We start from the raw sequence: 60948 nt of genomic DNA, 5'->3' as shown, positions 1-60948 counted from the left end.
CAACACCCAGATAGAGAACAGATTGGTAGTTATCAGAGGGGAAGGTGGGGGGGGTGTAAAATGGTGAGGGGATCTCTTCTATAGTGATGAATGGCAACTAGACTTACATGTTGATCACTTTGTAATGTATACAACACTTTGATTATTATGTTGTACTCCTGATACTAACATAGTGTTATATACCAATTTTACCTCCAAAAAAAAAAAAAAAAAAAAAGTTGATCCTTTTAGTTGGTTTGGGAAATATAGTAGAGATTTTCCTCCCTCTGACTAAAGCCTAGAAACAAGAACCTATCTCTAAAGAACAGTGTTTCTTTCAGCGCTTATCAAATAGGTATAAAATGCTTCAGAGGGGATGTGTTTCTAAGTTACTGGTGTAGTAAGAAGTATAAAGATGGTGTTGATCTACCCAAGTTGCTATTCGCTGCCTCAGAAGGATGAGTCATTCTCTGTTACATTGAGACTGAGGTCATGTCCCCTCACAGCCAGGAGTGTAATCAAGTTGTGAAAATGCCATGGTAGGACCTGTAAACTCTCCTGGGATTGTGACATTCAGATGGTTAGAAATCTTTACTGAAGCATATTGGGAAGAATAGTTCACTATACTTGAGTAAGTGTTGGAAATTAAACCAAGAAGGCATAAGACAACATATTCAGAGGTTTTATCATCAAACCCAGAATTATTTTTTTGAATTTTATAAGTATAATTGGGAGCCTCAAGAGCTGATTATTCCCATTTTCATCCAGAGTTTTTTTTATTTCCCCTCTCTTTCCCTTTTTTCAGTGCATCTATTTATTTAATACGAGTCACTGGTGTCTAGCAAGCACATAAAGTTGAATCACTTATTAAAATGTTCCTCTCTGAATGAGAAGTTATATTTATACATAAATTATCATCTTTTCACATACTGTAGTTTCATAGATTTTCACAGATCTGTAGGGACCCAAGTTTATTTTTTGAAAGTTGAATGAAAGAAGATTGCTGGGAACACCTTGCTCCTGATGAGTGGAAGGGTAGCAGTGAATACCTTGGTGGGATTTTTTAATCAGTTGGTTTGGCTACATCAGGTCTTAGTTGTGGCACGTGGAATCTTTAGCTGTGGCATGCGGGATCTAGTTCCGCAATCAGGGATTGAGTCTCGGCCCCCTGCACTGGGAGCACAGAGTCTTAGCCGCTAGATCACCAGGGAAGTCCCAGTATCTGGTTTAAACTGAAATATGTGGTTTCTCACATCCCACGGTCCAACATGGAAAACACACCTAAAACAATTGTGATAACAATTTGCTGAGTACCACCATGTACCAGGTACTACCCATTTACCATCTCTGATTACTGCAACAGCACCACAAGGTAAATATGTAAGCTCTAACTGAGGTCAGAGAATGCTGAGTTCTGAGGGCATCAGTGAGTGACCAAGGTCATTTACAGCCAGTTTGCAAACCCTAATGAGCTCTACATCCTATACTCCTCACAATGCCTCTCCTGACAATTGAGTTTAAGTCTGGTGATTTTACTTGATTTACAATTGATATAATTACTGATTACTGCTTCTAATGGATTTTGCAAAAGTTCTAGACTCACAGTACTACCATTACAAGTGTATCAGTCAGGATGGGCTAGGCTTTACTTTGTAGCAACCTCCAGAGCTCAGTGACTTTAAATAACAAAAGTTTATTTCTTGTTCACTCACTATGGTCATCGTAGATCAACTGAGGCTCTGTTATAAGCTGACATTATCCCAGAGTAGTGAGGAACTATTCTCTAGAGCATGAACAGCCACAGTAGCCAAGAAGAAAGATGACCAAAGGGTCTTGCATTGGTGATTTAGTTTTGGCCCAGATGTGTCACACATCACTTTACTTACAACTCATTGGTGGTAATTGGCCACATGTCCCCCCGACCATAAGGGACCAAGAATTGAGAACCAGCTGTAGATCCAGAAGACTCAAATAGCCAGAAATATTTGCTGAGTGGCAATAACTCAGGCATGCACCTAGTTGCTGCGGGGAACACAAAGAGTAAGCCATAGTCTTTGCTCTTAGAAAACTTACTGTGAGACATGCAAACAAGCAATCATAAGGCAAAGGAAAGTTGAGTGCCACACTAGTATAAGCATCACAGTAGAAGATCATGGAGGAAAAAATTACTAATTTTAAATGGCAAGGGTACAGAAGCCTTTGCAGAGAAGGCTACAGATGAGCTTTGTAAGCTTGAAGGATTTCAAAGCATTGAAGGAGAGAGGGAGAAAGGCATTCCAACTAAGGGAACTGCATGAAGGGTTTGGCATGTTCAGGCAAAGACAGGTAGACCAACAGGATAGGAGAGGCAGGTAGGTGAGATAAGCAAGGAAATAACGACCGGAAAAGGCATTTTTGCACAAACCATGGAAGTGTAAATGCCATGTAAGGAAACAGTGCGTTTATATTGGGGTTGCCACATTTTATCAGAACTATATTAGAGACGTTGTCTCAAATAAAGGAGCATCTTGGCATGTTTACCATTCTTAGAAGGATATGTTTTCATGCCAGCTAGAATAAAATAAGACTGTCAGAGCAGAAGGCCCAGTACATAATAGGTAGTCAATAAATATGAATGAATTAGTAGGAAGAAAGTTGAGGAAGACATTTTATGTTAAAGTTTTGACAGTTTGTCAAATTCTGAGTCCCACACCTGATTTTTTTTTTTTTAAGGAAGCAAGGGAGAAGGCAATGGCACCCCACTCCAGTACTCTTGCCTGGAAAATCCCATGGACGGAGGAGCCTGGTGGGCTACAGTCCATGGGGTCTCTAAGAGTCGGACATGACTGAGCGACTTCACTTTCATGCATTGGAGAAGGAAACGGCAACCCACTCTAGCGTTCTTGTCTGGAGAATCCCAGGAACAGGGGAGCCTGGTGGGCTGCCGTCTATGGGGTCGCACAGAGTTGGACACGACTGAAGCGACTTAGCAGCAGCAAGAAAGCAAGAATAAAAATTCCCAAGTAAAGTTGTTTGGGTGAAGCCTCAGTCATCCAGTTTTCCATGTTTAATTACTCCTCTTTCTTCCTTCCCTCAGCCAGCAAATGTTAATCTTTTACCATTTCCTCTTAGGTTCAATTCTCCAATTCTTTAACAAAATTTGTTCTTCTCTGAAATTTTTTTTTTAGTCCTCTATGTGTCTCTTAAAGTTTCAGAGCCGGAAACACTGGACAAAACTTGCTAAATGAGAACCTGTCCCAATACTTGAGATTATTTGCTGGAGCTTCAGGGGCAAAGGTTACTTCATGCTCCCTGCAGAGCCTGCAGCAAAAAGAGACTATACTAAAAAATATTTTTTCATTTTAAAAAGGAAACAGAACCCCTCGATTCTGCCTAGGGCTGTGAAAGAAGACTGAACTTTCTGGCAGCCAAGTTATCAGCCTTGGCTAGGATTTCACACCTTGTCAGAACAGGATGATCTAAAGGAACAGTATTAAAGTCGTGGGCGGAGCACAGCTGGAAGCTCGCTGTGTTTATTTTAAAACCTTGCTCTGCCTCCTTATGTAGAGAGTGAAAAGAGGACCTGCTAGAAATATGAAGCAACGCCTTGCAAAGCACGTGTGGCACGCTGGGATTTGTGACAGCAAATCAATAAGTGAGGGAAGAAATGGACGAAGAGCAGAGCAGGGGGAGGCAACGTGGCAGATACCACAGGGGTCCTCGGTATTGAGGCCTGTACTTCTCACACTGCAAGTCCGTGTAATCACGGTAGGAGCCTGAGAACCTACATGTTCTGATTCAGCAGGCCTGGGGTGGGGCTTGAAATCCTGCAGCTCTATCAAGTTCCTGCATGATGCTGATGTTGCTGGTCTCTGGACCCCTCTTTAAGCAGCAGAGGCTAGGTGACCGCTTTCCCTAATGGCCAGGTGTTTACAATACCTTGTGCTCAGGGTGAGTAACCCCTGCTTGGTTCCATGGGATGAGTATATCAAGCAGCTGAAGCCAATTGTGATAATTCTATTCCTGTAAGCTGGCTTGGGCCTAGTGGTGTGATGAATCTTGGCCAGTGAGATAAAAGGGAAGTCTTGTAGATGCTTTTGGGAAGGGCTGCTTGGTCTAATGAAGAGACCCAAGGTTGAGACTTGGCACTTTTTGGCTTTGGATACTACAGTAATGTTGTGGTCTTTGAAGCTGCTGTGTTCAACTTACAAGTGGAAGGAGCAACCTCGCTGACCGCCAGGTCCTTTCCACCCACCTCTCCATGGGATCTGTCTTCTTTGTAGGTACCAACCTTCTCTAGTTGAGCCCTAACCAATGGATTTCCTCATGGTTCTATTTTGGACCCTCTTTTCTTCTCATCATGTGTTCTCTAAATTAGACTTTTCAAACTGTGGCTAGTAACTCACTGTCAGGCCATTAAATCAATATAGACGTTTTGACCAGCATGGGGGAAAGAACAGACAGCCACTGAACATAACACATAGCAAAGGTAAGAACTGTCCAGGGGAATTGCATGTGTGTGTATGATGTAAAATACATTTCTTATTTTAGATCCTCATCAAAAAAGTGCAAGGACCAAAGGTATACATGATCTCATTTATTTCTGTGACCCTCAAACCTCCATCTTTACTTGTCTATCCGTATCAGTTCCAAGCCCATATCTTCAGCTTTCTGCTTGACTTGTCCACTCAGAAAGCACAGAGCAATTCAGTCAAAGCTCAGCTCTCCATCGTCAGTTTCAGGCCTCCCTCATCCTCACCCCACTGCCAGCTCCTGCTCCTGTGTTTCTTCCATCAGGAACAGACACGGCCATCTACCCACCTAGACAAACTGGAACCCTGGGGGTCATTCTTGGCCCTTCACACTCTGCATTGTCAGTCTCTAAGTTTTATTTTATTCCTATGTACTTTTGTTTTTATTTATTTATTTATTTTTAATTGAAGGATAATTGCTTTATAGCTTTCATCCCTGTTCTTTACATGCTACCATCCTGGTGTAAATTACTGTCCTCTCCTTCCTGGACAAGGGCCTTTGCTTCCTAACTCGCCTCTCCACATCATCTCCTACCCTTTCTAATCCATTCCTCACTCTGCAGACAGAGGGATCTATTAACCATGTCACTTTCCTACTCAAATTGAAGGGTAAAGCCACAAGTCAGTCTAGCTTTTAAGTAGCTCCTTAACTGGTCCCTAAGCAACTGCCCCATCTGGCCCTCATCGCTTCCCATCTGGCACTGCTCTCAGCATTTCATAGGTACCATACTGTCTGATGTTTGGGCCCCCAGAGATGCTTTTCTTTCCAGGAGCTCTCTTCTCCCCTCACCTCTTATTGTATCCAACCCTCCCTCATTTGCTGAAGTCTCAGAAGGCTGTCACCTCCTTAGAAAGGCCTGCCTTGCTTGGCTCCCAAGTAAGATTCAGTCCTTCCAACATGACACAGAGCACAACTGTAATTATTTACTTGTTCTAAGATCTGTATTCCCCATGAAACTCAAAGCTCCATCAAGTTTTGCCTCTGCGCTTTTGACCTGCAGTGCCATGCCCAGGGTTTGGTGTACAGCAGTGGCTCAGTCATTCCTTTTTGAGTGGACTGAAGCAACTGTGTTTAAGACATTTCTTTAAGTAATTTCCATGGTCAATTGCAGTGTTGCATCCTCAGAAAAACATCTGATTGCCTGAAAGTGCAACACTGCCTTGTGATGTATTCTGGGAGGTTTGGACTTCTTTAATATTCCAAAGAAGGGCTATCAACTCCAACTGGAGTTTATCTAACAGAAGCATGTTCACCAGGATTTAGATTCTGCTGCTCACTTGATATTAAGTTGCTGGCTGCTCAGATGCCTACAATGGCTCATCCGACTCTGACTTCTCTGTCTCTCTAAGGATCAGAACACACATCCAGAGATGTGACCTAGTAACAGCGGAAGTAGCCTGATCCCCCTACCTCCTACTGCCTATCATTTTTCTGTCTCTTCTGCTCCTCTGCCAACCTCAGTCCTACAGAGAGGAGCCAGCGAGACCACCGACTCCTGATAACAGAGGCCTTGCTCATTTCACCTTTCCTACCCTTCGACATGGTACACGTCAAGATGTCCCGAGGGGATACTACAGTAATTCCTTTGGCCTCGCTTTGAAGTTGAAAATTAAAATGAGTTTTCTCCAGTGACTTTAAGTAATATAGTTAAATATTACAGCGTGGTTGACCCCTGCCTCCCCACTTCTCTCCTTTGACGTGATTCTGACCAGCCTGCTGATCAGACGGACATGGGTGAGCTACGCAAGGGGGTTAGCAGGGAAAGGGACGTGTTATACTTTAATAAAAACAACAAAAGAAGCCATTTCATGTTCCCAGGAAAGCTATCATGGGCCAGGCCTGGAGGTGCACATACTGGGTTCTAAAGAAACTACGAAGGCCACACCTTGCTCAGGTACATCTTCCCTCCTGCTCCAAGCAGTGCAGGGGATGGTGGAAGTGAGACTCCTTCCCGCTGCAGGTGAAAAGCCTGCACAGCGGTGGGGACTCTGCTGGCATCGCCATCACTTGAAGCCCCAGCACTGTCCCACAGGGAGGAAGCTTGGACCTGCTCCTACCTTTGCAAGCTGCTGTCCAGATGCAAATGCAGAGTAGTCATTGGTTCTCCCACGAGGCCACAGGGAGACCTCTGTGGTGGAGCAAGTTCAAGTTGCATTGAGATAATGTCCCTGGCAGTGCTTCCCTGTTCCGTCCACTCAGAGACAGAAAAGGCCGAGGTGGCCGCTGTATCTTCTTGGCTTTGGGGAATGATGTCTGCCATGGTTCCCAGAGAAGCTCCAGGGAAGTCTTAATGACCATTTTGCTTCTGGGAACTGTTCACCTCATCTCCACTCTATATTGTACGTGGACTCTCCCAATTACTGTCTCTCTCTTTACTTTGCCCTCTTTCCAGTGGAATGTGTCTTGGTGAAATGAAGTGTTTCTCTTTCTTCACATGCTTTCTGTGAGTGCAGTGCTCTGCACACCAAAGTAATGCAGCCTTGGCTTGGTTTGGGTTCCCCGGAAACAGACTCTTGATAGACAGCTGCATGCAGGTTCACTGGGGAGCTCTCTGGGAAGCTGTACCAGTAAGGATGTAAGAAAGGCAGACCTGGGCAAGGCAAGAAGTTGGCCCATGATGGGGTTGCAACCCAAAGGCCTTAGCCAGTCCTGCAGGGGTCTGTGAAGCTGGATGGCCCCCGAGAGGTGTTCCAGAAGGAAGCTTGAGGTCAAGTCTTTGTTTCTCTATATCAGCCGGTCATTGGCCACAGCCTGTCCTTGGGAAGGGGCTCGCTCTTGGACCAGGTCAGGGAGTTCCCTCCAGCAGAGCGAAGTTCTGAGGGTGGAGACGGTAGTGAGCTGCCCAGAGCTGATGGTCCCAGCAGCTGGCAAGGAACGCAGCAGCCCTCATCTCGAGAACACCACTGCATTCACTCCCAGGCTGAATTTGGTCTTCAGATACCTGTTTTCCTTTTCACAATATTTTAAAAACCGAATAATTCCATAAAATAATCTACATATTCCACTTCTCCTAATGTCAAAAGAACTAGTAGATCAATCAGAGTTCATTTAGGTAAACAAAACCTACACTGGGTATTTCAAAAGAGATTTAATGTAGAGGGTTCATTAAATAAGTATTGGGGAGGCTGAAAAGTAACAATGGGGAACATTGTGGTAACCACAGGTGGTAACTGCAGGAAGGAGCCACCACTCCTGGGTTTGGTGGGATGAAGGGAACAAACAGGGATATCAAAACCCAGAGGCTTAAAGAAGAGAGGTCTGTGGAGCTGAGGGGTAGCTGCTGGTTCCTTTGTAAGGACGCAGGCTGATTCTGAGAGTGGGAAAGGAAGCTGGCATCTGGAAGCAGATGTTGCTGCTGGGGTGAGGCTGGTGGTTCCAGCAAGCAAACAGGCCCAAGGGACTTGGCCCCCAACTCCTGCCATCCAGGCTCCCTCTAGTGCCCCCTGCTGGCAGAACCTACCAGGAAGGCAGTTAAAGAGAAAGGCCTCATTATCAAAACTGAATGTAGAGTAGATAATAGCTTCCTAACCTACGCATCTGGTGATTCTGCATCCCTGGTCCTGCATGATAACAATCCAAGAGCTGCAACTCAGTTGCCTCTTTTAGAAAATAAAGTATAGTTGATTTAAAATGTTGTGTTAGTTTCTGATGTACAAGAAAGTGGTTATACACATTTTAAAAATATTTTTCATTTTGGCTTATTATAGGATATTGGATATAGTTTCCTGTGCTTTACAGTAGGACCTTGTTGTTTCTCTATTTTGTATATAGTAGTTTGTATCTGCTAATCCCAAACTCCTAATTTATCCCTCCCAGCACCTTTCACCTTTGGTAACCATAAATTTGTTATCTATGTCTGTGAATCTGTTTCTCTTTTGTTTCAATATCTAAGTTCATTTCTATCATTTTATTTTCCTTCTAAAGAAGGTGACTTTACTTAGTTTATAATTTCTAGGTCCATTCATCTTGCTGCAAATGGCATTATTTTCTTCTATTTTATGGCTAAGTAATATTTACACATACACACACACCCACACACACACCCACATCTTCTTTATCCATTCCTCTGTCTGGACATTTAGGTTGCATCTGTGTCCTGACTTTTGTGAATAATGCCCCAAGCTGCCATTTTAAAGAGAGACAAATGAGATGTCCTTCTGGTCGCTGTCCCCTCTGGCCTGTGTCTCACTCATTTATCTTCCCAGCTGGCTCTTGTGGCTTTTCTTTGCTACCCTTGTACAAAAAAATTAGGCCCCCAAGGGATGCAAATCTTGAGGCGTTCTAGGAGTGAGTATGGGCGTGGAATTTAACACTCGATCCATGAATCACAGTCAGCACCACTTCATGATGTTTTTCCTGGGACTAAATTCTCCTCTGTTTTCTCCCCCAAACCATGGACACCCAACACCCAGCCTCTCTGACTGAGAGAAGGTTGGGGGCTTCCCTTTACTGGTTTTTCTGGAACTTGTTTGCAGCACTCAGCGCTGGGTTGGTAACCTGTCTGTCCCTCCTTCTTCTCTTTGGTTTCCCTCGCTGTCTTTCTACTTTGGAAAGGGAGCTGTAAGACTAGGCTGTGTTCCACGGTATGTGACTCAGCAAATGCTGTCTTGAGGGAATCAGAATTGTCTTGAGACAGACCAAAGCCCCAAGTGGAAATATTTCCCTTTGCTGTGGATTTAGTTTGTTTTATCTTTTGAAAATTAGTGTAATCAGGATTTGGCAAAAAAGTAAAAAAAGGCTTGGCTTTCTTGAGAAAGACTGCAACGTTTTCTCAGAAAGGCTACAAATGTTGCAGCCAATTACTAGATAGCATTGGAACCAATGATCATTTTGGAAATTAAGATCCTGGGTCTAGACTCTGGAAATATGGGTCTTCAGGGCGTGGAGCCCCTGATCAGCTCAGGAGAAGGGGGCCAATGGGACATCCAGTGGGAAGAGCACAGTGCTCAGAGGGGCCTGAGAGTCTGGCTGCCTCTCACTGCCTAGAGGTTACAGGGAAGGGTCCTGCAGCCCAAAGGCTCTGTGTCCTGACCCATGACCTGAGGAGGAGTGGATTCTGTGATCTCCCTTGCTTTCCAACAGTTCTAAGACGTTTATGATTGAACTGTCCTGTCTCTCCTTATCATCTATTTGGGACCCCTAGCGGATAAGCAGATTCCTCAGATCAGTAGCCCTCCCAGCTTCTTTACCCTGCCTCTGCCGAATGTGAAATGTCACACCCACCCACCCCTTAGCCCACCCCTGCTCTGCTGACACAGGGACAGCAGACACCCCAACCTGTGCTTCATTTCAAGAAGAGAAATAAGGTGGCATGGCTTTTCAAGAAGTGACCACTGAACACAGTGGGTTTTTGAGTACCTACTGTGTGCCTGGCTTGGTATATATGGGATGTCTGCACCTCTGAGGCGGTTCTCATTTTCAGATAGAAACCTGGGGCTCAGGGAAGTCAGATAACACAGGGCAAAGAAGGGACAATATCAGGTTTGGAATCCAGAGCACATAATAAGAGAATGAAGTTTGAGAGTCTTTTATCTGTTGCAGTTATGTTAAGGAGAAAGTCAAGTTTTATAGTGGCATTAATGCATACATTGAATTTTACTTTTTTTTTTGTCTTATGTTTTGGTTTTCATGTATTTTAAACACCTTGGTAACACCTGCTTCTCTCCTCTCCCACTCCTTCTTAACAAAGAGAAAGCAAATCTCTGATCTTGGCAGGCAAGAGAATCAAGCTGAAAGTTAATAACATTGTTCTGCACTCATTCTATCTGTTTTCATAGTTACCTCCTATTTATGGCAAGTGATACTGATTTTTCCATCTATGGTTAGCGACATGAAGTTTCCTTTGGAAACGAACTGAAGTTTAAAAAAACTTCAAGTTAAAAAAGTTCAGTACCTAGTAGCCAATGTGTATTGGCTATAGCAAATATCATGCAGGTATGACTTTGCATGGGCTTCGCTGGTGGCTCAGACAGTAAAGAATCTGCCTGCAATGCAGAGGATCTAACTTTGATCCCTGTCTCAGAAAGATCCCCTGAAGAAGGGAATGGCTACCCACTCCAGTACTCTTGCCTGGAAAATTCCACGGACAGAGGAGCCTGGTGGGCTACAGTCCACGGGGTCGCAGACAGTGACAGAATGACAAAGCACAGCGCAGCATATGGCCTTGCATAATGGTTCTGACCATCCCTGTGCCTCAGTTTCTCCCGGATAACACCTACCTCCCTAGGTGGCTGTGAGGATTGAATGTGTTAACCCATGTCAAGGACATAAAGAAGCTCCTGGGACACAGTAAGCAGTCACAGAAGTGATAGCCAGCATTATTACTATGCATCTGTGTGACATTTAGAGAAGATTTCCATTTGGTTCTTGTATGTCTCTTATGGAATGACAGGCTGATAAAGCAATGACAACCAGGGACATCTAAATTTTACACACTGATTTATTGGTAAAAGCCTTACCTAGTTGCATACTCGTCTGTAAAATTGCGGAGTGTGGGGGAAATTTTACTATAATTTATTGTTATCAGCATGCAGTTTACCTTTTTAAATATTCAAATTATGTTTATGACTGTAACGAACTTACAGCTTTTGAAGTATTTTATTTTCAACATGCTTTCCCTGCAGCCACCCCCCCACCCCCCCACCCACCCTCACCCCCTCTCACTCACCCTCACCCCCCCCACCCCCACACCCCCCCCACCACCACAAGAAATTGAGAACGGAAGTCAAGTTGTGGAGACTGCTCCAATAATCATTTACTAAGTACTAAGCTTATTAAGGAAAGTCCAGGGACTTTTACAGCACGTATTTCACTCACATAATGATGATGAGGTAAAACTTTGGCATCTTCTCAAACAACCAAGTGTCTGGAAACACAAAGTGGAATCTGTGTGTAGAGGCAAAACTTTAAAAGAGCTCATGGGGCATATTTTAGTGCTGTCATGGAGTTTCAGCAGGAATTATCTTTCAACAACCCGCCTTGTAATTTTGGAAGTTAAAGGCTGGTGTGAGGTGTTTCATGGGAAACTGAGGTAAAGTTTACCTGGGTTCTCAAGTGTGAGCTTTTTTGGTAGTCAGCAACAATTAAGTCCTCAGGATTGAAAGTAAAGGAGCATATTCCATGATATTTAAGATACAAGGATTCTAAAGGAATATACTGTCAACTGAAGAAAAATGTACAACTTGAATGATTCAAATTAAGTTTTATTCAGGGACTTTCTGAGAAGTATAGCCTAGGAGACAGCCTCTCAAATAACTCCAAGGAACTGCTCCAAAGAAGTTAGGGAGGAGCCAGGATATATAGTTTTGCTGGGAGAAAAACAAAACCATACAGTCAAACATCAAAAGATTACTGCTAATCACAAAAGCAGACACCTCAAGTTAGTGATTTTAGAGCTTGTCTGTGTATGGGAAGATACAAGAGTCTGGGGTCATTGACGTCTTTACTTGGGTATGCATCTTAACCATCCAGGCCCGTGTCTTCTTCTTCTCCATCCTGAATTCCCCTCAGTGTACGCCATCAGTGGCGGCTGCAGTGGCTGATGGCTCGATGGTGGCAACACCCTTTGTTCATTGAAATGGCAGGTGACCTCGACCCGCACCTTCTTTGGTGAGGGTATTTCAAAGAGGCCAGAGCTGGGCATCTCATCAGTTTAGCCATGGTTCTCACCCTTCATGAATCTACAGCCTGTCCATTGCATAAAGCTCTCACCCTGTCTCTCTGCACCTCTGGGCCGCAATATAATAAAAAGAACAGAGATCGTGATGGTTTTAGCCTGTTATCACAAAGACAAGCGAACCTGCCTTTCTCCTTCACCACTGTTTTCTCCAGGGCCTGGAACACTGTGTGCTACATGTGTATTGATGTGTTATTTGCTCAGTCGTGTCCGATTCTTCGTGACCCCATGGACTGTAGCCCACAGGCTTCTCTGTCCATGGGGTTCTCCAGACAAGAATACTGGAGTGGATTGCCATTCCCTTCTCCAGAGGTATGCTACATAGATGATAAATAGTTGAAAAAACAATTAGTGAGGCTGGCAGTAGAGTTTGTTATCAAGACGAAAAGTGGGGCAGAATTTTCTCCCTCAGACAACCAGGCAGAGAAGAGCAAAAGGGAAGCACTCGTTATAGAGTGCCTTGGTCAATCCAAGGAAATCAGGGTAAGTGTGAAAGTCCAGAAGGGAGGAACGGGGATGAAAACTGGAGACAGTCAGGGGCCAGGAGTTGGGCAGAACTGAACTTAAATGGGATCAAGGGAAAGAAATGAGATGAGGATAGTCCTGGTATCCATCAACTGCCTGGTACATGAGTAGGTAAGGTTGGCTTAGAGTTACATTAACTAATATTCAATAAATATTAAATCCCTGTTCTGTGCCAGAAACTAGTCTAAGTGGCACTTATGATTTTGCAGTGAATAGACAAAAACCTCTATAGTCATGGAGCAGATAGCAATTGGCTCTGGAGAGAATGTTAATAATAGCTACTTAATGACTGATAACAGCAACTAATGATGCTCACCATGTGCCAGGCATTGTCCCCCAGTAGCTCACTTAGACCTTGCAAATGGCTGATGAAGAAGTAGTTTCTATGTTTATCCCAAGTTTCACTTTTCCAAGACTCAGCCTTTTTTAGACCATCATCCTGGGAGCACAAACTTTAGGAGTAAGGCCAGATCTTATGGCCTGGAAAGTAGCATTTCAACTCAGTTACTAACATGGAGGCAGGCACATTATTACTGGTTCAGTTCAGTTCAGTTGCTCAGTCATGTCCGACTCTTTGCAACCCCATGAATTGCAGCACGTCAGGCCTCCCTGTCCATCACCAACTCCCGGAGTTCACTCAGACTCACATCCATCGAGTCAGTGATGCCATCCAGCCATCTCATCCTCTGTCATCCCCTTCTCCTCTTGCCCCCAATCCCTCCCAGCATCAGAGTCTTTTCCAATGAGTCAACTCTTCACATGAGGTGGCCAAAGTATTGGAGTTTCAGCTTTAGCATCAGTCCTTCCAAAGAAATCCCAGGACTGATCTCCTTTAGGATGGACTGGTTGGATCTCCTTGCAGTCCAAGAGACTCTCAAGACTCTTCTCCAACACCACAGTTCATAAGCATCAATTCTTCGGCACTCAGCCTTCTTCACAGTCCAACTCTCACATCCATACATAACCACTGGAAAAACCATAGCCTTGACTAGATGGACCTTTGTTGGCAAAGTAATGTCTCTGCTTTTGAATATGCTATCTAGTTTGGTCATAACTTTCCTTCCAAGGAGCAAGCGTCTTTTAATTTCATGGCTGAAGTCAGCATCTGCAGTGATTTTGGAGCCCAAAAAAATAAAGTCTGACACTGTTTCCCCATATATTTCTGGTTACAAAAGACTAAATAATATGATTGCATTTAATAGAATCAAAAGAGGCTTTGGTGGTGTGTTTATATGAATAATAAGTAAAGGAAATGTTGAAAAAAGAATGAAAAGGAAATGTTTTAAAAGAATGAGCATCAAATGTTTTTATCTCATGGCATGTTGTCAGAAGAACATTAATAATGAACTCTTCTATAAATTCTCTCCATAATGACTTTATAAAAAAATTACACTGTGCAATTGATAAGAGTTTGGTTATGAATTCCAGCCAGATGGTGATTACTTGAAAAATAATCCTTACAAGTTAAACAAACATCCATACTCTTGTGTAAAAAATTTCCATAATACAAATCTAGAAATGTCAGCTCAAAGTGCCTGCAGAACAAGAGTACTCCTAGGCATCAAATAGGCTTTTCAGAAATTTTCAACTTTATCAAGGGGTTCTCATTGTTCTCATACCTTCCACGCATGGAATTTGCTTATACTAAATAAATAAACAATGCTAGTTTAACCAATGACTGATTGTGAAGCATCTACACTGTCCTGGGTGCTAAGGACACACCAGCAAACAAGACAGACAAGGCGATTACCCTCAATGGGAAGACAGATCCTGGACAGGTAAAGCTCAGATGCTGAGAGCTGTTATGAGAGGGGAAACCAGGATATTACTGTGGACTTTCACTAGGTCAGGAGACACAGGGATGGGCTTCAAATGAGCCCTGTGGATGTTCAGTGGCCACCAGGCAGAGGGGAAGAGAGTTGCAGGGAGAAATAGGGGGTTCTTGTTGTGCTCAGTTGTGTCTGACTCTTCGTGACCCCATGGACTGCCACCTGCCAGGCTCTCGTCCATGGTATTTCCTAGGCAAGACTATTGGAGTGGGTTGCCATTTCCTTCTTCAGGGCCTCTTCCCATCCCAGGGATGGAATCTGCATCTCCTGCATTAGCAGGTGGATTCTTCATCACTCCACCACCTGGGAAGCGCAGGCGGAGCATAATGTATCCCTACAGAGTCAAGGCTAAGTCCCGTTTCTGGCTGGGCAGAGACAGCTTACAGCTCATTCAGTTGCTTCTTTGTTTTGCTCACAAGACTGTGAGAACATCTTGAGGGCAGGGGCCAAATCTTGCTTGTTAATGTAGGTCTGGCATCCATCACATCTGACACATCTGTATTTCAAGGAGAACTAACTTCAGAATGTGACTGAGGCATGTAGCCTGCTTGTCCTAATCATTCCAGAACATGAAGGCACTTTGACTCACAGTTGTCCCAGCCCCCATTTGTTTCCTAGCAGGAGATCTGGCCTTTTGCCTCATATACCTCTCCTTGTCTTTTTGGGATTCACCAGGTGAATGCTTTTGTGTGAAAGGGAAGAAAGCATAGCACTTAAGGGCCCAGCCTCAGTAGCCAAGCCACTTATTGGGTTCAATTTCTGGCACTGCCACTCACTAAGCTGTCTGATAATTAAACAAGTTATTTAATTTCCTCATGTCTCATTTTCTCCATCTATAAAATGGGATGGTAATAGTGCATCAGAGGGTGATGAGGAGTGTGCTCATACAGATAAAATGCTTGGTGTGGTCTCTGACACATAGTGTGTTTATGAAGGGAGCTGATCCTATTCTCTTTTAATCTGCCAGGCTGTCTTTTGCCCCTTCAGAGAGCCTAGACTGCCCTTTCTTCTGAAGTCTTTCATCTTCTATCCAGATTGTCTTCCTTCACATTGCTGCTGCTATCCAATATCGCCCCTGCAGTTCCCCGCAGCCCAGAAGGACCATTAGTATAGAGGAGAGAGACTGCAAAGGCACACACCTTCTAAGACTGGCTTAGGGCTTGGGCCTGGCCTTTTCCACATGACCAGAGACAATTCTGCTCAACCACTCACTCCAGGCCTCCCACACCTCAGAATCTGCCTCCAGAAAATAGAACCCTGTTTTCCCCTCCCCCCAGGCTATGGTCCACCCCTGGAGCATCCTGTCCCTGGACAAACTCCTCTCTAGGATGGCAGAGAGTTGGAGCATCCCTACCCTTCAAGGTAAGCACTACCCTCCTCCACACACACACAGGGATGTGAGACAGCCTTGAGGCCCCCAGAGCCACTCCCATCAGGGTTTGATTTAGAGATTGTCAGAAAGTGCTTTGATAATTGCACATGGGCCCCCATCAGTCAAACCATGCTGTTCAGCTCCCATTCAGCGAATTCCTCCAAATCTAGATTCCAAAAATCTTAGGTCACCTGGGGTCACTTTGACCTGGGAGAGCTTGGGGTTCTGAGAGGCCCATGGGCTGTTCTAGGACTGAGTCCGCTGCTCTATCAAGGACTATTTTAGTTAGAGTTTAGGAAGAATTTGAGCATCCCCCGGGGACTTAACTCTATTTATAACATTGTTTCTATGGGAAAAGTGTTTCAAGTGACAATTTAGAACAGAATTCTTAGAACACAGTCTTTCTGCTGTTGGAGACTGCAAGTAATTATTTTTTCGTATATAGAGATGATGTTGAAGTTTTTTTTTAATGCATATAAGTATAAACAAATAGAACAAGAAAGCAGGTATTGCTTCTTGCATTTTCTGGCAAGTTTTAAAAATTGAGGGATTTTTCTTTTTAAGAAGAAAATATTTTTATTTCAAAAGGTATCATTTATTGAGTATTTACTATTTGCTAGCCACTGAGTTTAAGTCTGTTTGTGCATAATTTCATGTAATCTTCATAACAATCCTCTGAGGTGGTCTAATAAAGAATCGGACCCCATTTTAAGAAATTATTTATTTATTCATTTTGGCTGCATCAGGTCTCTGTTGCAGCTGATGGGATCCTCCCTTGAGGCTTATGGGCTTAGTTCCCCTGGCATGTGAGATCTTAGTTCCCTGGCCAGGGATTGAACCCACGTCCTCTACATTGCAAGATGGATTCTTAATCATTGCACCTCTAGGGAAGTCCTTGACCCCTTTTTTGATGCTTTGCTGCTGACAGCTGTCAGGCCCCACTTTGCCCTTTTACCCTACATCTTGGCAAGCTTATTAAACAAACAAACAAATAAAACACAAGCGCTCCGTACTTTGGTGCTGCTGGGAAATTAAAACAATGTAAACCTGCTGTAAGTGGGAACCCTTACTCCAGCCCCGCCCCTCATCATAAAACATCAAAGCCAATGTACCTCCCTTGTGCCCCTAAACTGTTCTTGGAGTTGCTTGGGAAACCACCTTAGAGTCCCCCAGAAAACCTCCTTATGTGAGTCATAAATCTTCCCAGACCCTCTTCGTGTGTCTGTGTGACATCCTTGGTCTCCACATCCAAACCAAATTTTGAGTGAGGGGTCCATTTCATTTCTACACAGTGACCACAGCAGGTGACTACAGTCTCAGTTCAGTTCAGTCCAGTCGCTCAGTCGTGTCCGACTCTTTGTGACCCCATGAATCGCAGCACACCAGGCCTCCCTGTCCATCACCAACTCCCGGAGTTCACTCAGACTCACGTCCATCAAGTCAGTGATGCCATCCAGCCATCTCATCCTCTGTCGTCCCCTTCTCCTCCTGCCCCCAATCCCTCCCAGCATCAGAGTCTTTTCCAATGAGTCAACTCTTTGCATGAGGTGGCCAAAGTACTGGAGTTTCAGCTTTGGCATCATTCCTTCCAAAGAAATCCTAGGGCTGGTCTCCTTCAAAATGGACTGGTTGGATCTCCTTGCAGTCCAAGGGACTCTCAAGAGTCTTCTCCAACACCAGTTCAAAAGCATCAATTCTTCGGTGCTCAGGCTTCTTCACAGTCCAACTCTCACATCCATACATGACCACAGGAAAAACCATAGCCTTGACTAGATGGACCTTTGTTGGCAAAGTAATGTCTCTGCTTTTGAATATGCTATCTAGGTTGGTCATAACTTTCCTTCCTTTTAATTTCATGGCTGCAGTCACCATCTGCAGTGATTTTGGAGCCCCCCAAAATAAAGTCTGACACTGTTTCCCCATCTATTTCCCATGAAGTGATGGGACCGGATGCATTCTCTATTTTCCAGAGGAAAAAAATGAGGGTTAGAGACATGAAGCTGCTTCCAAAGGTTACCGAGCCAGATAATAGTGTCATCTTAACCACTCTGTTCTTTCTCTGCTTCAGATCAGATGAGCTTGGTCTTTTGAAAACTAGCGAATAAAGTTGCATTGAGGGCTTATACCTCTTGCTAATAGCTAACATGTATGGAACACCTACCTGTTCCAAACCCTTTCCGTGCCTTAACTCATAGCATCCTTTTAACAATTCTTTGAGTTTTACACACCATTATTATCCCTATTTTTATAGATGAGGAAACTGAGAATCAGAAAACTTAAATAACTTATGGAGGGTCGATCAACTAAGAAATGGCAATGCTTGGAAATGAAATGGGCAGTCTGGCTCAGAACTCAGACTCTTAGTCATAGGGCTTCAATGCCTCAGACATAGTGTACAAATAAAGAAGCTGCTGTTAACCCAGGTTACCAGGATTGTATTCTTGCCACTTCTTATGTAGACAGCACTTGTTAAAATGCTATATTTAATGCTATATTAAGGACAAATTCACGGATTTCATTAAAATGAAAATGCTATATTAATGACAAATTCACAGATTTCATTAATGCTCTTATCCATATGTATGTCACTCAATATTGTATACTTCTAGAGGGAAAGGCCAATAATGTGTTGTCTTTGACATTCCTCTCCCTTCCCCCCTATAAATAGGAGACTGTTTTTGAGACAATGGAGGCTCAACAAATACCCTTTGAATAGCTTCAAATCCACGGGTGTTGCGGAATGAATCCCATGGGGTTTTACCTTCATCCTAGATGCTGCATTACACATCATTGCAAACAGGCCACGACTCTTCTGCAATCACCATGGAAACTCTCTAGAATTCTTGTTCTTTGTCTTGTGCCATCTGTCTGACTAAAGCTGTAACTTGGAAAATAATGATCTGTAATTTCTTATAGGAAAGTATCCCAAATTCACCAGGAAATAATTTTTTTAAAAAAGAACCATCTGCTTTTCCTTCAGGCTTTCCAACAACTTCTCTGCAGCCTAATAAATAAAACTATCCCCATTTTTTTTGTGACTGGTTCACCCTACATATCTATTGGGTTTAGAAACCCAGTTTTTGGATGATTAGGATTAAACAAACAAAAACTACAAATCAAAGAATATCAGCATAAATTATAGCACTAGAGTTGAAACAATTGTTAAAACTAGTCTCTTATTCAATCTGGGTACCAGAGAAGGTTTGCTTCTTTTAAATCTTGGCCCCGACCTTGTCTCTCTCAAAACCCTTGGGCAGTAAAGATTTATAATTTGCCCATGAACAAAGCTAGATGAATAGTGGCTTCCATGCAGAACTGTCAGAAGATAAAGGAGGGTGGGAAAGATTATGATGAGTAAAACTTTACATAGTTAAGTGTCAAATGTGTTAATTCCTCTGAAGAAACAGATGGAAGTTAGTAAAGTATTGGAATTGGAAGGTCTAGCTGCAGTGAGTGGGGCTTGCTCTCTAGTTGCGGTGCTCAGGCTTCTTATCCAGATGGCTTCTCTTGTTGCAGAGCACAGGCTCTAGGGCATGCAGGCGTCAGTAGCTGTGGCACGTGGGCTTAGCAGCTGTGGCTCCCAGGCTCTAGAACATAGGTTCAATGGTTGTGGCACGTGGGCTTTGTTGCTCCATAGCTTGTGGGATCTTCCCAGATCAGAAATCGAACCTGTGTCTCCTGCCTTGGCAGGCAGATGGATTCTTTACCACTGAGCCACCAGGGAAGCCCCATGGAATAATATTTTAATTTTAATTTTGAAATAATTTCAAACTTAGAGAGAAGTTGCATTAAGGGTAAAGAATTCACGAATACTTTTTACCCAGATTCACCAATTAACACTTGCTACATTTACTTTATCATTCACTCTCTCTCTCTCCCCCTCTCTCTCTATACATATATGTAAGTAAGTGTAAGTAAGCGTTAGTCGCTCAGTCGTGCCCAACTCTTTGCGACCCCATGGACTGCAGCTCACCAGGCGCCTTTGTCCATGAGATTTTCCAGGCAAGGATACTGGAGTGGGTTGCCATTTGCTTCTCCAGGGGATCTTCCCAACCCAGGGATCGAACCCAGGTGTCCTGCACTGCTGGCAGATTCTTTACCAACTGAGCTACAAGGGAAGCCCATACATATATGTATATGTATAATATCACATACGTGTCATATAATGAAAGTCTATGTGTGTGTGTGTATATATACACACACACATATATATATATATACACTAATCTTTAGTTCTTAAGGTGTGGTCCTGGGAATAAGTATCACTTGGGTAGTTGGTAGAAATGTAAATTCCTGGGCCCCACCCAGAACTACTAAATCAGAAATTCTGGGACTGGCACCCCCTCCAGGAGATTTGGAGATTACCTGGATTTAAGAACCAGTCCTGTGGCAGAACACTTGAGGGGAAATTGTTCTGAGCACTTGCTATTTTTCTCATAAAACTAGAGTAGTTTGGAAGTGTAGCTTAGTTTTTCTAGGGTTATTGTTCAGTTGCTAAGTTGTATCCAACTCTCTGTGATCCCATGGACTGCAGCACACCAGTATTCCCTGTCCTTCACTTCTAGGGTTGACTGTGACATTAAAGAAAAAAAAACAAAACACAAATTAAAGGTTTAATAGAAAAACAACAACAAAAAAATAAAGTAAGTAGACTATTTCATTTAATGGAGAAATAGGAACATTTGATCTTTGCTTTGGTTGGATTAACTGTGCAATTGATATAAAATGAGTAATTTTACCTTATCACCATTTTAGTTATCTGTTTATAAACTAAGATTTTGATTTTAGTCTTAAACATACTTCAACCACAAACTGCTTAGCATGATGTAACTTAGACTGAGAAACTAGATATAGACTTTGAAAAATAAATATTTCTGTATAGACTAAAAAAAAATAAAATAAAATAACCATTGTTAAAATTTTCTCCAGCCCACTGAATTCACGTAAAGGAACTCCATAGGCTCAGGTAAGTTCTAAGGGCTTACAGCTCTAATTCAGGTTCAAATACAACTTTCCAAATTATTGCTTGGAATGGATTCCTTTCTGTGTACTTAATCCCTCTAAAATTGTTCTAACTTTATTCTCACACTCATACAGAAAAATCTTACAGAAAAATACAATCTTTACTGAGAAGCCTAATGACTCTATACATTACCATGTTCCCCAAAGTGGCTTATTATTTTCAGAGGATGAGAGTTCAAATTAAATCTAGAAAGCCGTTTAATAAGATTGTCAGACTTTGAGATAATCGATGAATTCATTGACTGTGTACAATTTCATTAGTCTTTACAATCACAAAATCACATTTATCCCTTTGAATAAATGATTCAGGGTTTTACAACCTGCAAAGTGAAGACTCCCAGCTTGAAAGTGTGTGTGCATGTGTGTATTTGAAAATGGAGACTGTCTTTACAACCATGTAACAGGTTGACATGGTTACATAATTATTTATTTCTATAGCCTGTTTCAGTTACCAGTCATCATAAAACAGGCGGATCATGGTTGTGTATAAAGAGCAAGGAATTAACTTCCAAAGAAATAACACTGGAAAGCATTTCTTTGGGCTGTAAAGTCCGGGTACACCTCTGATCTCTGTGGGCCTAGTCCTTTCAGAGAAGTTCCTTCAGAGTTACGAGAATATGACAATTAAGTCTTCCCAGGTGGCTCAGTTGGTAGACTCCACCTGACAATGCAGGAGACCCAGGTTCGATCCCTGGGTCGGGAAGATCCTCTGGCGTAGGAAGTGGCAACCCACTCCAGTATTCTCGCCTGGGGAATCCCATTGACCAGTGGGCTACAGTCCATGGGGTCAAAAGAGTCAGACACAGCTGGGCACGTGCACACTGTAAGTCAAATTACAATAAATAGCTTAAATTTCAGAGCCTAGATAGTGATACATTTATTTCAGAGAGAAGTCAATAAAGAGGAGGATGGGGAAGGAAGGAGGAGTGGGAAGACGAATAATAGTAATAATAATCAGGGACAGTTTCTTAGAGTGCTATAAAATGAAATCCTTCCTGTATTTACAGTTTTTGTGTGAAGAGGGGAAGGGCTTTATAAGCTGTGGGATTTTGATAGTATATTTTGTTTTTATTCTAAAACTTCAGAGATCCCCATCTTACGACATCTCAGACAACAAAGATGGTTGAACAGATGAATAAAGGACACAACCCTAATATATTTGAGGATTCTTTTTTTTTTTTTTTAATCCTTTCCTACAGGCAAATCGCTCTTTTGGAAACTGACCAATATCAATACTCTCCTTGTGACTTTGGTGCTACGTCTCGTCTCCTCCTCCCAACAATCCCAGCCATCATTTATATTTAAAAGTCTTCCAACCTCCTGCTCGTACCACCCCCGCCCCATTCAGTTCTCTCTCCTTAGGATTCACTTGGACAGCTGGCAACTCTGTCCTGTCCTAATTTCAAGCTCAAGATCCGGCATGTGAAGTCAGATCATGTTTCTGATGTGACCCATGAAAGATTAACAATACAGGTTTTATGGCAATGTAATCATAAGAACTCTGAATTTGGGGTCCAGAAACCTAAATTTGGCTGCTAATTAGTTTGTAACTTTGAACTCACACTAAAACTCATTGTCCTCATTTGTAAAATGAGTTGGTTGGAATAGGTGAACTAGAAAATATCCTTGACCAATCAACTCCTATGACATCTTTTCTCCTCCAGTTTTATTGAGATATAATTTACATATAGACTGTATAAGTTTAAGGTAAATAGCATAATGGCTTGTCTATATTGTGAAAAAATTACTACAAGAAGTTTAGTTAAGGGGACTTCCCTTTTTTTAAGACTCTGTGCTTCCAAGACAGGGGGGCACAGGTTCGATCCCTCGTAAGCAAACTGTGATCCCACATGCCATGTGATGTGGCAAAAAAGACAAAAAAGTTTAGTTAACATCCATCATTTCATATAGACACACATACACAAAGGAAACTAAAGGAAAAAAGAAAAAGGAAAAAAAATGTTTATTTACCTTTGTTGAGAATTCTTAGGATCTATCCTCTTAACAGCTTTCAAATATATCATATAGCAGTGTTAACTATAGTCATCATGTTGTACATGGCATCCCCAGTACTTATAACTGGAGGTGTGAAACTTTTGACCACCTTCATCCAGTTCTCTCATCCACTATCTTCTGCCTCTGATAACTACAAATTTATTCTCCTTTTCTATGAGTTTGGGTTTTTTTTCTTCTTCTTTTTTTAGACTCCACATATGAGATCATTGTTTGTCTTTGTGTGACCTGTTTCACTTAGCATAATACCCATCCATGTTATCACAAATGGCAGGATTTTCTTCTTTTTATGTCTGAGTACTATTCTTGCGTGTCTGTGTGTATATGTATGTGTGTATATATGTACATATATATACACACAGTAGAATAGTGTGTATATATATATTTCACAAGTTCTTTATTCATCCACTGATGGATACTTAAGTTGTTCCCATGTCTTAGCTATTGTAGATATCATGCTGCTATGAATGTGGGTATGAATATATCTCATTAATATCATATTTTTATTTCCTTTGTCTATATTCCCAAAAGTATAATTGCTGGGTCATATGGTAATGCTATTTCTAGTTTTTCGATGAATCTCTATACTGTTTTCCACAGTAGTTATAACAATGTACAACCCAAGCCAACAGTGCAAAAGGGTTCCCTTTTCTGAAAAGCCTCTTCAGCATTTATTATTTGTAGACTTTTTGATGATGGCCTTTCTGACTGGTTTGAGGTGATACCTCATTGTAGTTTTGATTTGTATTTCTCTGATAATTAGTGATGTTGAACATTTTTCTATGTGCTTTTTGTCCATCTGTGTGTCTTCTTTGGAGAAATGTCTATTTAGATCTTCTGCCATTTTTTTTTAAATTGAATTGCTTGGTGGTTTGTTTGTTTGTTTGAGCTGCACTGACTATTTCTATTAATAGATTTTGGAGATTAATCCCTTGTTGGTTGCATCCTTTGCAAATATTTTCTCCCATTCTATAGGCTGTCTTTTAATTTTGTTTATAGTTCTTTTGCTATGCAAAAAGTTTTTAAGTTTAATTAGGTCCCATTTGTTTATTTTTGTTTTTATTCATTACTCTAGGAGGTGGATCCAAAAAGATATGGCTGCAATTTATGTCAAAGAGTGTCCTGTCTATGTTTTCCTCTAGGAGTTTTATAGATGTGATCTTACATTTAAGTATTTAATCTATTTTGAGTTAACTTTTCTGTATGGTGTTAGAGAATGTTTTCCTTCTTTTACATGTGGCTGTCCAGTTTCCCCAGCACCACTTATTGAAAGACCATTCTCCATTGGATATTCCTGCTTCCTTTGTCATAGTTTAATTAACTGTAGATTTGTGGGATTATAACTGGGCTTTCTATCCTGTCCCATTCAACTATACTTCTGTTTTTGTGCCAGTACCATACTGTTTTGATTGCAAAATATTGCCTATATTCCCTGGGCTGTACAGTGAAAGTGAAGTGAAAGTGTGAGTCGCTCAGTTGTGTCTGACTCTTTGCAACCCTATGGACCGTAGCCCACCAGGCTCCTCTGTCCATGGGATTCTCCAGGCAAGAGTACTGGAGTGGATTGCCATGCCCTTCTCTAGAGGATCTTCCCAACCCAGGGATAGAACCTGGGTCCCTTGCATTGCAGGCAGACTCTTTAACCATTTGGGCCACCAGGGAAGCCCATATATCCTTGTAGTTTGTTTATTTTGTACATAGTAGTTGGTACCTCTCAATCCCCTACTCCTGTCTTGCTCCTCCTCCCTTCCCTCACCCCACTGGTAATCACTAGTTTGCTCACCGTGAATCTGTTTCTGTTTTGTTACATTCATTCATTTTATTTTTTAGGTTATGCATATAAGTAATAAGATACAGTCTTTGTCTTTCTCTGTCTGACATTTCACTAAGCATAATACCCTCCAGGTCCATCTAAATTGTTGTAAAGAGCAAAATTTTTATTCTTTTTCATGGCTGAGTAGTACTCCAGTGGGGTAGGGGGTGTGTGTGTGTGTATAAGTAGCACATTTCTTTACCCACCTGTTGATGGACACTAAGGTTGTTCCATATCTTGGCAATTGTAAATAGAGCTTCTGTGAACACTGGAGCATGTGTATCTTTTTGAATTAGTGATTTTGTTTTCTTTAGCTAGATACCCAGGAGTGGAATTGCTGGGTCATATGGTAGTTCTAGTTTTAGAACTATTTTAAGGAACCTCTATACTGTTTTCCAGAGTGGCTACACCAATTTATATTCCTTCCATCAATGTACTAGGGTTCCCTTTTCTCCACATCCTCGTCAATGGCTGTTATTTGTGGTCTTTTGATGATGGGTGTGAGGTATGAGGTGATAGGGCCTCCTTGGTAGCTTAGATGGTATAGAATCCACCTGAAATGCAGGGGACCTCAGTTCAGTTTCTGGGTCGGGAAGATCCCCTGGAGAAGGGATAGGCTACCCACTCCAGTATTCTTGGGCTTCCCTGGTGGCTCAGATGTTAAAGAATCTGCCTGCAATGGGGGAGACATGGGTTCAATCCCTTTGTTGAGAAGGTCCTCTGGAAGAGGGCATGGCAACCCACTCCAGTATTTTGGCCTGGAGAATCGCATGGACAGAGGAGCCTGGTGGGCTACAGTCCATGGGGTCACAAGGAGTCGGACATGACTGAGCAACTAAGCACAGCACAGCAGGAGGTGATATCGCCTTGTGGCATTAATTTGCATTTCTCTGAGGATTAGCGATGTTGAGCATTTTTCATTTGCCTGTTGGCCATCTGTATATTTTCTATTCAGGTCTTTTTCCCACTCTTAATCAAGTTGTTTGTTTGATTTTTGATATTAAGTTGTATGAGCTGTTTATATATTTTGAATATGAATCCCCTGTTGATCATATCATTTGCTAATATTTTCTCCGATTCAGTAAGTTGTCTTTTCATTTTATCAATGGTTTACTTTGCTGTGCAAAAACTTTTAACTTTAATTAGATCCCACTAGTCTATTTTCGTCTTTGTTTCCTTTGCCTTAGGGACAGATAAAAAAATACGGCTATCATTTATGTCAAAGAGTATTTTGCCTATGTTATCTTCTAAGAATTTTATGGTTTCCAGTCTTACACTTAAGTCCTTAGGCCATTTTGAGTTTATTTTTTATGTGGTATGAGAAAACGTTCTAATCTCATTCTTTTACATGTAGCTCTTCAGTTTTCCTGGCACCACTTAATGAAGAAACGGTCTTTTCCTCACTTTAGATTGTTGCCTCCTTTGTCATAGATTAATGACAAGTTTATTAATGGGATCTCCATTCTATTCCATGATGTCTGTATCTGTTTTTGTGCCATTGTCATACTGTTTTTTATTACTGTAGTTATGTAGTATAGTGTGATATCAGCAAGCATGATACCTCCGGCTCTGTTCTTTCTCAAGATTGCTTTGGCGGTTTAGGGTCTTTTGTGTTAACATACAAAATTTAGAATGACTTTTGGTCTAATTCTGTGAAAAATGCAACTAGTATTTTGATAGGGATTGCATTGACTCTGTAGATTCCCTAGAGAAATTTGGTCATTTTAACAATATTAATTCTTCTAATCCCTGGAAACAGTGTATCTTTCCATCTGCTATGTCAACATCAATTTCTCTCATCAGTGTCTTATAGTTTTCCAAGTATAGATCTTTTACTTTCTTAGTTAAATTTATTTCTAGATATCTTATTCTTTTTGTTGTGATGGTAAGTGAGATTGTTTTATTAATTTCTATTTCTGATAGTTCATTGTTAATGTATAGAAATGCAACAGATTTCAGGGTGCTAATTTGTATCCTGCAACTTTACCAGATTCATTGAGCTCTGGTAGTTTTTTGGTGGTTCCTTTAGGATTTTTCTGAATTGTAGCATATCAAATGTAAATGGTGACAATTTTACTTCTTCCTTTCCAATTTGATTTCCTTTTATTTCTCTTCTTTGTCTGATTATTGTGATATTACAACCAGTTTAGACTGAGAAACTTGACCCACAAGAAATACATAACTCACTTAAGGATTAACTTTCTGATAGTAAAATTGGAAAGGAAGGAATTTTTCCATGTGGGTCTTCTGTAGATTTAGAAGTCAAAGATTTCACAGTGGGCATTGCAAAAACTATGTAGCCATAAGCAGTCTTCCAGGGAGAATGACAAAATGTACCCTCTGAATTAAACTTTTTAAAATTCAAGTAGTTATTTAACAAGCTGTAAATGTCTGTTTGGTGTCATAGGAGAGATCCTCATGAATGATGTGCAAATGCCATCACCTGCCCGAGGGCCCTAAAAGCCATGGATTAGCTCTGGGCTGCATGGTTTGGGACATTTATTCAAATGACAAGGCTGATTTGGTCCTTAAGGAAAATAGAGCATTCATTTAAAGAAAGTGAAAATCTATTTTTCCCTAAGATGAGCCAAAAAAATTATGCAAATTCCATCCCACACAAGGTGTCACCAAAAAGCAAGTGTCAAAGGAAATACTTCTAATGGAAGAATACTGGCCAGTAAAGCTTAACTGCCCACTTTGCTTAAGTCCCTGATCTTTGCTAGGAGAGAAAGGTTCCTAGTTGGTTAATAAAGTAAACAATGCCACGCTACTGAGTTGACCATTTAGTGCTCTATGCCTGTAGGCAAGAAATATCCTTGGTAACATGTCCAGATCTAATGATTCATAGGCATTCAATACCTGATTATTGAATTGTCTCAAGAATAATAAGAATAATAAAACTTCAGAACTACTCTTCTGAAGAATGCTGCTGCTGCTGTTAAGTCGCTTCAGTCGTGTCCGACTCTGTGCGACCCCATAGACGGCAGCCCACCGGGCTCCTCCGTCCCTGGGATTCTCCAGGCAAGAACACTGGAGTGGGTTGCCATTTCCTTCTCCAATGCATGAAAGTGAAAAGGGAAAGTGAAGTCACTCAGTCGTAGCCGACTCTTAGCGACCCCATGGACTGCAGCCTGCCAGGCTCCTCCGTCCACAGGATTTTCCAGGCAAGAGTACTGGAGTGGGGTGCCATTGCCTTCTCCAGTTCTGAAGAATAGTAGTTTTTAATTTCAGTAGGTATAGGGCTCTATAACAAACTAATGAAGGAGCTATTTGGGGGCGTTTTTGACTCTCTTTTACAACTGTTCTCTTTAGGGCTGATTCTATGCAAATTCTACATACCTCCTCACCCTGCAGTCTAAAGGCTATATTAAATCACCAAGAAACACCAGATCAACACATTTTTAAAATCAACATTAACTTTAGGTTCATTGGGCTCTCGTTTTTGGCATAATCAACTGGAAGACACCCTTGTAAAACTGTGTTTTGAAACATTTCTTTTCTAATTATGCTTTTATATACACAGTTGGCTTAGTTGGTAAAGAATCCACCTGCAATGCAGGAGACCCAGGAAGATCCACTGGAGAAGGGATAGGCTACCCAGTGCAGTATTCTTGGGCTTCCCTTGTGGCTCAGCTGGTAAAGAATCTGCCTGCAATGCAGGATACCTGGGTTCAATCCCTGGGTTGAGAAGACCCTCTGGAGAAGGGAAAGGCTAGCTACTCCAGTATTCTGGCCTGGAAAATTCCATGGACTGTATAGTCCATAGGGTTGCAAATAGTTGGACACAACTGAGCAACTTTCATTTATAGAGTTGGACAAAATGTCTATTTCCCCTAGAGAAAGAACCATCAGCATAAACAAAGGTAGTAAAACTACTTCCTTCATTTTGGTCTTTATTTCTTTCATTCATTCATGTACATAATAACTCATTAACTACATAACCTACTGGTTGCTGAAAAGTATAAAATGACAGAAATGTAGTTTCTGTCCTCCAGAAGTATGAATTTGATTAGGAAAGATGAATAAGTAAATAATCACTGAAATATGTGATAGAGAAAATTATTTGAGGATAAAAAAATGATTCTGAGCAAATGAGGCAATGACCCAAAAGTCAGGGAACAGAGAGAGATGAGGGAGCAGTCACAGCAGTGGGTTGCTTGAGTCTGCCCAGCAGAGACTAGGAAGAGGAGGAGGGTTATTCTACAGGGGACTGAGAGAGTATGTAGAGCTCCTGGCTTTTCTATTTCACATGAGCCTGAGAATCTATGGGAGAAAGAAGGGGAACTGCTGCTCTACTTTGGGGTCAATGTGATGTCCATGCTGAAGAGAGAGAAATGCAGAAGGGAAGCTTGCAGTGAAAGGATAAGCCCCTAGTTGGGTAATAAAGAGCTTAGGAATTAAGAATGAGTATCCAGATTTATGAAGAAAAAATTAAAATGTCTTCAACTTTTTTATCTTGATTTTTAATGATGACTTGGGTGGGACATGATTTTTGTTCTTTAATAACAGCAATTGGTGGACGGCATATTCAGTTATGTTTTTCTGTTTGTTTTGGTTCAGTCAATTATGTGGTCATTTAGCTACTTTTGGGATTTTGGGTGATTAAGACTTGCTATTTTCTTTCAGATATTTAGTGTCCAGACTCTCCCCAGTAGGGATGCTCTGTATCATTGACCCACACAGTCTAAGATGGATATGGCAGAAATGCATCCACAGACTCTGCATATCCAACTATGGGGAAGAACAGAAGGAATCCTTGTGGTTTATAAATGTATCTTTTAAGGTCACCCCTACCTCCCAATGGGCTTTCCAGGTGGTTCAGTCAGTAAAGAATCTGCCTGCAATGCAGGAGATACAGGAGATGTGGGTTTGATCTCTGGGTCAGGAAGATCCCCTGGAGGAGGGCTTGGCAACCCACTTCAGTATTCTTGCCAGGAAAATCCCATGGACAGAGGAGCCTGGTGGGCTACCATCCATAGGGTTACAGAGAGTTGGACACAACTGAAGCAACTGAGCAACCAACCAACTGCTTCTGAATGCATATCCTAGAACAGAGACGAAAACACATCTAGGATGTACAGCTCTGACCAATCGACTGTGGGCCTTGCAGAATCTCTGTCGGGAAGGGTTCTGCTGCTGTGCACAGACTATACTGGTAGAGACGCATGTTTTGACTGTGGATCTTGATACCACGTCTAGCTTTGCCACAAGATAGTTGTGTGATATTAGAGGAGTCATTTCACCATCCTGGACCTCAGTTTCTTCACATCTAAAACACAGAAGTTAGGTTATCATTTCGTTCAGCCTTACCTTCAAATTCAAGATATGAAGAGGACTTTTTCTTTTACAGATTAATTCTCAGCTACTTCTTGTGCAGTCCACCAAAAAAAAAAAAAAGGACCCTGGACACAGCATGTTAAGAAATAATTCATTTTCAACCTTAAGCTAATTTAATGGCAGGCTCTATTTTGATAGAGTGACAGTAAACGTTTGACACTAACCCACAATTCATTGTGACCATGTGTGCACATCAACATGTGAGACTTTAATGGTCTGAGTTGAAGCTGTGGTTGGGTGAGGCCCTTAGTTCCTACTTAGCTGCGTTTTCCATTTTTTCATTCTTTCCTTATTTGTTGTTCTTTCTGTCTTTATTCTTTTTGCTCCACTCAACCACCTTCCTTTTGAATCACGTTCCCTGGAGTCATAAGGGGACTGGATTCCTGCCTTGATGGAGGGCAAGGCCTATTTCTCAGCATTTGTGTTTTGGTAGTAGATAGAAATGCTGGAGGATGGGTTGTTAGAGGGAAAGGTTATAGGGGAAGATGTCCAGATGAAGTTCTCAAGACAGAGAACCAGTTCAGTTCGGTCGCTCAGTCATTTCAACTGTTTATGACGCCCTGGACTGCAGCACACCAGGCTTCCCTGTCCATCACCAACTCCCCGAGCTTACTCAAACTCTTCTCCATCGAGTCGGTGATGCCATCCAGCCATCTCATCCTCTGTCGTCCCCTTCTCCTCCTGCCCTCAATCTTTTCCCAGCATCAGGGTCTTTTCAAATGAATCAGCTCTTCACATCAGGTGGCCAAAGTATTGGAGTTTCAGCTTTACCATCAGTCTTTCCAATGAACACCCAGGACTGATTTCCTTTAGGATGGATCGGTTGGATCTCCTTGCAGTCCAAGGGACTCTCAAGAGTCTTATCCAACACCACAGTTCAAAAGCATCAGTTCTTCAGTGCTCAGCTTTCTTCACAGTCCAACTCTCACATCCATACATGACCACAGGAAAAGCCATAGCCTTGACTAGACGAACCTTTGTTGGCAAAATAATGTCTCTGCTTTTCAATATGCTATCTAGGTTGGTCATAACTTTCCTTCCAAGGAGTAAGCGTCTTTTAATTTCATGGCTGCAGTCACCATCTGCAGTGATTTTGGAGCTCAAAAAAATAAAGTCTGACACTGTTTCCACTGTTTCCCCATCTATTTCCCATGAAGTGATGAAGATATAGTAGCACTGAGATCAGATCAGATCAGTCACTCAGTCGTGTCCGACTCTTTGCGACCCCATGAATCGCAGCACACCAGGCCTCCCTGTCCATCACCAACTCCCGGAGTTCACTCAGACTCACGTCCATCGAGTCAGTGATGCCATCCAGCCATCTCATCCTCTGTCGTCCCCTTCTCCTCCTGCCCCTAATCCCTCCCAGCATCAGAGTCTTTTCCAATGAGTCAACTCTTCACATGAGGTGGCCAAAGTACTGGAGTTTCAGCTTTACCATCAGTCCTTGCAAAGAAATCCCAGGGCTGATCTCCTTCAGGATGGACTGGTTGGATCTCCTTGCAGTCCAAGGGACTCTCAAGAGTCTTCTCCAACACCACAGTTCAAAAGCATCAATTCTTGGTGCTCAGGCTTCTTCACAGTCCAACTCTCACATCCACACATGACCACTGGAAAAACCATAGCCTTGACTAGACAAACCTTTGTTGGCAAAGTAATGTCTCTGCTTTTGAATATGCTATCTAGGTTGGTCATAACTTTCCTTCCAAGGAGTCGTCTTTTAATTTCATGGCTGCAGTCACCATCTGCAGTGATTTTGGAGCCCAGAAAAATAAAGTCTGACACTGTTTCCACTGTTTCCCCACCTATTTCCCATGAAGTGGTGGGACCGGATGCCACGATCTTTGTTTTCTGAATGTTGAGCTTTAAGCCAACTTTTTCACTCTCCTCTTTCACTTTCATCAAGAGGCTTTTTAGTTCCTCTTCACTTTCTGCCATAAGGGTGGTGTCATCTACATATCAGAGGTTATTAATATTTCTCCCGGCAATCTTGATTCCAGCTTGTGTTTCTTCCAGCCCAGCATTTCTCATGATGTACTCTGCATATAAGTTAAATAAACAGGGTGACAATATACAGCCTTGACGAACTCCTTTTCCTATTTGGAACCAGTCTGTTGTTCCATGTCCAGTTCTAACTGTTGCTTCCTGACCTGCATACAAATTTCTCAAGAGGCAGATCAGGTGGTGTGGTATTCCCATCTCTTGAAGAATTTTCCACAGTTTATTGTGATCCACACAGTCAAAGGCTTTGGCATAGTCAATAAAGCAGAAATGATGTTTTTCTGGAACTCTCTTGCTTTTTCTATGATCCAGCAGATGTTGGCCATTTGATCTCTGGTTCCTCTGCCTTTTCTAAAACCAGCTTGAACATCAGGAAGTTCACAGTTCACATATTGCTGAAGCCTGGCTTGGAGAATTTTGAGCATTACTTTACTAGCGTGTGAGATGAGTGCAATTGTCAGGTCTTAATTTCCTTATCTAAGGAGATAAGCCAGGTCTGCAGGAATCTGTAGGAACTACAAGGACCACCAGAACATCCTTGAAAGTGTCTTCTCCAAACTTAGCCTTACCCAAAGGGTATCTGAGGGCATTCCTATTGGCTTGTTTCTCAGGGCTGTCTCTGCTCCTTTGTTTGGAAGAGCAGCAGCAAAGCAGCCTGAAGATGATGGTCCTCCAACTTAGCTGCTCAGTAGACTCCTTAAGGAAGCTTTTGAAAAATAGTAATGCCCAGTCCCCACCCCCAAAGATTCTGGATGAATTGGTCTGGTATAGAATCAAGAACTCATTTATGACTATGTTTTTATTCTTTAACTATGTATTTTTATTTGGCTGTGCTGAGTCGTAGCTGTGGCATACAAACTCTTAGTTGTGACATGGGGGATCTAGTTCCCTGACCAGGGATCAAAGCTGGGTGGGGCCAGAGTCTTAGTCACTGGATCACAAGGGAAGTCCCTTATGAGTATGTTTTTTAAAATTCTTCACGTGATTCAAGTGCAGAACTGAGGTTGAGAGAGGACGAGAAGGGTATTATGCTTAGTGACATGAGCCAGACAGAGAATGACAAATGCCATATGATATGTGGAATCTAAAAAATACCACAAACTACTGAATGTAACAAAAAAGAAACATACTCACGGATACAGAGAATGAGCTAGTGGTTACCAGTGGGAAGGGAGGGAGTTGCAATATAGGGGTAGGGGGTTAAGTGGTACAAATGACTATGTCTAAATAAATAAGCTACAAGGATATATTATACAACACAGGGAATATAGCCAATATTTATTTTATAATAACTTTAAATGGATTATAACCTCTAAAAATTGTGAATCACTATGTTGTTTACCTGAAACCTACATCGTATTATAAATCAACTACACCTCACTAAAATAAGTAAATAAAAATTTAAAAGCTGCTCATGAAAGAAAGGATGGTCCACATCAGAAGTAACCCACTGGTGGCCTGTGAAGCTAGCATATGGACTGTAGATATATTTTGTTTGGCCAGAACAATGTTAAAATAAAAATTATCAAACAAACAACCCTGAATCTGAGTACCTTTTCAAGAGGCGTGACACTCAGCAGGCTTCTGTAATTTCTATTATTGAACACTTGCTTGGTGTTTAGTTATACAGCTGCTGGTTTGCTGAGACAAATGTACAGAAAGCCAGCTGTTGTCCCCTCGTGAGAGGAAGAACACTGGTAGAGCGGTAGTGATCATGCTGGGGGCGATGGAGTAAGGAGGTCATCAGAAGCTCACAGGTAATCCACCTGAAATTAAGACTCCTCCCTTCCCTGAGTTCCTACCCATTAGCCACACTGTTTTCATGGCTAGAATAGCGCTCCAGCCCCAGTTATATGACAGGTACTTCCGGGAAAGGGTCTCGTAGGATGGGTCAGTTTTATGGATGTTAATTGGACCCTGGTGCTAGAGGATCATGCAGCAGAGGTGCAGCACATGGAGCCCACTCCAGGAAAGCTTCTTTTTAGGCGCCTTGTTTGGAACAGTGAGTTGAGTCTGGGCAGGGACCCAGAAAGACTATTGTTGCAGGCTTCTACCAGCAGCATTGACTGGCAATGGGAAATATTCAGCAAGGTCAGGAGCAGGGCCTGTGCTCACATGTAGACAATCAGGAGGCATAGGATGCACTCACACATTGGGACTTTCCTGCCCCCTTCAGTATTTCTCAATATATAGGAAATCTCTTTCTAGAAAATTACTAACACCCGTTATCTCAAACTGTCAACACAGATAGTGGTACTAACCCATCTTTTTTCTACAGCAGGTATTGACTCATTTTCTTGGCATCAGAGATTCTATCACAGTTTTCAGCCTGCTGCCCCTGCTCCCACGCTACTCTTCCCAGCTGCAGGGCAAGGCACACTGTAGATGTCAATGAATGGTAAATGGGTTTGGTTCATTCCCAGTTCCATGTTTGTATACTTACAGGTTGGGCTATACAAATCTCACAATTCACTTGGTGATCACACATTACTACTAGTAGTGAAAGCTCAGAAGTAATCGTAATTCCTCAGCCATAAAAAAGAAGGAAAGAATGCCATTTGCAGCAACATGGATGGACCCAGAGATCATACCAAGTGAAAGAAGTCAGAGAAAGACAGATATCAATCGATATCACTTATATGTGAAATCTAAACTATGACACAAAATGAATCTATATACAAAACAGAAACAGACTCACAGACATAGAGAACAAACCCATGGTTACCAGAGGGGACAGGGCGAGGGGAGTGATAAATTAGGAGTGCGGGGTTAACAGATACAAACTGCTATACATAAAATAGATAAGCAACAAGGATTTACTATATAGCACAGGGTACTATATTCAATATCTTGTAATAATATTAACATATATCTCTACATTCAGTTATATGTATATTACAAAGTGATTCAGTTATATATACTTGCTTTTGAACTGTGGTGTTGGAGAAGACTCTTGAGAGTCCCTTGGACTGCAAGGAGATCCAACGAGTCCATTCTGAAGGAGATCAGCCCTGGGATTTCTTTGGAAGGAATGATGCTAAAGCTGAAACTCCAGTACTTTGGCCACCTCATGCGAAGAGTTGACTCATTGGAAAAGACTCTGATCCTGGGAGGGATTGGGGGCAAGAGGAGAAGGGGACGACAGAGGATGAGATGGCTGGATGGCATCACTGACTCGATGGACGTGAGTCTGAGTGGACTCCGGGAGTTGGTGATGGACAGGGAGGCCTGGCGTGCTGTGATTCATGGGGTCGCAAAGAGTCGGACATGACTGAGCGACTGATCTGATCTGATCTGATATATAACAATCACTTTGTTGTATACTTGAAACTAATATAATACTGTAAATCAACTTTAATGTTTTTAAAAAGAAGTAATTATGGTGTGAATTAGCTGTACATCTTTAAACTGCCAAAGCCAGCCCCAGTTTGTGGTCAGGACTTCCATTTCTGCCTCCTTGAAAAGTTGTTACAAGGGTCAGTTCAGTTGGTGTCTTAATCCTTTAATTCACTGTGTACCCGTCTGGTTATGTCCACAGTGAAAAGGGCACATAAGCGGACAGACCTGCATTCAGATTCAAATACGGTGGAAAGAAAGTGGCCTGGGTTCCCTTTCTGCTTCAGGCACTGTCGCCCCTCGCCTTTCCAGACTCAGTATGCTGTTCCCTCAACTGCTGGGAACACAGCTAAGTGTCAGAATGTACTATTTTTTTGTTTGTTTGTTTGTTTCCTTGTTCATTTCTAAGACTCTGAAACACACAAGACTTATGTAACAAAGTCTGTATACCAGGATCTTATTTGGGTATGATTTTTGTGGCAGTTTCTCCCCAGTCTTCTAGGCTGGACGGCACAGGTGAGCTATGCATGAAACCCTCAGATTCACTGCACGTTTTTTCTACAGGACAACCCATGTTAGGGGTCCGTCAATGGGAATGTAAGAAAGGAGAGTATCTTTATTTGAACATAGCTACCTCCTTGCTGCTGCTGCTACTGCTGCTAAGTCGCTTCGGTCGTGTCCGACTCTGTGCGACCCCATAGACGGCAGCCCACCAGGCTCCCCCGTCCCTGGGATTCTCCAGGCAAGAACACTGGAGTGGGTTGCCATTTCATTCTCCAATGCATGAAAGTGAAAAGTGAAAGGGAAGTTGCTCAGTCGTGTCTGACTCTTAGCGACCCCATGGACTGCAGCCTACCAGGCTCCTCCATCCATGGGATTTTTCAGGCAAGAGTACTGGAGTGGGGTGCCATTGCCTTCTCCGAGCTACCTCTCTATAGGAAGACAAAATTTCTACCAAAGAACTAGACCCATTTTGACTAAAATAAGCCTCAAGAATGGAGGTCATTCTGGTTTTAATCTTTGCTCCTTCCTCCGGGGTAGTGGATGGTGATGCAGTTCTCTGACTGTGAGCAGCTGGGACAGAGCCACTTTCTTGTTTATGAGGTTTTCACACATCTGTGTATTCTCTTCATCATCATGTAAGATATTTATGGGCACAAAAACTTATCTTCTGGGCTGTTTATTGCCACTCCCCATGGGGAGACTGACTTCGATCTCTTCTTTTTCTGTTCTCACATTGGACTCTGAATCACCTTCTCATGTTGCCCTGGGGATGGACTTGCAGGGTTTCATTTGCTCTTGGGTCACTCAATGATAGGTGCAGGGTCACATTAAACCCCTTCCTGTCCATTCTAAGGCCAGGACCAGGACCACAGTGGTCACATCTTTCTTGAGGTCACACTCACGCATGGGTGATTCCAGTTCTTTGGAAGGTTTGACTCTGGAAACCAACCCAGTTCTGCTGTCTCTGTCATCGGAGGGGCCTATGCCCAAACCCCAGTGTCCTGGATAAGGAGAAGTTAGCTCTCTGGCTGAACAATCTTTCTTTACCAAAATCTAATCCATAGAGCACTGGGTAAAGGGGATGTAAGTACACATAACATAAAGCAAAAACTGGCACCATGTGTGCCCTTATGGAGGGGTGGGGGCCTTGTACTTGTTCGTTGATCCACTCATTTGTTACACCCTCAGTGAGAACTCGAGGGGACACCCCTGACACACTTCCCAGGCCCCAGCTTTTCTGTGCTGCAGGGCTAGCTGCTTACGGTGTCACCTTTCCTCCAAGCTCTGACTGTGGCTGCTGAAGTCATCTTGTCTGCTTGGAGAGTGGGAGTTTATTACCCACTGTGCACTCCCTGGCCTCTGCCGCTCGGTGACTGACCTCACTGTGGGAGGGAATATTTGGAATACTGCCTTCCTTGCCTCCCAGAGGGACAAACTCTGAGGTGCAACTGACTTTCCAGAGCTCCCCTGGGACTCAGAGACCAGGACTTTCTTCTGCCATTGCACCATTTCTTGACAGCATCCTCTTCTCTCTCCAGCCTCCCTGCTTCCTTAGCGGTTTCTCCCAGAAGCATGTCCTTAATAAATCACACACACTTACATTTCTTGATTCAGGGTCTGTTTCTAAGAAAAAGCCATCTAAGAGAAGTACCTTCTATATGCCAGGCAATGTGATTATGTTCTAGTGTGAGAGACCACAATAGGAAAATTAAAAATAAAATATATCGGTTTTAAAATGTCATTTGACCAACAAGGACCTACTGTCTAGCACAGGGAACCGTGCTCAATGTTATGTGGCAGCCTGAGTGGGAGCGGAGTTTGGGAGCGAATGGATACATGTATATATACATGGCTTAGTTGCTCTGCTGTGCACTCGAAACTATCACAACATTGTTAATTGGCTATATCCCAATATAAAATAAAAAAAAGAAATTTAAATGTCATTAGGCATCTTGGATCTGTAATGAAATACATGCCGTGCCAGTCAGTGTCATTAAAAACTTAACTTACCTACAGGTAAAAGGTCTGTTCTCAGGAAGCTATATGACTAATGCTGATGAAATTGAAAATGACACAAACAGACAGAAAGATACACTGTGTTCTTGGATTGGAAGAATGTACATTGTTAAAATGACCACACTACCCAAGGCAATCTACAGATTCAATGTAATCCCTATCAAAATACGAATGGCATTTTTCACAGAATTAGAACAAATAATTTTAAAATTTTGTATGGAGACACAAAAGATCCTGAATAGCCAAAACAATCTTGAGAAGGAAGAACAGAGCTGGAGGAATCATGCTCCCAGACCTCACTACACTACAAAGCTACAGGCAGCACACCCCCACTTCATACCTTGTTATTTGTACTCTCAATCATAGACCCACCTTGCCTCTCTCCTCACTGTGGTCTTTGCTCCCATCTTGACTCTGGTTCAGATTCTCCTCCAGTTATGCTCCCCTGGCTAATATCTGCTTGCTCTTCCATTACCGCTGGGCTGGAGGAAGTACAAGCTGGAATCAAGATTGCCGGGAGAAATATCAATAACCTCCGATGTGCAGATGACACCACCCTTATGGCAGAAAGTGAAGAATAACTAAAGAGCCTCTTGATGAAAGTGAAAGAGGAAAGTGAAAAAGTTGGCTTAAAGCTCAACATTCAGAAAACTAAGACCATGGCATCTGGTCCCATCACTTCATGGGAAATAGATGGGAAAACAGTGGAAACAGTGGCTGACTTTATTTTAGGGGGCTCCAAAATCACTGCAGATGGTGACTGCAGCCATGAAATTAAAAGACGCTTACTCCTTGGAAGGAAAGTTATGACCAACCTAGACAGCATATTCGGAGAAGGCAATGGCACCCTACTCCAGTACTTCTGCTTGGAAAATCCCATGGATGGAGGAGCCTGGAAGGCTGTAGTCCATGGGGTCGCTGAGGGTTGGACACGACCGAGCGATTTCACTTTCACTTTCCCTTTTCACTTTAATGCATTGGAGAAGGAAATGGCAACTCACTCCAGTGTTCTTGCCTGGAGAATCCCAGGGACGGAGGAGCCTGGTGGGCTGCCTTCTATGGGGTCGCACAGAGTCAGACACGATTGAAGCAACTTGGCAGCAGCAGCAGCAGCAGCAGACAGCATGTTAAAAAGCAGAGACATTACTTTGTCAACAAAGGTCCGTCTAGTCAAGGCTATGGTTTTTCCAGTGGTCATGTATGGATGTGAGAGTTGGACTGTGAAGAAGGCTGAGGGCCAAAGAATTGATGCTTTTGAACTGTGGTGTTGGAGAAGACTCTTGAGAGTCCCTTGGACTGCAAGGAGATCCAACCAATCCATCCTAAAGGAGATCAGTCCTGGGTGTTCATTGGAAGGACTAATGTTGAAGCTAAAACTCCAATACTTTGGCCACCTGATGCAAAGAGCTGACTCATTTGAAAAGACCCTGATGCTGGGAGGGATTGGGGGCAGGAGTAGAAGGGGACGACAGAGGAGGAGATGGTTGGTTGGCATCACTGACTCAATGGACATGGGTTTGGGTGGACTCCGGGAGTTGGTGATGGACAGGGAGGCCTGGCGTGCTGCAGCCCATGGGGTCGCAAAGAGTTAGACACAACTGAGCGACTGAACTGAACTTCCATTACCACTACCTGCAAGACCGTTTTCTGTCAAACAGTAGCCTGCCCTCCCAGCAGTACCCAACCCGAACACTAGGGGCCAGTGCTTCCAGGCCAGGGAGTAGAATCCAGCCTACCCTCCCTCCAATCAGGAGACAAAAGACAAAATAGGATTGCCTCCAAAGCTCCCCGCTCACATGATCAGCCGCCCATCCTAAACAAAAAAGTCTTTTAACACTTTCATTTTTTTATTTTTATTTTTTTAGTTCTTTTCTACTCTTTAGGTACGGATTCCATGGATGCTAAAAGGCATGCATGTATTCAGACAGGAGATTAAGTGTTTTGCAAACAGGGAAAGAATTCAGATATTCCCGCTGGAGCCTATTTAACCTATGGCATAAAGCAAAATTCTAATGAGCTCTGTTACCTCCTTTCTGAGTCCACAGCAGATTGGAGAGACGTGAAGTCAACAGTGGTGTTAGAAATGGGCGATAAGACAGGGACAGAACAGGTGAAAATGGAAATAGAAGAGCTCAGAATGTAGGACAGGCAGTTCATATGAAGGCCACTAGGCTTGTAGTAGGAAAACGTTGGATAACCGTACTCAGACCTCTGCCACTTCTTAGCTCTTCATTGCCTTATTTACGGGCATAGAGTCATTTTTCACAAGGAGAAATAGGAGCCTCCTAGGAAATGATTAATGTTGGTCATTGTACTTTGTCATAGAAGGCAACAAAGAAAGTAATACACCTTTTAAAAACTGTTAATCTTCGGGTTAAATAGTAATAGCATTTGCTAAGTACAATGTGTTAATATATTTATTTGCATGCGTCCTCAGTTGTTTCTGACTCATTGTGACCCTGTGGACTGTAACCCAGCAGTCTCCTCTGTTTAGGGGATTTCCCAGGCAAAAATACTGGAGTGGGTTGCCATTTCCTTCTGCAGGAGATCTTCCAGACCCAGGGATCGAACCTGAGTCTCCTGAGTCTCCTGCATCCGCAGGCCAATTCTTCACCACTGAATTGTCATAACTCTGCAAGGTGGGAACTATCAGCACTCTCATTTTATAGGAAAGGGAGGTTTTGAAAACTTAAGTCAGGTGCCTGCCTGCAGGTGCCTGCCTGGTTAGCAGAACCAGCACGGGAAGTAGGCATCACAGCCCACATCTTTAATCATTATCTTCTATCTGCAAAACCTGACAAGTTATCCTGGTCCATGGGTTGCACTATCAGCTCTTGGGAGCGTTCTCTTTATTCATGGACCATGTCTGATAAACAGGGCTATATTCTACTACTTAATTTGGCTAATTCCAAGAGGACGTTCAAAGTCACAGAATAAATAGAACATCAACAAGTATTTTTTTAAAAAGACAATTAAATCATGAGAATTTATTTGATTCTGCTTCTAAGACATCTCGGTGTGTGGAACACGTCCACAAGCTCTGGCGGAGGTGACTCGTGTTTACCAGTCCCTCAGGTCAAGTTAGGGTTAGGGTTACTGACCAACTTCACTTTCACTTTTCACTTTCATGCATTGGAGAAGGAAATGGTAACCCACTCCAGTGTTCTTGCCTGGAAAATCCCAGGGACGGGGGAGCCTGGTGGGCTGCCATCTATGGGGTCACACAGAGTCGGACACGACTGAAGTGACTTAGCAGCAGCAGCAGCAGGTCAAGTTAGTCTTTGCCAATCCCCGGGCGCAGTCCAGGTCTCTGCCCTTATGAGAAATGTGGACACCTTCTCCTGCCCTCCACAAGAGGGCGCTGGGTTTCCCAGTACAGGACCCACCCAAGTGCCAAGAGACCAGCTGAAACAGGACATAACCACTAGAGGGAAGCAATGAGGTCCCTATGCTTCATTCTTCCCTGAGGTTCAAATTTGTAGTATTTGTTTTTGATGTCATCATTTTAAAGATGCTCGTATCTGAGAGACAAATTTTATCGTACGTGGATGGTGCCAGAGAAAACCGGACTATGCAAACCAAGGGGGCACACTTCAGCTCAGCATTTCTATCTCATCAGGGTGAGTCTGATATCAGCAGCAGTTAACTTCTCAGCAGGCCCCAGGTACAGCTTACCTAGTAGAAAAGGCATTTTCTTCTGCTCAGTCTACTCATAAACATTTTGCAGGATCTACTGAATCCATTAATTTTTTCCCTGTTTCAAGAATGCATCATCAATCACGAACAACTGCAAAACATCACATTCTTGTCGTTTCTTTTTTGAGGGAGTTGGAGTGAATACAGAAATACAAGACACTAGAAGTGGGGTCAAGTCCGCACAGAAGTAGCCCACATAGTCATCAGATGAGTCATCTGTGTTCTGAAGGAACTGTGCCGCCTAATAGCACCACCTGAAGACTCTCTGCCAGACGGCAGAATGCTCCATCAGGTAAGCAATGGAAAGAGCTCTAAAGTGATTGACATAATGGGGATGATTACTCTGGGTTTGATTTTTCAAGTGCCCTCTTCTGTACATGTGGCTAAGAACACATCGCTCGAATGGATACAGTTAAGATTTTAACACGAATAGAAGTGGGAGATTGAAGACGGTTCAAGATGTTCTTCAATATGGACTAAAAAATGGCCGTTTAAAATGATGCTGGGGAATGTATTTATTTATATGGAAAGATAGTCACAGGATATTAAGTTTTCTAAAGTGGGTTCTAAAGCAGTATGAGCCCACTTATGTAACATAAATTTATATCCATACATTGAGAGAAGTCTGAAAGGCATAATATCTCTGGATGGTAGTATTATAAGTGTTATTTCTTTTTTCTTTCTTTTGCTTATGCATGTTTTCAAATTTTTCTACCCCAACCATGTATTACATGTACAATTTAAAGTTCACCAAAATATACACTTTATATCATTTGCTCTGCAACGGTTTGTTCAGGTAGAGTCATCTGCTCTTTTTACACAGGATGGTCTCAGAATCACACAATTTTTATCTGTCTGTACTTATCCAGATCCACAAGGTTGAATTAAGAACAAGCAGGAACAATTGCTGCTTTCACGAGATGTTGTGTTTGTCATCTTGCTTTCAGAAGGCAAGTCCATGTCTCCCAACTGTCTGTTTAAAGTCCCTAACGCCAACCCAGCTGTCTGACATGTCCCATCTTACTCTCTTTCCCCAGCTCTGTTCTTACATAGATTTTTTTTTCACCCCCTGCAGGGTGCCAGGCCATTGCTCAGTTTACCCATAAGCAGGTAAACTCTATCCTCTGGCCTCACCCATCGAAATCTCCATCCTCCAAGGCCCATTTCAAATGCCTCTTCACTGGAAGCCTTTCCTGAACTCCCATAGGCTGTGAGCAATTCAGTGTTGCAGGGGTGGGAGTCAGGGTGAGTGAGTGGTGAAGCCAGATGATGCTCCTGTGGTCTCTGCTTTTCATGGGTCCTTCTTAGGAACAGTAACTACATCAGTAAGCAACCAGCAATCCCCATCACCACCCCACCAGTAAAAGCACCTTTATAAGGCGAAATGACATAGCTTAATCAAGAATACATACAAAAATAAGAATTGGACTCTTATTAAAATGTTCCATCATAACTCACAGGTTGTTTAGGAGAATTTCAAAAGCATCTCTGAACACAACTCTCCCTCTAGAGTCATAGCATAGGTTTTGGCAGAAATAATTTTGCTGGCTGTCGCTCGTATAAAACAACAGGATAAGATGGTCTGGGTGCACACAGGGACATAAGAAGCAAGTCCACCCCACAGGTCCCAGGGAAATGGGGCATCTTCTGGCCTGGCACCCGTGGCCTGCCCCAGCCGCTTGTCCTGGCTGATGGACGTGGGCTCCGCGGGGCAGCAGGATGACAACTCCCCAACTCACTGCCTCCTCCTCACCCCAGCTGAGAATCCTGGCAGCCCTGGAGGCCCCCATTCCCTGTTTCCTGGTTCTGTCCTGCCCCTCCATCCTGCCTTGAGACACTGCCACTTTCCAAGTGGGAATGATACTTCCACTTTCCAAGCTCTTCCCAGCCCATCTCTCCCGGGCTTCCCCTCAGCCAGGCAGTGGGGGTCTCACTGGGATGTAGGTGGCCTGGAAGGATAGTCACAGACTCCTGGGTTGGAGAGAGGCAGGTCCTGACCCAGCTGGGCTCAGCTTCTCATGGGGCTCCAAACCCCCCATGTGCATACACCATGATCTCTGCCTGGAACTTTCTAAATTCCACTCCAACTCCCACCCAACCTCCAAGGCCACCTGAGGTCTCTCTTGCCTAGGAACCCAGCCCCTCCCAAAGCATCTGTCCCCACATCCTCACAGCACTAGCCTTACTGTCATCTGTCTAGTCTAGGGCACATGTGGGCTTTGCTGTCAGGCTACTAGTTCCCAGGCCAGGGCCAACCACTTGCTGGCTATGTGACTCTGGACAGCTTACTTCCCTGCAGCTTCCTCAGTTTCCTTACCTGTAAAATGGGAATAATCACAGTACCTGCCTTATAGAGTTGCTGTGAGGATTCTATGAACTAAGCCAGAGTTTCTGCTATGTAATAAGAAAATGTTCACTTTCCTCTGCAAAGCACATCTTTCTCGGTTTAGCACATTCTTACTTTACTTTCTATCATTTACGTCTTCTTTTCCTAACGAGGTTACAGTTCTTGTTTGTGCTATGGCTGAGGCATTTATCTATAGTCCTTTTTTGGTAGTCTTCACAGCACACACCCCATAACCAACACAGAGTGGGTGCTTAATAATTCCTAAACTCAACTTACAAAATGGCAAAGATATTGTCATCAGCAGAATAGACTAAACCAAACTTTCAGTCACAGGTCAGTGTACCCAACTCTGCAAAACAAACCGCCCTGAAACATGGTGACCTAAAGACCCTGATGACTATTTATCATGGTTCTGTGGATCATCAGGGGGGTTAATTCTGTTAGTTGGCAGCATTTGACCAGAGGGTCAGTGGGACTGGAAAGTTCAAGATGGCCTGACTCATGTTTGGCAGTTGGTACTGGCTGTTGGCTGGGCTTCTTGGTTCCTCTCAACTTTCCATTCTCCAATAGGCTAGACCGGGCTGCCCAGCCTGGTGAGAGGTGGGGGTGTCTCTGGAATCTGAAGTGTTCCAGTGAAAGACACCTGCATGTTGAGGTCTAGGCTCTGGTGCTTGCCGGGTCACTGTCACCATATTCTGTTGATCACAGCAGGTCCCAAGGCCAGCCCAGAGCTTAGGAGTGGAGAAACAGGCTCCCATTTGATGGGAGGAGTGGCAGAGTCATATTGCCAAAGGGGTGCAGATGGGTGGCGCCCAGTACACTGGGGGCCATTGCTGCGAGCACCTCCCACACATCCCTGCTAAGATGTTTGGTAAACTTGTGAGGTGACAGTCTCAGGAACCTTTCTCTGCTGCGCTTTATGGTCTAACAATGGATTGCACAAGCACTTGCAGTTTTGACCTTCACAACAACCTAGAATTCCTCTGAGGCAAGGAGAAGAGGTGTGGCCCTCTTTGTAATGTATTCAGTTCAGTTCAGTTCAGTTCAGTTGCTCAGTTGTGTTTGACTCTTTGCGACCCCATGAATCGCAGCATGCCAGGCCTTCCTGTCCATCACCAACTCCTGGAGTTCACTCAGACTCATGGCCATCGAGTCGGTGATGCCATCCAGCCATCTCATCCTCTGTCGTCCCCTTTTCCTCCTGCCCCCAATCCCTCCCAGCATCAGAGTCTTTTCCAATGAGTCAACTCTTCACATGAGGTGGCCAAAGTACTGGAGTTTCAGCTTTAGCATCAGTCCTTCCAAAGAAATCCCAGGGCTAATCTCCTTCAGAATGGACTGGTTGGATCTCCTTGCAGTCCAAGGGACTCTCAAGAGTCTTCTCCAACACCACAGTTCAAAAGCATCAATTCTTCGGCGCTCAGCCTTCTTCACAGTCCAACTCTCACATCCATACATGACCACAGGAAAAACCATAGCCTTGACTAGACGGACCTTTGTTGGCAAAGTAATGTCTCTGTTCTTGAAAATGCTATCTAGGTTGGTCATAACTTTCCTTCCAAGGAGTAAGCGTCTTTTAATTTCATGGCTGCAGTCACCATCTGCAGTGATTTTGGAGTCCAAAAAAAGAAAGTCTGACACTGTTTCCACTGTTTCCCTGAATGAATGAAGTGATGGGACCGGATGCCATGATCTTCGTTTCTGAATGTTGAGCTTTAAGCCAACTTTTTCACTCTCCTCTTTCACTTCCATCAAGAGGCTTTTTTGTTCCTCTTCACTTTCTGCCATGAGGGTGGTGTCATCTGCATATCTGAGGTTATTGATATTTCTCCCGGCAATCTTGATTCAGCTTGTGCTTCTTCCAGCCCAGCATTTCTCATAATGTACTCTACACATAAGTTAAATAAGCAGGGTGACAATATACAGCCTTGATGTACTCCTTCTATTTGGAATCAGTCTGTTGTTCCATGTCCAGTTCTAACTGTTGCTTCCTGACCTGCATACAGGTTTCTCAAGAGGTAGGTCAGGTGGTCTGGTATGCCCATCTCTTTCAGAATTTTCCACAGTTTATTGTGATCCACACAGTCAAAGGCTTTGGCATAGTCAATAAAGCAGAAATGATGTTTTTCTGGAACTCTCTTGCTTTTTCCATGATCCAGTGGATGTTGGCAATTTGATCTCTGGTTCCTCTGCCTTTTCTAAAACCAGCTTGAACATCAGGAAGTTCACGGTTCACATATTGCTGAAGCCTGGCTTGGAGAATTTTGAGCATGACTTTACTAGCGTGTGAGATGAGTGCAATTGTGCAGTAGTTTGAGCATTCTTTGGCATTGCCTTTCTTTGGGATTGGAATGAAAACTGACCTTTTCCAGTCCTGTGGCCACTGCTGAGTTTTCCAAATTTGCTGGCATATTGAGTGTAGCACTTGCACAGCATCATCTTTCAGGATTTGAAATAGCTCCACTGGAATTCCATCACCTCCACTAGCTTTGTTTGTAGTGATGCTTTCTAAGGCCCACTTGACTTCACATTCCAGGATTTCTGGCTCTTGGTGAGTGATCACACCGTTGTGATTATCTTGATCGTGAAGATCTTTTTTGTACAGTTCTTCTGTGTATTCTTGCCACCTCTTCTTAATATCTTCTGCTTCTGTTAGGTCCATACCATTGCTGTCCTTTATCGAGCCCATCTTTGCATGAAATGTTCCTTTGGTATCTCTGATTTTCTTGAAGAGATCTCTAGTCGTTCCCATTCTGTTGTTTTCCTCTATTTCTTTGCATTGGTCGCTGAGGAAGGCTTTCTTATCTCTTTTTGCTATTCTTTGGAACTCTGCATTCAGATGCTCATATCTTTCCTTTTCTCCTTTGCTTTTCGCTTCTCTTTTCACAGCTATTTGTAAGGCCTCCCGAGACAGCCATTTTGCTTTTTTGCATTTCTTTTCCATGGGGATGGTCTTGCTCCCTGTCTCCTGTACAATGTCATGTACCTCCATCCATAGTTCATCAGGCACTCTATCTATCTGATCTAGTCCCTTAAATCTATTTCTCACTTCCACTGTATAATCATAAGGGATTTGATTTAGGTCATACCTGAATGGTCTAGTGGTTTTCCCTACTTTCTTCAATTTAAGTCTGAATTTAGCAATAAGGAGTTCATGATCTGAGCCACAGTCAGCTCCTGGTCTTGTTTTTGCTGACTGTATAGAGCTTCTCCATCTTTGGCTGCAAAGAATATAATCAATCTGATTTCGGTGTTGACCATCTGGTGATGTCCATGTGTAAAGTCTTCTCTTGTGTTGTTGGAAGAGGGTGCTTGCTATGACCAGTGCATTTTCTTGGCAAAAGTATATTAGCCTTTTCCCTGCTTCATTCCATATTCCAAGGCCAAATTTGCCTGTTACTCCAGGTGTTTCTTAACTTCCTACTTTTGCATTCTAGTCCTCTATAATGAAAAGGACATCTTTTTTGGGTGTTAGTTCTAAAAGATCTTGTAAGTCTTCATAGAACCATTCAACTTCAGCTTCTTCAGCGTTACTGGTTGGGGCATAGACTTGGATTACTGTGATGTTGAATGGTTTGCCTTGGAAATGAACAGAGAACATTCTGTCCTTTTTGAGATTGCATCCAAGTACTGCATTTTGGACTCTTTTGTTGACCATGATGGCTACTCCATTTCTTCTGAGGGATTCCTGCCCACAGTAGTAGATATAATGGTCATCTGAGTTAAATTCACCCATTCCAGTCCATTTTAGTTCACTGATTCCTAGAATGTCGATGTTCACTCTTGCCATCTCCTGTTTGACCACTTCCAATTTGCCCTCATTCATGGACCTGACATTCCAGGTTCCCATGCAATATTGTTCTTTACAGCATCAGACCTTGCTTCTATCACCAGTGACATCCACAACTGGGTATTGTTTTTGCTTGGCTCCATCCCTTCATTCTTTCTGGAGTTATTTCTCCACTGATCTCCAGTAGCATATTGGGCCCCTACTGACCTGGTGAGTTCCTCTTTCAGTATCCTATCATTTTGCCTTTTCATACTGTTCATGGGGTTCTCAAGGCAAGAATACTGAAGTGGTTTGCCATTCCCTTCTCCAGTGGACCACATTCTGTCAGACCTCTCCACCATGACCCACCCGTCTTGTGTGGCCCCATGGGCATGGCTTAGTTTCATTGGGTTAGACAAGGCTGTGGTCCTAGTGTGATTAGATTGACTAGTTTTCTGTGATTATGGTTTCAGTGTGTCTGCTGTCTGATGCCCTCTTGCAACACCTACCGTCTTACTTGGATTTCTCTTACCTTGGACGTGGGGTATCTCTTCACAGCTGCTCCAGCAAAGCACAGCCGCTGCTCCTTACCTTGGATGAGGGGTATCTTCTCACTGCCGCCCCTCCCGACCTTGAACGTGGAGTAGCTCCTCTAGGCCCTCCTGTGCCCACGTAGCCACCTCAATGTAGTAATAGAATAGAAAGCTGAAGTTGCACACATTCCCTGATTCACACAGCGACTATTAACAGAATTGGGCTTGTGTGGCAGTCTCCTTTTTTTTGAAAGTAAAAGTGAAAGTCACTCAGTTGTGTCCAACTCTTTGCCACCCCATGGACTATAGAGTCCATGGAATTCTCCAGGCCAGAATACTGGAGTGGGTAGCTGTTCCCTTTTCCAGGTGATCTTCCCAACCCAGGATCGAACCCAGGTCTCCCGCATTGCAGGCAGATTCTTTACCAGCTGAACCACCAGAGAAGCCTTTTTCTAAAAGTTGTGAAATAGTTGTCTTACAGAAATTGTGGCAAGTAATACAAATACCCACCCATGTGACACTGCCAAGCTTAAAGATGGGAATGTGAACAATTGACTGGAAGTCCCAGTGTGCATCTGTTCCCATAACATGCCTTCTGTTTCCACATCACCACTCTCTCTGTGATGGCAGCTGTATTTATTATTTTTATTTTTAAATTATTTATTTTTAATTGGAGGATAATTGCTTTACAATACTGTGTTGGCTTCTCCATATTATCAACACGAATTAGCCATAGGTATATATATATATATATATATATATATATATATATATATATATATATATATATGTAACCTCCCTCTTGAATGTCTCTCCCACCTCCCACCCCATTCCCACACCTCTAGGTTGTCACAGAGCGCCAGGTTTGAGCTCCCTGCATCGTACAGCAGATTTCCACTAGCAGCAGTCTTTAAATGGTGTTTATTATTTCTAAGCATAGTTTTTATGGTTTATAAATATATTTTTATTCATAAATGACAGCTACCATATTTCCTCATTTCTAAAGCACATATTTTTTCTCTTTTCCATTATAGTTTACTCCAAGATGTTGAATATAGTCCCCTGTGCTATATACGAGGATCTTGTTGGTTATCTGTTTTATATATAGTAGTTTGTATCTGCTAATCCCAAATTCCTAATTTATCCCTTTCCCCTCCCTTTCCCCTTTGGTAACCATAAGTTTCTTTTCTGTGTTTGTGAGTCAGTTTCTGTTTTGTAAATTCATTTGTATCATTTTTTTAGATTCCACCCATCAGTTCAGTTCAGTTCAGTCTCTCAGTCATGCCTGACTCTTTGCAACCCCATGAATCGCAGCACGCCAGGCCTCCCTGTCCATCACCAACTCCTGGAGTTCACTCAAACTCATGTCCATGGAGTCGGTGATGCCATCCAGCCATCTCATCCTCTGTCAACCCCTTCTCCTCCTGCCCCAATCCCTCCCAGCATCAGAGTCTTTTCCAATAAATTAACTCTTCACATGAGGTGGCCAAAGTATTGGAGTTTCAGCCTCAGCATCAGTCCTTCCAATGAACACCCAGGGCTGGTCTTCTTTAGGATGGACTGGTTGGATCTCTTTAGTGATATCAAAATGTTGGTTTACGAAGCTGGATGGGAGGATGTAGCATGACTGTGAAGGCAAGTGGGTTTGCTAATATTCTCTTGTTCTGAACTTATCCTCCAAAATGTAAAACACACAACTTTTTTCCCATTTGAATATCTCTGAAATCATGATGCTCTTGTAACTGATGATACCTTCCAATAGCTGGGTGGCAATCGTTCCCTACTGCCTACACATCCAAAAGCAGCAGGACCAAACTTGCTGAAAATTGTGGAGACATTGGTGGGGGCACTCTTCTCCTTCAGGAATCAAGTGATTGTGAGGAGATCGTGGGGGTGATGATAAATCAGAAACGTCCAGCAGTGTTATAGAAGGAGGACTCCAAAGAAGCTCAGTTATACCTAACTGCAAAAATAGCTTAAGAACCCAGTGCCAATGGCTGTGAATTTTCTTATGGATTACTTAAGAATGCCTTGTTACCCATCCTGTAGTTGGATGGAGGATTTATTATTTGGGAAACACAGACATCTGTGACTTTAAGTCAAGAGAATTTAGAAGAGTTAAGATTTATATGTGTAAAAGTTGGGGGAACCCATATCTGATTTATTTCACTTCTATTCCCCCTTTTTATGCATGCATGGGAGTAATATATGGTGTAAAAGATTTTCTAATCAAGTATAAAGTATCTAATAAGTGACAAGAACACAGTTTGTCAGAGTTTAGTTCTCAGCATTTTTTTCTCTTAAGGATGTGTAAAGTAATGGTAGACCTTACAAACTTTTAAGTACAGGATGTCAGGTTGTACCTGCATTTCTGCATACCATGGCTCTTTGTTCAGCATTATGCTTTTGAGATTTTTCAGCTTGATAAATTCATCCCCAGTTCATTCATCTTAACTCCTGCATAAAAATCCATCATATAAATATAGCATGTTTTATGTATCACATTTTATCCATTCTCCTACTCATGGGCACCTAAATTGCTTCCATTTTTTATTTTAAAGAATATAGTTATGAGCATCTTTCTCATAACTTCTTGTGATGAAGCTTTCTGGATTACAGAGCACACATATCTTTGACTTTACTGCTGCTGCTGCTAAGTCGCTTCAGTCGTATCTGACTCTGCGACCCCACAGACAGCAGCCCACCAGGCTCCTCTGTCCCTGGGATTCTCCAGGCAAGAACACCGGAGTGGGTTGCCATTTCCTTCTTCAATGCATGCATACATGCTAAGTCGCTTCAAACGTGTCTGACCCTGTGCAACCCCATGGACAGCAGCCCACCAGGCTCCTCCGTCCACTAGACCTTCTCAAACTGTTCTCCAGCGTATTGTATTTACACGCCCAGAAGCAGTGATATGAGAGGCCCCAGGTGCAAGAGCCTCTTGACTGGATTCGCAGTCTCTTTTCTCATTCCCTCCAATTCACTCCCCTTACATAGTCCAAGTGGTCATGGAAACACACAGCAGGTCAAATCACAACTCAGCTTTAACCCTGCTGTGGGTTCCCGCTGAGTTTACTGACAAGGAGGCCATGGCTTCCCTGGCCCTCAATGGCTCTCAATGGGCTCTGTAGACTCTTCTCTTGCTAACTCTATATCGCAGCAGAGCCAGCCCTGACACGGGAGTCCAGCGACTTCACAATCCTTCTAGTTCCTAGCAAGACACACACTCCTTCTCTCTCCCAGCCTGTGCATATGCCATCTCCGCTCTCTGGGATGCTCTTTCCAACTGAACTACCCCCGCCCCACCTGACATCCTGTTCTGCTAAGTCATCCTTCATGTCTAAACGTATCCTTCTCTTTCTCCTCGGAGTCTTCTTTGACCTCTCCTGAACACACACACCACAACTGTTGCAGGAAGGGACCCCTTCCAGGGCCCAAAAGTGGGCTCTTGTCTAACACTCGGAAATGAACTGTCCGAGGAGACACATGTGCTGAGAAAGCAAGAGATTTTACTGGGAAGGGGCACCCGGGCAGAGAGCAGTAGGGTAAGGGAAACCGGGAGAACTGCTCTGCCTCGTGGTTCAACAGTCTCAGGTTTTATGGTGATGGGCTTAGTTTCTAGGTTGTCTCTGCCCATCATTCTGACTCACAGTCCTTCCTGGTGGCGCACACATCACTCAACCAAGATGGACGCCAGCGAAAGGGATTCTGGGAGGTGGTCAGACAGGTGGTGTCTCCTTTTGACCTATCCTGAACTCTTCCAGTTGGTGGTGGCTTATTAATTCCATGTTCCTTACCAGGACCTCCTGTCATAAAACAACTCATGCTAATGTTACTCTGGTGCCTGGCCGGGGTGGGGGCGGGGGGGTGGGGGGGCGTGGTTTCAGTCGGTGTGCTTCCCCTAACACAAGCACCACAGCCTCTTCCACCGCCGCCATTGGAGTATCCTCCATAGTGCCACCGACACTCCCCACAGCGCCTCCTCACATGGTGCTGAAGTGGCCTCTTTGCTTGTTTGGACGGTGCACTAGACTTTTATGCTCCCAAAACTGGGAGCAGGGGGGGCATTGTCAATCTTGCCCACTGCTGTGTTCTCACCTAGTAGCTAGCCTACACAGTCTTCAGCGAATTCTGTGTTTGTTGAGCGAACAAGAATATGAGTCAAGTCAGCCCTGAAACCCAGTTATTTGGGCCCAGTTCTTTGCGTTTCCCACTACAGGTTCCCATGCCATCCAGGACAGCTCTTCTTCCTAAACCTACAAATTATTAGCAGAGGGCCAGATGGGCTACACAAGCAACCATGAGGGGAACATACCAAAGAAATTCAGAATTTGGGTGTCAAACTAAAGAAATGCCTTTTGGTTCAGTGCAACTGAAAGCCGTTAAGTGGGCTCCTGGATCGAGATGAGGCGTGTTCACAGGAATGACTGTGTACTGTTCCCAAATGGGGAGTGAAAGGAAGGTGCCAGCGGGGCCAGCCCTGTTCGCAGCACGTACAGCTTGGGTAACAGAAGGCACCTTTGGAGATGTTCGAGAAGAAACTAGCCATTCTATAAATAGGATGGGAATAGAATGCAAAAGGGTGAAGTTAACATCAAGAGATTGTAGATAGTCTGGGATTATTTTGAAGGAATGTGCTCTAGATGTTCAGTTTGTTTTTTAAGATAAGGAATGAAATTGGCAGATCCTGACAGCCCTCTCCTACAACTCAAGAAAAAGGCAGAAACATTTTTGGTTTTGAAACATTGATGTTGTCACATGATTTTGGGCAGAATAACAAAATCCTGGATTTAGGAACCCAACAACTGCCTTCTGAGTTAAAGAGCCTGGGCTGACATCTCCTAAATTGGGAGTTCTTAGATGCTAGGATGCATTCAAGGAACCAAAAGAGGGCTCAGAGCTTCTCAGGCATTATGTCTATGTGAGGCAGGAAATTTGCATTTCTAAAAAGTTCCTAGAACTATAGAAATGAATGAAATGTTAACACATGCTACAACCTGGATGAACCTCAAGAACGTCATGCTAAGTGAAAGAAGCCAGCCACAAAACATCACATATTGCATGACTCCATTTCTGTGAAATGTCCAGAATTGGCAGGTCCACAGAGGCAGCAAGTGATTAGTGGTTGCCAGGGGCTGGGGGTGGGGGTTGGGGCTGGGGTGCAAGGAAGGAGTGACTGCTTACTGGGCACAGGCTTTCCTTTTGGAATGATGAAAGTGTTTTGGGACTAGGTAGAGGAGGATAGTTGCATAGTACTAAGAAAGTACTACATGAGGATGAGTGGTAGTCTTTAAAATGGTCAATTTGATGTTACGTCATTTTTTTACCTCAATTGTAAAAAAGATTCCTAAGTAATGCTGATACTCTGGTCTAGAGACTGCACTCTAAGAGCCACTGTCCTGAGTTACAGCGTAGAGAGGGGAAGAGACTGAAGGATAATTGACTTGCAAAGTGGATGGAAGCCTCTGTAAAGGGCCAAACTTGTCTATGGCTGAGAATTCTGAAAGCCTGAAACGGCTTATTACATTTAAATCTTTATTCTCAGTTTAGGTGGGGACCCAACAGCTGGTAGCTGCTTCCGCATTTCAGATCTAAGCCCTGGACCGCCTAAACCCAGGAGTGGCTGACAACTGGCTTTGCCCTTCTCAACTGATCACTCACCTCTAGCAGCTTATTCTTTATAAGCTTTATTGGCTTTGCAGGATGAGGGAACAGTTGCCAAATGTGGAGAGAATTTCTTTGGATGTAGTCATTGGTGTTCTGTGAATCTGACCACATGACTGGAGAAAGCGTGGGAATTCTTCCCTTTCACCTCATCAACCCTGTCTCCAGACACTCTTTGCTCTCCTTAGAACCATTTATCTTTGTAAAGAACTTGGAGAAGGTGGAGATGATTTAATCCCCATTGTAATATGTAAAGAAGTGGATTCATATGTAATATGAAGCCAGAAGTACTAAACTCTTCTGAATGCCTTGATCAATTGTTTCCTTTCTCTGTGCTTGTTCCTCAAGGGAAAATGGAATAAGAATAACCACCTTCATGAGACTCTTGGGAGACCCCAGCAAGATGCTTGTAATTATCATTGTTATTTCCCACGGTTACAGTGCTGCTCCACTCTTGTCTTCAGGATCCAGTCCTGTGTCTCACATCCTCTGAGGCCTCTCCTCACAAGGAGGGGCAGTTCTTCATCTTTGTTCCTATGGGCACACTTGAAAGATGGCATTTATGTATGCCACAACATAATATGCATTTTTATTGAAGTATAATTGCTTTGTGATGTTGTGTTAGTTTTTGGCTCTACCACAAAGTGAGTCAGCTCTGTGTATACTGTATCCCCTCTCTCTTCCCTCTCTCTCCCCTCCCACCACGCCCCATCCCACTCCTCTGGGCCATCACAGAGCACTGAGCTGAGCTCCTTGTGCTATACAGGATCTTCCGACGAGTTACCTGGTTTGCACCTGGGAGTGTGTGTGTGTCAGGGCTATTCTTTCAGTTCGTCCCACCCTCTCCTCCCCCCTGCTGTGTCCACAAGTCTGTTCTGTATATCCGCATCTCTATTCCTGCCCTACAAACAGGTTCATCCGTACCATTTTCTAGATTCCGTCTATAAGCATTAATATATGATTTTGTTTTTCTGACTTACTTCACTCCGTATGACAGATTCTAAGTCCATCCATGTTACTACAAATGACCCAATTTTGTTCCTTTTATGGCTGAGTAATATTCCATTGTGTACATGTACCACATCTTCTTTATCCATAATTCAAAAAGACGCATATACTTCATAGTATGCATTTGTGTATTATTTAAGAAAAATCAGTGCTGCTTTAGAAGACAAGAAAAGCAAATAGGAAGTGTGGATACATAGGTTGGTGGCCCAGGAGGCATGATAGGAATACAGAGCATGTAAGTGCTGAACAGAGAGAAGAAAGAATGGAGGGACCATGAGGTACTTAATGTTCATGGTGTTGTTAATATTCATAAGGCCTTAAGTGGACTTTGATTATGATGGCCGTTCTGGTGCCAAGAAACCCAGCTGGAGACCATAGCTGCTCATCAGGCTAAGGGGCAAACTGCAGCTTTGGCCAAGAGTGCTTACACCTGGGTTCCTTCAGAGGAGCCAGTGTGTTTTGCTGACTGTAGAGCTTTCGTCTGCCAGTCCCCCTTGTTCAAACATCCACTCTGGTCCATGTATTCATACTATGGGAAGGGGCAGGATCGATGGTTGCCAGGAGCTAGCGGTTGGCGATGGGAGGCTTGACCACAAGGAGGAGTAGGAGAGTTTGGAAGAGGAGGGAGAACTGATCTACATCATGACTGTGGTGATAGTTTCATGAGTGTATACACTGGCCAAAATCCACAGAACTGTATGCAAAAAAATATGAACTTTATTGCATGTAAATTGTACCTTAATGAAAAAATACAAAGAAGTATAATTTATCCCCCTCCCCAAATTATAGTTCATTTGTTCTAGGATAAAACCAAGAGACTGTTTTACAAAACTCCCCAGGTGGGGAGTATCTGCTTCAGTCTAAGATGGAGTAAGAGGGAATGGATTTTCCTTCCTACCTGAGACAACTAAATAAACAGGCAAAGTATAGGAAACAGTCATTTCCAAGTCAGTGGACAGCAGGGAATACCAAGGATAGTAAGCCTTGCAATTTGGAGTTGATAAATATATTTATTATCTTGATTTTGGTGGTTTCATGGATGTGTATGTATGTTAAAACTTATAAAATTGCTAACTCAATTTATAATATATTGAATGTCAGTTATATCTCTATAAAAATTGTGTTTTTATTTAAAAGTCCCCAGGTGATTCTAAGTGTATAGCCAGCATCGAGCACCATCCACCCAAACATATGGCCTTACTTGGATCTAGTCTATATTTTTCAACCATGTTACATTAAATTCAAATTACTAGAATCATATGAGGTTAGATCCTATGGTCTAATAATTTGAATTTAGTGTAACTTGGTTGAAAAATATAAAGTACTAATGTTTATTAGAAGACATATTCTGCATAAACAGAACTCATGTTGGAAAATAAGTTTGTATTTGCAGGAATAATACTTATTGATAATGATTCTTTTGATAGCTCACTGTAAAGAAAGAGAAACCAGACCTTACATGGAGAGTTTTTAATTGTTAGTACAAAATATGTTGATAAGGACTGCTAGGCAATTTGGAACATGTATTAAAAGTCTCAAAATTTTTCAGAACATTTAAACCAGAATTTAAACTAAGCACATAAGAAATGAATGCAAGGGTACCACTGAAGCAGCATTGGATTTTTCTCTTTTTTTCAAAGAGCAGAGAAAAATTTCCCAGAAGTTCCCTAAAGACTTCCTTCCTGTCTGTTTGGCCAAAATATTGTCACATGTTTATTCCCAAGCCATTCACTGGCAAGATGAGTAGAATTTTTCAGAATGACCTAGACCAGTTAAGTTGCATTTCCTCAGGCCAGAGAAGGTCCCAGTCTTCCCTTGGGCACATGGCTGTCCTATATTTGAACAAAATCAGGGTTGACTTGCCGAGGAGAAAGCAGAGAAGTGGCTGTTAGGTAACATGGTAAATGGGATATGATTCCATTTTTAGAAAGAAAAGTGAACATAGATAGGCACCCCCCCAAACAATGGATGAAGTGTTACACATTTTCAAATATCATCTCCAGCTGATGGAATTGCAATACATACTTATTTTTCTTATTTGTGCTTTTGTTTTCTTTTCTAAATTTTCTGTAAAGCATATGTAATATTTGACCCAAAAATTTAACCCAAGAAATGTCATTTTAAAATAAAACATGTTTAGCCAGGCTCCCCCGCTGGCTCAGCATTGCTCTCCACGCAATGCAGGAGACATGGGAGACTTGGGTTTGATCCCTGGGTGGGGAAGGGCCTGGAGGAGGGCATGGGAACCCACTCCAGTATTCTTGCCTGGAGAATCTCATGGACTAGGGAGCCTGATGGGCTACAGTCTGAACAGTGACAAAGAGTGAGACACAGCTAAGCACAGAAAGAGCTTTTTACAAAGTGTATTTTAATAGTAATTATGTAAGATCTAAGCTAGGGCGTTCGGTGGTGGTTGGAAGGGCCTTTGAGTCTACATGACTCGCTGGGACCCGGAGGCCCCACAGGGATTTCAGCACCTCCCTGAGGGGCTCCCCCGCTGCCTGAGGGGCTCCCCCGATGCCTGTGAGACTGGGTCTGGTAATTGTTTTCCCAAACAGAGGGATGGACAGCAGATTCTAAGCCAGTCCTTGGGTGCTGTAGACCAGACTAGCGAAAAGGGTTACACAGAGACCCTTGCCCCTCCCCACCCACCACAAGCCAGAAGACAGGGGTGGAGGAATGGAAATGAAAACATGAAAAAGAAGGGCAGTAAGGCCACTCTGTGCCCTCAGACTGCATGTCCAAGAGCTTGACCCATAAGCTCACTGATGTTGTGGCCAAGTCAGAGTGGAATTCTAGTGTGTCCTAAGAGTCACCCATGATCATTTCTCAGTCTGTACGTGGGATTCAAAGGGATGAAGGAAACCAAGAATGGCCCGAGCTGACCAAAACTGAGGGAAGACAGTCAATAGCCAAGACATTTCATGGCTGCCTATATTTAGTCACCAAACCTCTGAGCACATGTCAAACCCAGCCAAATGTGGTCCCTGCATCCAACTCAGTCTCTCTCTTCAGCCTGGTCTTGGGAGATCAGGGTAAGGCGGTTCCATCAGGGAGATGGAGAGGCAGCCCAAGAGGGAAAGACACTTACTTTGGAGTAACACAATTTCCCGGTAGCTCAGTTCGTAAAGAATCTGCCTGCCATGCAGGAGACTCCAGTTCAATTACTGGGTCAAGAAGATCCCCTGGAGGAGGGATAAGCTACCCACTCCAGTATTCATGGACTTCCCTGGTGGCTCAGATGGTAAAGAATCCACCTGCAATGTGGAAGACCTGGGTTCAATCCCTGGGTTGGGAAGATCCCCTGGAGGAGGAAATGGCAACCTTCTCCAGTATTCTTGCCTGGAGAATCCCCATGGACAGAGGAGTCTGGCAGGCTATAGTTGATGGGGTCGCAAAGAGTTGGACACAACTGAGCGACTAAGCACAGCAGTTCCTATCTGACTCCATCAACCCTTGGCTGTGAAAATTTAGGCAAACTGCTTCCCCTTCCTGTGCCTCAGTTTCATCACCTGTAAAATGGGGATATGGCTGTCTAAGGTACTCAGTGAGCTGGCATATGCAGGGTGTGACAGACCTCATGTCCATATAACCAAGTGGAGAAGCTGGGGGAGAAGCAGCTGAGTATGAACGGACCTCTGATGCTTGCCCAAGAGATCCCTCTCTCCCTCACCTTGGACTTGGAGCATGGAAATTAATCGAGGACCCCACAGCCAGGAGTTTGGAGCTGTCAAATTCACTTCTTTGAATCCAAGTTTTAATGGAGGCTGATAACAGGGGCTTACTGTTGCCCCCCCCCAAAAAAAAAATTTTTTTTTTTTTTTTTAATTATACCCAGCTCCCTTCACCTGCTCACAGTCAGACCACCTGGTGCTGGGGAAGTGAGCTCTGACTCTGGAAAAGAACAAGTTGTGCCCAAGGGACAAAGGGAGAAAGTAAGTTCAGATCACCAGAACCTTACATCTCTGTGAAGGATGATGTGGGCGGCTGGAAGGAAAGCAGCAGAGAGGGAGTAAAGGAAAAGAAGTGGAAGGCAGACACTGGGGTGAATCCTCTGTCTGGGAGTAGCTGACTTCGATTTATCTTTCCTCTGGAAATGTTGAGCTTTCTGCTGCTCCTTGTTCAGGAGCTTAGCACAGCAAGGGAACCAGTTCATGGGAGCCTGAGGGGAGGTGGAGAAGAAATTCTCTCCAGTGAAAATTTCTGAACCATCTGCTTCATTAGTTCCACCCAAGACATCTTACGCCTGCAAGAAGCACTAGGGATCTCTCCAAGGGGAAGATTATTCTTAATGGCTTATCTGGACACTAAATTCTGGTTCAATAACTATTGAAACTGTCCTGAGGGGAAAAATGTGGCATGTGAAAATGAGAACTCTCAAGGTCATATTTATTTATCCATATTGCATAGACTGAAAATGGATCTTTTACAAAGCTTGCTAGGCTATTAAACATGATCCATGACAAAACAGGGCCAGTATGTCAGAGTCTTTGTACTTCTTTCTTCTTTTTTAACCTAAAATGTTTTGTTGTGTTTTAGTATTTTATCTATGAAAAAGAATTGTGCTTGTGAAAATAAGGAGTGACTTTTTTTTTTTTACAGGTTTTACAAGGTATTCTACAAATTCATGTTTTGATGACAGCACATTTGAGATTTTAGGGATTGTAGGTAACAAGTTCAAACCTCCCACCTACAAATGGGGAAACTGAGAGGGGACCCCCAGGGGGCTTAATCCAAGTCACAAAACTTGCTGGTGTGGTTGATCCAGGACTGGAACTCAGGGCTTCATGTTGATATTAATATTCATTAGTTTTTAAATAGTAATGTAATCTTTAAAATATGGACACATACTGCTCTGAAATAGAGTCAAACAGCACTACCCAATTGTAACTGGAAACATAAACCATAAAATCAATATAGAGATGTTATTGGTTCAAAGGATTTACTCATGTCCAGTTGAAAGCAAAACCCAGAAGTGCTGATGTTAAGGTTGCTGTTAAAGTGCTGATGTCAAAGGTCAAGGTTGATATTTCCAGGAACCGGGACAGGGACACACCCCAGAGACCAAGACAATCTGGTCAGGCAGCCTTGCTAGCAGCTGTTGCCTGCAGTGGTCTCCATCCTTGAATATAGCTCCTCAGAAGTAACCACTTCCAAATCTCTCATGCGCTTCATCCAGCACGTGCCTCCATGTTTTTAAATAATCTGCTAATACTGATTTCTTGGTTTACCAAATTCAGGCATCATCTACTGATTTCCCAATTTGCAAGATGCAGATTTAACACTTCCCTGATTTTTCCTCCCCTGTTCCACCATGTCTGGCAGTTACTTTAAACTTTCTGATTAGATCAGTCATCAACAGAAAAAATTATTGAAACCATGTCAATATTCTTGCCTGCCAAGTCAAATAATAATTATGATTTCCGTTTTTCAACATTTTCTCGATCTTAGAGTTAACAATTGCCTTATATTTTTATTTTTTTTTGAATTAGAAACATTTTTTGACCGTACCACAAGGCATGCTGGATCTTAATTGCCCAGCCAGGGATCAAACAAACCCTCAGCCCCATGCAGTGAGAAGCACGGAGTCTTAACCACCGGACCACTAGGGAATTCCCTTGCCTTATATTTTTTATGTCCTCGGTTATCCAGGTACTGTCATTAATTCTTCTCAAACTTGCTGCCCTCTGGCACTGTTTTCCAAACACATTAAGTCTCCTACCAGTTTAATATTGTTCCTGGGCAGGGCTCCCCCACAGCCCTGCCCTCCTGCCTCAAGGCCCTTTCAACAGATTCCCTTGATCTCAGGTTGGATTGCTCTGTTTCCTAACCCTGTGTATTCTTCTTGGGTGAATAACTCACTCCTTTGGATGGAGTAACTTCTGTGGAAGGGCCCATGGGCTGCAAAATATGTCATGCACATGACCTGTATTCTACCCTTATCCATATTTGATAGTTTGTCTGGGTAAAGACTTTTCCTAATTTTGAAGGCATTGT

At 43.0% G+C, this 60948-nt stretch overlaps 1 long non-coding RNA gene across 1 annotated transcript; it reads left to right on the top strand.

The window, feature by feature from the left end:
- The first annotated feature begins 3557 nt into the window (after nucleotides 1-3557).
- Nucleotides 3558-42582, top strand: LOC138988905 (uncharacterized). Its single transcript, XR_011465156.1, has 4 exons — nucleotides 3558-3726; nucleotides 15798-15882; nucleotides 41759-41922; nucleotides 42500-42582. It is a non-coding gene; the product is annotated as an uncharacterized lncRNA (long non-coding RNA).
- The last annotated feature ends 18366 nt before the right edge of the window (nucleotides 42583-60948 follow it).

The sequence above is a fragment of the Bos mutus genome, chromosome 8, assembly GCF_027580195.1.
Source record: "Bos mutus isolate GX-2022 chromosome 8, NWIPB_WYAK_1.1, whole genome shotgun sequence".
NCBI classification, from domain to species: Eukaryota; Metazoa; Chordata; class Mammalia; order Artiodactyla; family Bovidae; genus Bos; species Bos mutus.
Note: the sequence above shows the minus strand (reverse complement) of the source record. Positions and strands in the feature narration are given on the sequence as shown.